Here is a 72,089-nt window from a genome sequence, read left to right as displayed (position 1 = left end):
ACCACTCAGTCACTCTCCCTGTGAAGATAACATAATAACAGACGCATTCAGTCACTCTTCTTGTGGAAATACTATGATAAAACACACAATCGGTGAATCTCGACGTGGAGATTTACATTTTAGATTTATAGATACAGCACTGAAACAGGCCCATCGGCCCACCGAGTATGTGCCGACCATTAACCACCCATTTATACTAATCCTACATTAATCCCATATTGCTACCACATCCTCACTGTCCCTATATTCCCCGACCACTTACCTATACTAGGGGCAATATATAATGGCCAATTGACCTATCAAACTGCAAGCCTTTTGGCTGTGGGAGGAAACCGGAGCACCCGGAGGAAACCCACGCAGACACAGGGAGAACTTGCAAACTCCACACAGGCAGTACCCAGAATTGAACCCGGGTCGCTGAAGCTGTGAGGCTGCGGTGCCAACCACTGCGCCACTGTGCCGCCCATACATTCAGAACAGACCCACTATGTCATTCACCCTGTCGAGATACTGTAATAACAGATCCACTCAGTGAGTCTCCCTGTGGAGATTCTATAATAACAGCCCCACTCAGTGACTCTCCCAGTGGAGATACGAGAATAACAGACACAATCTTTCACTCTCCCTGTTGAGATAGTATAATGCCAGAAAGACTCAGTGACGCCCCCACTGGAGAAACTACAATAACAGACTCACTCAGTGACTCCCCCTGTGGAGATACTATAACAACAGGCCAACTCAGTGATTCTCCCTGTCGAAATAATTTACCTTAAGACCCACTCAGTGGCTCTCCCGATGGAAATACGATAATAACAGAACCAATCAGTGACTCGCCCTTGAGAGACATTATAATATCAGACCCACTCAGAGACTCTCCCTGTGGAGATCCTCCAGCAACAGACCAACTCAGTGAAACTCCCTGTTGAGATATTACAACAGACCCACTCGGCAACTCTCCATGAGGAAATCCTATAATAACAGACCCACTCAGTGACTCTCCCTCTGGAGATACTATAATAACAGACCCACTCAGTGACTCTCCATGTGGAGATACTACAATAACAGATCCACTCCGTGACTCTCCCTGTGATGATACTATAATAACAGACTCACGCAGTGACTCTCCCTGGAGAAATACTATCATTACAGACCCACTCACTGTCTCGCACTGTGGAGATACAATAATAACAGAACCACTCAGTGACTCGCCCTGAGGCTAAACGACAACAAGAGACCGATTCAGTGACTCTCTCTCTGTGGAGATACACTAATAACAGACCCACTCAGTGAAATTCCTTGTGGAGATACTATAATAACAGACCCACTCAGTGACTCTCCCTGTGGAGATACTATAATAACAGACCCACTCAGTCACTATCCCTGTGCAGATATTATAGTAACAGACCCACTCTGTGACTCACCCTTTGGAGACACTATAATAACAGACCCACTCAGTGACTCTCCCTGAGGAAATGCTGTAACAACGGACCCACTCAGTGACTCTCCCTGTGGAGATACTATAATAACAGACCCACTCAGTCACTATCCCTGTGCAGATATTATAGTAACAGACCCACTCTGTGACTCACCCTTTGGAGACACTATAATAACAGACCCACTCAGTGACTCTCCCTGAGGAAATGCTGGAACAACGGACCCACTCAGTGACTCTCCCTGTGGAGATACTATAATAACAGACCCACTCAGTCACTCTCCCTGTGGAGATAATATAATAACAGACCCACTCAGTCACTAATCCTGTGCAGATATTATAGTAACAGACCCACTGTGTGATTCACCCTTTGGAGACACTATAATAACAGACCCACTCAGTGACTCTCCCTGAGGAAATACTGCAACAACGGACCCACTCAGTGACTCTCTCTATGGAGATACTATAATGACAGATCCACTCAGTGACACTCCCTTTGGAGATAGTATAACAAAAGACCCACTCAGAGATTCTGCCTGTGGAGATACTATAATAACAGACCCACTCAGTGACTCTCGCTGTGGAAATTCTATAATAACAGACCCACTCAGTGACTCTCCCTGTGGAGATACGATAATAACAGACCCACTCAGTGACTCTCCCTTTGGAGATACGATAAAATCGGACCCAATCAGTGACTCTCCCTGTGGAGATACTATAATAACAGACCCACTCAGTGACTCTCTCTGTGGAGATCTATAATAACAGACCATCTCAGTGACTCTCCCAGTGGAGATTCTAGAATAACAGACACAATCATTCAGTCTCCCTGTGAAGATAGTATAATGCCAGAGAGACTCAGTGAAGCACCCACTGGATAAACTATAATAACAGTCTCACTCAGAGATTCTCCCTGTGGAGATACTATAATAACAGACCCAGTCAGTGACTCGCCCTCTGGAGATACGATAAAATCAGACCCAATCACTGACTCTCCCTGTGGAGATACGATAATAACAGACCCACTCAGTGACTCTCCCTGTGGATTACTATAAGAACAGACCCACTCGGTGGCTCTCCCTGTCGAGATGCTATAATAACAGACTCACTCAGTGACTCTCCCTGTGGAGATCTATAATAACAGACCCACTCAGTGACGCTCCCAGTGGAGATACTAGAATAACAGACACAATCATTCACTCTCCCTCTGGAGATAGTATAATACAAGAGACACTCAGTGACTCTCCCTGTGGAGATATTATAATAACAGACCCACTCAGTAACGCTCCCTGTGGAGAAACAATGATAGCATACTCACTCAGTGACTCTCCCTGTGGAGATACTTTGACAACAGATCCACTCAGACACTCCCGCTGTGGAGATATTACAGTAACAGACACACACAGTGATTCGCCCATTGGGGACACTATAATAACAGACCCACTTTCTGACTCTCCCTGTGGAAATCCTATAATTACAGACCCATTCGGTGACTCTCCCTGTGGAGATATTATAGTAACAGAGCAATCAGTGATTCGCCCATTGGAGACACTATAATAACAGACCCACTCACTGACTCTCCCTGTGGAAATAGTTAACAACAGACCCACCCAGTGACTCTTCCTGTGGAGATACGATAAAAACATAACCAATCAGTGACTCTCGCTGTGGAGATAATATAATAACAGTCCCACTCCGTGACTCTCCCTGTGGAGATACTATAATAACGGACCCACTCAGTGACTCTCCCTGTGGGGATATTATAATAACAGACCCACTCAGTGACTCTCCCTGTGGGGATATTATAACAACAGACCTAGTCATTGACTCTCCCTGTGTAGATACTATAATAACAGACACACTCAGTGACTCTCCCTGTGGAGATGCGAGAAAAACAGACCCAATCAGTGACTCTCGCTGTGGAGATACTATAATAACAGACCCACTCAATGATTCTCCCTTTGGAGATACGATAAAAACAGACCCAATCAGTGACTCCCGCTGTGGAGATACTATAATAACGGACCCACTCAGTGACTCTCCCTGTGGATTACTATAATAACAGACCCACTCGGTGACTCTTCCTGTGGAGATGCGATAATAACAGACCCAATCAGTGACTCTCCCTGGAGAGATACTATAAAAACAGACCCAATCAGTGACTCTCCCTGTGGAGATACTATAATAACAGACCCACTCAGTGACTCTCCCTGTGGATATGTGGAAATGAGCAGAACGGCATGGAACTATGCTTGATGGGAAATATAGCCAAGTTAGGAATAGTACCTTTGCTGAGCATTGATAGTATGATTTAAAGTTGCAGAAACCGCAATGAAATAGTAAAAGTAATGGCTGAGAGTGTGAGATTGTATTACAAGGACATATTTTCCTTTATGCTCTGATTGTGTATCTCTGTAGAAACAGTGATAACAGGACGCAGCTTGTAGCTAATATACAAGTTGATAGTGTAGCCACATATTGTTACAAAATGGAGTATTTACCCAAGGCATTGTGGGACAAGTTAGTTAGCTGGCAGTCTTGAGCCTGGTACTGCTCAGCACCGACAATCCGCCTGACCAAACAGGGCCCCTCTTATCACTATACGACCGCTGCTTGGTGTAACTGCAGATTGCACGAAGCACTCAGGAATGCAAACTTGATAGAGATAGCAAGATGCGCCGCAATTAACTGACACAATGTCGGGACAGGACTCATGATGAAGTAGGGAGTGAGACCAGAATGTTTATTGATGATTCCTATGCTCTTGCTCGTTATCTTGCTTGACTGCTTCCTCTTATCTTGCTGGTGTAAAACAACATTATGTTAGTAACAAGTATGTTTGGAGAATGGAGTTTATGGTTAACCTCAATAACAGATGTACTGCATGTTACCACGTGGGTGAAGTTGAATTGTACCCACTGACTGGTTAAGCAAGGAGGTGTAGAATGAATCTTAATGTATAAACTGTTGTATCTGTATCACGAACGGACACTTACTCTGGTGGTCCCGACAGACTACGTTGGAGTCAGTGCCGCTGTTTTCAGAGTAAGTCCGCCGGCGACTGTGCAAATAAAGTAATTGATTTTACCTACACATCCGACTCAGTATATTTACTGAACCAGACTGAGGGCAAAAAGAACTCAGATTAACATTTTGGTGTCAGAAGTGAGATCTCAACAGACGACCGCCGATCATCAGCGAAATCAGAATCAGACTAGTCTTGGATGGAGAGAGTGGAAATGGGCCCCCGATGTGAGTAGTTGATGACCACGTCGGTTTTCCTCTGTCTCGTAGTCTGATAAAAGTTTGATCACTCGCTTATTGTCAGGTAAAATCGTCTGGACGAGATCAACGAACAGTCTGGCGGATTAGAGAGACAAGGATCAGTCGATGTTGGTACGACTGAGGGTAATGAGGTTAAAGTTTAGCTAAGTTACTTTAGGTCAAGTTACCCGGCTGGGAACTGATATCTTCAAGTCAGGTCACACGGCTGGGGACTGAGGTGTAGGTCAGGTTACCTGGCTGGGAACTGATATCGTTAAGTCAGGTTACCCGGCGGGGAATTGAGGTGTTATTTTAGGTCAGGTTCAGTCGTTTAGTTTAGACTACGAGTGAGGTCGGGGCTCCGGCCCTGAGGGTTAAGTTTAAGTTTTTTTTGGGGCGGCGACCCTGTGATTTAAGATTTTTTTGGGGCGGGGACCCTGTGGTTAAATTTTTTGGGGGAGAAATGAGGTTTTATTTTTAACGTTTGAATAAGGTAAATTGTCAGTAACTGTTTAGACAATAATTTGTAAGTAATTGTAACTGTTTAGATAATAATTTGTAAGTAATTTTAACTCTTGGACTGTAGGGGCGAACAACGCAGTTCAAGAATAGTTTGTGATAATAATTTGTGATAATGGGAAACTGTTTATACAATACAAGTGATCCATCCTGTCCATTACAAGCACTGTGTGATAAATATCCGGATAAAAGGAAAGACTTCAGACAATTATCGGCAGCCTTAAATAAGAAATTAGGAGACCAATGGCCCTTAGGGGGGACAGAAGACTTGGATGTAACTAAAAAAACCCAAGAAAAAATCTGGAAACAAAATAAAGGCAATAGGGCCAACGAATTAATTGGATTATGGAGACAATATTGTCAGGAGGAAAAAATATAACCCTCCTATCAAGTTGGCAAGAAAACGCCCTTAAATTAGGAATAACAATTAGTGAAGGGGGAAACCAAAGGACTCTAAAAATTCTGTTGATCACAACATTAACTGCGCCTGTTCGTCTCCTTGTGTGTGGTTCGTCCTTTGTGTTACCGTGTCTATTCGTTTTCTTGTGTCTTGTTCGTTTTCTTTCGTTTTAATGCTGCTTGATTCATAGAAAAGAACTAGGGTTTGAGAAAGTAGAAGGAAGAATGGGCTTGACGGCTTGTAAGGAGGAAGGGTTGCCACCGGGGACAAGTAATCCGTGTCCTCTGGAGAAAGGCGACCCACGTCCGTTTGCCCACTCGAGAAAAACGCAGAAGCGCCATGGTAAAATATGTGTTTTTAAAGATAGGTATGTTTTACAGTAAAAACAAGTTACTGTGTCTTTGATTTGAATGTGAGAATGTTGGAAGCTTCCGCGAATGAATTGAATGTCTGGGATGTACAGCTTATGTTATGTAGAACTGACTGTCGTTAACTCTTTGTTCTCTGGCTTTAATGTTGAAAGCATGAGTCTATTAAGTTGTTTGGAATTGAAAGAGTGTGAAAAGTGATTGTTCAGTGTGTTCATTTCTATTTAGAGTTGTGCACCCAGGAATGGGATATAAAATTGAATTATATTTTAAGTTAAAGTTTTATTTTTTTTTAAGTTGGTTTTGCAACTGTGAAAAGGCAATGAACAATTTTCTAAGAGATAAGCTTCAGCCTTGAAGGTCTGAAGATGTTTGGCAGAAATCCAATTTGAAGTTTACCACTCCTGCTTTAATTGGAGTTCCAGTTTAAAATCTCGTCTGTTTTTTTGGAGTTTAAATTGCAGACATGTTTACTGATTGTTTTTAAGCAGCAAATGTAAAAAAATTGGATATTGGTTTAAGGGAGAGAAGGATAAACAAAGGAGATATAGGAAAGATTCTGTCTGTTTAATGTTTGTTTAAGAAGCTGGTGTTAAATATTTTGTGCTAAGAATGTTAAATAACTTTTTCTTTAGTTTTTGATTTTATTACAGTCATTTGAAAGACGCCTGAAGAACAAGAAAATGACGGAATTTAGGTATCTTTTAAAATAAGCACGTGCTATTCTGTTCTGTGTGTAGTTAATAAGTATTATAAGTTAATAAGTCTGAATTGAATTAATACTGTTCCGGTTAACTGACCTGCTTAAGTTGAAGAACTGGAAAGTTCATTTGTTGCCACAATGAACTTTCAAATTTATTATGTCATGTTTTGGAGGAGTCTTCAGTTCCGGACAGAGGACTCACTCATATAACATTGTCAGCTTTGATTTTAAATATTATTGCAGTGAAATGGAATTTGGAATCATCTTTGTTAAAAAAAATAATAATCCTCGGATTAGAAACCTCTTATAAAAGATGAAAAAAATAAGTTTGGAAACAATTGGAGTTTAATCTAAAATTCCTGATGGAGATGGTTTCCTTTGAAGTTGATAATGTTACTAGAGATTTTGTTGTTTAAAAATCCTACGGATAAAAAAAAAAAATTAAAATGGAGTTTAGTTCTTTTCCATTAAAACAAAAGGGTTACGTAAAGCGACGCAGCGGAGAATGCTTTGCTCCGCCCCCTTGGAGACAAGCAAGAAATTAACACTGCTGCAACTATCTTTATCAATGAGACAAAGTGCTTGAGGAGGAGAGATAGTTGCAAGCACTTCTGTCTTTAATGTATAAAAAGTACAACCAAGTCTGGGCAGAAGAAATTGGAATCGATAAACAAAATTTAATTGATATGAGTGGTTATTTAAAGCATTCAAAGGGAAATTTACTGTTATTTGAATTTGGAATAATCTGAGATGTCGAAAATCCAGTTTAATTTGGCAAGTTATTTAAGGAATTAAAATGTCATCTAAGGTTAAAAAAAACATAAACAATATACACTAATGTTTGGAATCAAATGGAAATGTTTGATTTCTGTTTTAAGGGATTATGAATATTAATTGTAAATGTTCTCCAGGGCTCAAAATGAAATAGAATTATAATTAATGGGTATTGGCAATCAGATCTGGCTGATGGAAGTGCTAATAATGGAATGCTGGGGATAAGCAAATAGTGAAATAAACAGCTAATTTCCAAGAAGCCTCGAATTTTCCAGTGACAGTCGGGGAAGTGTAGATAAGACTAGCAATTGACAGTTTTCTCTTGGAGATATGAGTTTTTAAGAGAGCGACATTTGAAAGTCTGGCCATAACCTGAGACATCAGGACCCTGCAGGGGGAGATAAGCAAAGATCTCAGACAGACACCACCAGCGCCCCCCCCCCTTTTTCCACCGCTAATATTTGATATTTTGATAAGATCACCTGAGAGTTCAGAATATGTGGCATGACAGTTGAATGCCAGTGTAACTGTGCAGATGTGATTTGTTATTTGGAAAGCAGCGGAAGCAATTGTGGCATTTTCAACTTCAAAGGAGAGCAACCCTAAGGATACCAAAAGGATAAAAAAAAGATTAAAATGCAGTGTGGGTTTTTTTTTCGATCAGAGAGAAAAAGGTTTTATAAAGTGTCACAGCTGAGACCATTTTGTTCCACCCCTTGAAAAAAAACCTCCGCTGCAGCTACTGTTTTTCCATTTAACCCACCACAAAATTTTACATTGCTGAGAGTAAAATCTATACATATTGGACATTGTTAAATTTTAAATTTCCAAATTGACAGATGTAAGTGGAAAAATTAACCCATTGGGCTCAGGGGCATAGCCACAATAGATTCTTTGTGGGTTGTTTTTAAGCAGGTGACGGCAGACCATGTGAGAATCAATGCCACAGCAAGAGATCCAGCAGCTTTGAGAATTTAAGACCTTAATTGCAGACATAAAATATCACAGCATCTTTATCAATGAGACAATTTTCAGCATTTGCAGTATTTTGCTTTCATTTTAGTGGACAATGTAATCTACTAGGTGTGTCAGATTTTGACAGCAAAAGCCCTCCAGGGACCTTTTGTGTCAAAATCATAAAGGGGTGTACAAGGGAAGGAGCCAGCAATCAAAATTTATTAAACGGACAACAAGCTCCAATTACCACAATTACCCCCCGCATTTTAATTACTAACGAATGAGGTTATGACCCAACAGCCACAAGTGACTGGTCTCCCTTGCCCGGCCTTGACTACAGGACCAGAAAATGGACTTGCGATAATAAAAACTAATAAAATGTTATATGATAATATAAAGCTTGAGTTGGTACCGGTAATATTGAATATCTCAGATATCCAGCTACCTGGCTGGTGCCCTGAGAAGACCCAAGAGTTGTACAAGATATTACTGTAACAATTGCTGAGACAGGAATTTGGAAATGAGGGAATAATGGTAGTATTGATAGGCATTTGGATTATTATTAGATGGGTTACTAACTGGGCAAGGATTGTGGGGAACGAAACCCGAGCACTACGGGACCATATAGATAATTTCGAAAGAGCAGAGATGATAAGAATATAAATTAACTCCTGGATTCCCCAAAATATGTTCGGTCCCCACAGGTCGACATGTGTCCCTCATCGGGGGATACTCACAACATGGACATGCACTAACACCTGGTGACCACCAGGGCAGTATGTTTAAATTACAGATATAACCACTAGTGGCGAATGGGAATGAACCGGACTGCAGTGGCTGTGGGGCCTAATGCTACTATCCGGAGAGGAAGAACAAAGACCCGGTAATGGATGCACAACGGATTCATGAAAGGAGTATTAATATGGACTATATGAACTATGGGTCATTGCACAACATGTTGGATGGGAAGTGTATAACGGCGAGTAAACCTACTTGACTGCATGGCTTACGGTGAATCCGGGCAAAGATGCAGTATGTGTACGGTGTTCCACGGATGACCGTGCTAACTGCGTGACCAGACAGAAAGGGGACGGGGTAACTGAGAGCTGTGACATTGGAATTGATTGTGCCCCTCCCATTGGGCAACAGATGATAAGGAAAGTTGAAAGGAACATGCATGTGTGTGGGTACATCGAGCCCAGGGGAAGCGTTGTATGATGATGTTAAACATGAGATTGTGCCTGTCCTGGTCAATATCTCAGGGATGCAAATGCCAGGATATTGTGCGGAACAGGCAAGAAATATGTATAGTGTATTAAGTAAGATTGTAATGCAGCAGGCTGCCGATGCCATGGGTGCCAGTATATTTAGAGGCCAGGATCAGCTTCATAGAACAAACAGGGGAATAGTCAATGACGTTGCTACCGGATTCAATAGTAAACTCATTAGATATACAAGGATTAGTTTAATTTAGTTTGGAGATACGGCACTGAAGCAGGCCCTTCGACCCATCGAGTCTGTGCCGACCATCAACCACCCATTTTTATTAATCCGACACTGATTCCGTGTTCCTTCCACATCCCCACCTTCCCTGTGTTTCCCTACCACCTACCTATACTAGGGGTCAATTTATAGTGGCCAATTAACCTATCAACCAGCAAGTCTTTGGCATGAATGAAAAGATGGAACACCTTAAAGGAGTAATGAAGGGACTCTTAAAGAGAGAAGATAAAAATCAGGAGGATCAGACCAATCTGGGAAAAGAGGGCACGAAGATACAATTAGATGGAATTACGATATTAGGGGCACATGCCAGAACCGTCAACCACCTCATAGATAGAGAAGAGGAAGATTCCGCAAAGCTAAGGCAGTGACAACTCGGTCATGCTTCTGGCTTGTGGATGGTGGGACAGACACGACACAACCTCGATCAGCTCCAAAGGGGGGAGGTGCCCGATTGGATAGACAGCCCACATCTGGCTCGGCTAGCCGAGAGAAATGGGACACTGGACAATTGTACTCCGAAAGGACTCACCAGAGTATACCCAGCGATCCCAGATTGTGAAATGGGCAAAGCTACAGGAGTGGCAATAGTCCTGATGATCCCAATAGTCACTGTAGGGACTCAGGGCCAAGTAACCAGTAACATATGATATTTGTGAACAGTGACATTTCAATTAATGAAAGTGTTTGTAGTACATATGGTCCGTGGATGTTAGAACAAAAAAAGGAAAATTGGAGGCAAATTGATGTAGGACAGGTACCAGTTTGGATAAATTACACCCAGTTGGAGGATTTAGCCAGTCACACAAATGATAAAATCACTTGGTGCCAAATCAGAAAACTTAAAGTATGGAAAGGTCAGGAATGTGTAAATACAGGATCTAAGAATATTGGAGTAGTATTGGGAATACCTGTAATTCTGAGATAAGTTAGGGATGCAATTATACAAAGTAGAAAATATAGGGGTGGTAAGGGGAAAAGATTACATAAAATATTATGAAACATTACCCTATGTTATGGAAATTGGAAAAGAGGTAATTGGAACAACATTGTCCATTGTCTGAGTGTAGTCTGGAAAACCAGGTAGTCATATGTCCTCATCCTATAGATAAATTGGCAGAATCAAAATGTGGATTTAATGCCACTGTAAATTGCACCATGGAGACTTGGAAAGCATTGTCAGGGCTAACCCATGTGGCCTATATGGGAAATGGGAGATATTGCTTAACAACCACAGCGAAGGAGTACCAGTATGGACATAAATGGACTTGGCCGGTGAGCAACAGTACATTTTGGTTCAACCCACAAATACCAACCCGAGAAGGGAAGATGGAGTTGGTAGACATGCATAAACGAAAGACAGAAACGATAACTGTGACAGAAAGTATTAAGGAGGATTTGACATATTACCTCTGGGACTATGAATATACTATTCAGCCATTGCCCACACGCTTGGGTAAAGATAGACAGCAGCTAGAAGTCATTGCTGTAGTGTACTACAATTTGGAACAACAGTCGAAGATGCTACAAGATGCGATTGACAAGATAAATGATTCTACCTGGCAGGATGACTTATGGAACTGGGGGTCAGACGTGCAGATACACCCCTGGTTTAGAATTATCTCCCATGTCCTGATAGTGGTTTTGGGTATCATGGTGTTAGATGTGACATACTTAATTTGGCAATTTAAGAAATTAATTAGGCGATGTAAGAGGATGTATGAACACAGGTTGGACAGCTACCCGAAAAGCAATTAGTGTTCGAACTTGCTCTGTCAAAGGAGGGACAATTAGATATGCCATAAAAGGGTGATTGTATAACCTTTTCAGATATACTTAAAATGAGTTAATGAATGATCAATGTACTTTAAGAATGAAATTGTATTATGTTTGTACAATCGATTATGTAACAGTGATGCTTAAATGAAATTGTAATTGTACAAGTGTACCACCTTTTATGTTGTAAGCAAGTAGTTGAAGCCCCTGCAAAACTTATGCCTTTACAGAGTTCCCGCAGGCCCCTCTTGTGGGGCAAGCAGGCAACGTATTGAGTGCGACCCCTCCGGATGTTGAAGGCTGTTACTGGACAAATAGAGACCATCAAAGGCACCTAGGTGGGATCAAGGGAAGGATTCTTAGTGTTTTGAAGAATTAAATGGGGGACTGTGAGAACAGAATTTTAAGAACAGAATTTTATGGGGACATTTAAGATGAAATAATTAATCAATCATGTATTGCTAACAAGCTAGCTTCAGTGCTGCAGGGAGGGACTGTTTATCAGAAATGACTTCATAACTTCAGGGCTGCAGAAGCAAATTGGTCTTGCAGCTGGTAGAGAGAGAGAGACATTGTACTTCAACAGCACTCTTCTTATCTCATCACCCAGACATGACACAATCCTAAGAAACAGTTAGTGAGAGAAACATAATGACCAGGCCAACCCACGCCCCCTTATCCGAGGGTGGCTCAGACTACCCTTCTGGTTCAGCAAATGCTGAGCTTTTTGCTTTTATATTATACTGTTTAAATGTTATTGATTAAATAGATTCATATAATTCGAGTGAATATATATACATGAGACGGTTATCATAGAATGATAAAAGGGGGGAATGTGGAAATGAGCAGAAAGACATGGCACTATGCTGAATGGGAAATATAGCCAAGTTAGGAATAGTAGCTTTGCTGAGCTTTGATAGTATGATTTAAGTTTGCAGAAACCGCAATTAAATAGTTAGAAGTAAATGCTGATGATAACAGGACGCAGCTTGTAGCTAATATACAAGTTGAAAGTACAGCCACATATTGTTACAAAATGGAGTATTTACCCAAGGCATTGTGGGACAAGTTAGTTATTTGGCAGTCTTGAGCCTGGTACTGCTCAGCACCGACGATCCGCCTGACAAAACAGGGCCCCTCTTATCAGTATATACTACCCTGCTTTGGGGAATTGCAGACTGCACGAAGCACGCAGGAATGCAAACTTGATAGAGATAGCAGGATGCGCCGCAATTAACTGCCACAAGGTAGGGACAGGATGAATGAAGGGAGTGGGACCAGAATGTTTATTGATGATTCCTATGCGCTTGCTCGTTATCTTGCTTGACTGCTTCCTCTTATCTTGCTGGTGTAAACCAACATTATGTTAGTAACAAGTATGTATGGAGAATGGAGTGTATTGTTAACCTCAATAACAGATGTACTGCATGTTACCACGTGGGTGAGGTTGAATTGTACCCACTGAATGGTTAAACAAGGAGGTGTAGAATGAATCTTAATGTATAAACTGTAGTATCTGTATCACGAATGAACACTTACTCTGGGGGACCCGACAGACTCTGTTGGAGTCAGTGCCGCTGTTTTCAGAGTAAGTCCGCCGGCGACTGCGCAAATAAAGTAATTGATTTTACCTACACATCCAACTCAGTATATTTACTGAACCAGACTGAGGGCAAAAAGAACTCAGATTAATACACAGAGAGAGTCACGGAGTCGTTTTGCTTTTATAGTATCTCCACAGAGAGAGTCACTGAGTGGGTCTGTTATTATAGTATTACCACCGGGAGAGTCACTGAGTGGGTCTGTTATTGTAATATCTCCACAGGCAGAGTCACTGAGTGTGTCTTATTATTGTTCTCCATAGGAGAGTGAATGATTGTGTCTGTTATTATAGTATTTCCATAGGGAGTGTCACTGAGTGGGACTGTTATTGTAGTATCTCCGCAGGGAGAGTCACTGAAAGGCTCTGTTGTTGTGGTATCTCCACAGGGAGAGTCACTGAGTGGGACTGTTATTATATTATCTTCACAGGGAGAGTCAGTGAGTGGTTCTGTTATTATAGTATCTCCACAGGGAGAGCCAGTGCGTGGGTCTGTTGTTGCAGTATTTTCTCAGGGAGGGTCACTGAGTGGATCTGTTATTATAGTATCTCCACAGGGAGAGTCACTGAGTGGCTCTTTTGTTGTAGTATCTCCAAAGGGAGAGTAACTGAGTGGGTCTGTTGTTGTGGTATCTCCACAGGGAGAGTCACTGATTGGTTCTGTTGCTGTAGTATTTGCTCAGGGAGAGTCACTGACTGGTTCTGTTATTATATTATCTCCACAGGGAGAGTCACTGAGTGGGTCTGCTATTATAGTTTCTCCACAGGGAGAGTCACTGACTGGGTCTGTTATTATAGTATCTCCACAGGGAGAGTCACTGACTGGGTCCGTTATTATAGTATCTCCACAGGGAGAGTCACTGACCGGGTCTGTTGTTATAGTATCTCCACAGGGGGAGTCACCGAGTGGGTCTGTTATTATAGTATCTCCACAGGGAGAGTCACCGAGTGGCTCTTTTGTTGTAGTACCTCCACAGGGCGAGTCACTGAGTGGGTCTGTTGTTGTAGTATCTCCACAGGGAGAGTCACTGATTGGGTCTGTTATTATAGTATCTCCACAGGGAGAGTCATTGACTGGGTCTGTTGTTATAGTATCTCCATAGGGGGAGTCACCGAGTGGGTCTGTTATTATAGTATCTCCACAGGGAGAGTCACTGAGCTGGTCTGTTATTATTGAATCTCCACCATGAGTTTCTTTCTGTCTCTTCCTCCCACTCCCTTTCTCTGCCTCTCCTTCTCTCTTTCTGTCTCTTTCTCTCTTTCTCCCTCTCTTTGTCACTCTCTCTCCCTCTCTCTTTCCCCCTTCTTCTTTCTCAATCTAAACTCTGTTTTTCTCTCAGATTATCTCTCCTTCCCACTCTCTCTCCTTCTCTACCTCCCCATCTGTCATTCTCTCTCTCTACCTCTCTCGCTGGATCTCCCTCTCTCTCTATGTCTTTGTCTCTCTGTCTCCCTCTGTTTGTCTGTCTGTCTCTCCTTCTGCCTCTCCCTCTGCCTCTCTCTCTATCTCTCCCTCTCTCTCTTTCTCTACCTCTGTCTCAGAGTTGTTGCAGTGCTTAATGAGGCCATTCGGGCCATCATGTCTGCACTGGTTTTCCGAGAGTGCAATTCACTCCGTTCCATTACCCTGCCTTCTCCTCATAACCCTGCACATTGTTCCTTTTCATGTCACTTTCTAATTGCCTTTTGAATGCTTCAATTAAACTTGCCTCCACCACGTTCTCAGGCAGCGCATTCCAGACCTTAAGCACTCTCTGCATGAAAACGTATTTCTCCACGTCACTTTTGCTTCTCTTACCAAATATTTTCTATCTAACTAATTGGATACTCGATCCTTTCACACGTGGGAACAGTTTCTCCCTATCTACTCTGTCCAGATCCCTCATGATTTTGAATACCTCTATCAAATCCCCTCTCAGCCTTCTCTTCTCCAAGGAAAACAGTCCTAACTTCTCCAATCTATCTTCATAACTGAAATTCCTCATCCCTGGAACCATTCTCGTGAATCTCTTCTGTACTCTCTCCAATGTCGTCACTTCTTTACTAAAGTGCTGCACTCAGAAATGGACGCAATACTCGTGCTGAGGATGAACTAGTGTCTTATACAAATTCTACATAACCTCCTTGCTCTTGTGCCCTATGCCCCTATTAATAAATCCCAGGATACTGCATGCTTAATTAACTGCCCTGTCAACCTGTCCTACCACTTTCAATTACTTCTGCACATTTACACCCAGGTCCCTCTGCTCCTGCTCCTCCTTTGGAATTGTTCCCTTTTTCGATATTGTCACTCCATGTTCTTCCTACCAAAATTAATCACTTCACATTTCTATGCATTGAACGTCATCTGCCACCTGCCTGCCCATTCCACCAACTTGTCTATGTCCTTTTGAAATTCGTCACTATCCTCCTCACAGTTCACAATGCTTCCAAATTTCGTATCATCCGCAAACTTTGAAATTGTAGCCTGTACACCGAGGTCTCGGTCATTAATATATATCAAGAAACTCAAGGGTCCCAACACTGATCCCTGGGGAACTCCACTACAAACCTTCCTCCAGCCTGAAAAACATCCATTAATCACTACTCTTTGTTCCTGTCACTCAGCCAATTCCGTATCCATGTTGCTACCGTCGTATTTATTCTATGAGCTACAAGTTTGCTCACAGGTCTGTTGTGTGGCACTGTATCAAACGCCTTTTGAAACTCCATGTACACCACATCAACAACATTGCCCTCATCAACCCTCTCTGTCACCTCCTCAAAAAACTCCAGCCTGTTCGTTGAACATGATTTTCCCTTATGAAATCCATACTGCCTTTCCTTAATTAACTCGTATTTGTCCATGTGACTATTGATATTGACCCAAATTATTTTTTTCTAGAGGATTTCCCACCACCGAAGTTAGAATAACTGACCTAAAGTTGCTGTTGTTGTCTGCCCCACTCACTGTCACTCTCTCTCTCTCTCCAAGTTTCAATCTTTATTCCCCTTCTCTCTCTCTCTCTCTTTGTCCTATCTCTCTCTCTCGGTCTCCCCGTCTCTTTCTCTGCCCCTGCCTCTGTCCTTCCTTCTGTCCCTCCCTCTGTCTCTCTCTCTCTGCCACTCTCTCTCTCTCTCTCTCTCTCTGTCTCTCTCTCCCTGTGTCTCTCCCTCTATCCCTATCTCCTGCAATCCCTTTCGCTCCCAATCGTTCTGACTCTCTCTGTCTCTCCATCTCCATCCGTCGCTCTGTCTGTCTTTCCCTCTCCCTCTGTCCCTCCCTCTCTCTCCCTCTACCGCTCCCTCTCTCTCTCTGCCACACCCTCTCTGTCTGTCTTTCCCTCCCCTCTGCCTCTCCTGTCTCTCTTTCTCCCTCTCGCTCTGTCTCTGTCTCCCGCCTCTCTCTTTCTCTCTCTGTCGTCCCTCGCTCTCCGTCTCTCCCTCTCTCTCTGTATCTCCCTCTTTGCCTCACTCTGTCTCTCTCTCCCTCCTTTCATCTCTCCTTTCATCTCTCTGTCCCAGGCCAGCAATGCTTTCAGACATTTCTTGGTTAATTTTGCACCAGTAACTCTTTCCTTTAGAATCACATAAAATTTAAGGCAAATAAAGAGGCCACTTGGCCCATGGTGTCTGTGCCAGCCGAAAAACGATTCACCTATTCCAATCCCACCTGCCACCATTTGGTCCATAGCCCTTTAGATTACAGCACTTGAGGTGCATGTCCAGACTCCTTTTGAATGAGTTGAAGTTTTCCGCCTCTACTACCCTTTCAGGCCGTTTGTTCCAGACCCTCACCACCCTCTGGGTGAAAAACATTTTCCTCAGCACCCCTCTAATCTTTCAACCAATCACTTTAAGTCTATGCCCCTTCGTCACTGACCTCTCTGCTAAGGTGAACAGACCCTTCACCTCCACTCTATCCAAGCTCTTCACATTTCAATCAGATCTCCCCTCAGCCTTCTCTGTTCCAGGGAGAACAAGCCTGGCCTATCTAATCTTTCCTCATAGCTACATTTTCCAGTTCTGGTAACATCCTCGTAAATCTCCTCTGTACCCTCTCCAGTGCAATTACATCCTTTCTGTAATGATGTGACCAGAATTGCACACAGTACTCATGTTGTGGTCCAACCAATGGGTTATACAGTTTCAGCATAACCTCCCTGCTCTTCTATTCTATACCTGCCTTGTTGGAAAGGTCACTGCAGTGTGAAAATATCTAATACTGATCCAACACTCATCCGTAAAACATTAACACTAAACGCCTAATACAGGATTGGGCAGATAATAAGGATTGTTACTGACTGTTACATCTTGTCTCATCCTCTATCTGTCTCTCCCTCTCATGCCTGTCTTTCTCCATTTCTCTCTCTCGCTCCCTCTATCTTCTTCTCCCTCTTTCTCCACCTCAGTCCATGACTGTGCCTGTGCCTCTCTTACACCGTCTCTCCCTCTCTCTCTCCTTGGACAGAAATGTTTTAATCCATTTCTTGGCTAATTTTGAACCTGCAATTCTTGCCCTTCCTGGGAACGTCACTGCAGTTTGTCACTGATCAACACTCGCCCACTAAACTCTCACACTAAACCCCCAATACAGGACAGTGCAGATAATGGGGATTGTTACTGAGGTTCTGTCAAGGTCCCCTCACACCCTGTGTCCCCTCACCCTTGCTTATAAAGTTTGTCAATTTCTGATAATCTTTTTTCAACAACATTAAATGTCACTGCAGTTTGAAAATATGAACCACTTTATACGTAGAGAGGGAGCTCCCTCCACTTTGTACATAGAGATGGAGCTCCCTCCACTTTATACATAGAGAAGGAGATCCCTCCACTTTATAGATAGAGAGGGAGCTCCGTCCACTTTATACATAGAGAGGGAGCTTCGTCCCGTTTAAACGTTCAGTGGGAGCTCCCTCTAATTTATACACCTGCCATGCTGGGATTGGAGCCTCTGTCCAAAGGCCATTAGATTGGGCCTCTGGATTACATGATTAGTGATATTATCACTATGTGACTGCTTCCTTAATGGATATGTACTGTGTCCGTCCCCTAATATCATTCACAGTAGTTTTTAGGCAATTACCTGAACATGGTCCCGATGCAGTCTCAAAGTTCACATTTTAACTGGGAAAAGGCAGGAACAGAGTGAAGCGGGAATGTTTTTGTCCCTGGATTCAGTGTCCACTGCAGACAGATCAGTTACATTTATAATGGAAACGCTAAGAGTGAACAAGGTCAATGCAATAATATGGAAAATATAAATGACGCCACTAGTAATTGTAGCAGCCATGCCGCATGAGTACAGATTTCAGGTTTATTCCCGAGAGAGGTCTTACTCAGAAAATGTCATTGACATTGAAATTATTGTGTTTTCTCCGCCACATTATTTACACCAGAGTCAAAGCTGCTGATGTAATGTGTTTGTTCAGGAGAGTGCAACTAATAGCAATGATCAGGGTTATAACCGTGTCAGTGGAGACTTATCCCCTGGAAAATCAGGATCCATTGGAATGGATCAGCTCAGAGTGCCTAGTGGAGCTGTGGATTCCAGGCTAAAAGAAGCCTCTGCTTCTCACAGAAATGGGATATCCAGTAATGTATCAGATACAAGATATTTACTATCCAGTACTTGCAGCAATTGGAGTTGCTGGGAAGGCAGTATCTGAGCTGTTAATGGTGTAAATCGATGTTAACTGTGCTGCTGTACGCTGTATTATTTCTCAATGTGTGTATTATACATCCACCAGCTCTTTTCCAGCAATTTACTGATGGAATCTCCTCACTGTCTACACTTTTATTCTTGCAGGAGCTGCATTATGTCTTTAATGGTATTGTTTTAAGTAACCCTGGCATTGTTACTGGATTGTTCTGTGTATGGACAGTATTTGAAGGAGAGGTCTTGGTTAGGATCAAGAATTAGATCATCAGGAGCTTGTAACAGTTTCATGATGTGGATTTAACCAGTCCTAGAATAATTTTATGATTTTGTTTTCAGTGATTGATAATGAGACATTTCACGGTCTCAGTGTTACAAGCGGACAGAACAATATCCTCCCTCCCCAATAACATGGCGCAGTTTAACTTGGATTTCAATGTATTTATTGATTATCACTGTTATCAAATATTATTTCACTCTGTGTGTGTCTGACGCTTCTTCAGAAGTCTGGCTACTGAACTGAGTTTTCTGCTGACACTTTCACTTCTCCTTCTCTGCTTCACTGTGGACCTTCACTGTCACTGGACTACATTGTAAAATAGGAAGTATTGATCTGATGTTTTACTGGTTTTCACTCTATCAGTTGGAATCGAGAATCTTTCCATTTATCTGTAGATTATCAGCTGCAGCGCTGACGTTGATGTTTTATTAATTAAACAATCCCACATTCTAATGGATTACTTTATAATTCCAGGAGAATGAATTTCAATGATTGTGAGGTTTGTCTGGAAGTCGCTTTCGATCCTGTTTATTCCATGTATTGTAGATGAAATGAAGAGTGGAGGTGAACAGGTGGAGACTTGAGTGTTCTGTAGATACATTAAATTATTCACAGCTGTTTCACCATTGAAGAAACTGACTCTGAGAATAGAATCATTGAACCTGGGGCTGGTGAACACAGACGCAGAATGTTAGGAATAAATCATATGCGAAAAGCATCATTTAGTAAAAGTTTTCAGAGTGTGAGTGCTCCAGGGAAATAGGAAAGAGGAAAAGGAACAGAGAGAACGTAACCGAGGGAAAGAGATAAGCAGAAGTAAAGAGAAAGGAAAAGAAGCAGCTGGAATGTTCAGAACAATTAGTGAGAGAAACTGTGAGTTGAAGTTGTCGGTTGTCAGATTGTGTTCATTTTCCTGTTGGACTTGATCCTCTGTGTTGATTTCTGTCAGGTCCTCATTTTGTTTTGTAGAAAGTTCCTATTCCTTACTTAGTGACTGCATGAACTGAATAGAATCAGTTTTTCACTGATGGTAATTCATTATTTAAATACTGCACTTTAAACTCTCTGTGACTGCTGAATTCAATAAAGAGCGAGGCTGATATCAGAAATATATTTAAATTTATATTTAATAGCCTGTGCAAACTAAATATATTGACTATATTGTATAAACAATGAACTGTTCTCCAACACCAATAACCACAGGGATTATTGTTTAAATGTATTAATTGAGTTGTACTACTGGGATCTATAGATTAGATTTCCTCTAACACTCTGCTGCATTCTCTCCCTGTGAATCTCAGCCTCTCCGCTCACTGTATTGAATCCTCAGTCTCCTCATTCATTGCTTCTGTTTATCCGCTTTACCAAACCATCTGCTCCAGTCTCCCCTCCAGCTCCAACCTTTTCTTTCTCTGTAATTTAGAAGGTTATGGAGTTATTTGATCAATGGTTTCAAGATAACAAGGGAAACTGAACAGGTGGACAGAGAGTAACAATTCCCACTGGCTGCGGAGTCAGGAACCTCGGAGCATAGTCTAAAAAATCTAAACGCAGTCTAAAAACCTTTCAGGAGTGAAATGAAGAAACACTTCAACACACCAGGGGTGGTGTCAGTTTGGAACTCTCTTCCACAAACAGCAATTGATGCTGAGACACTTGTTAGTTTTTAAATTTGAGTTTGATAGATTTTTGTGAACCAAAAGTCTGAAGGGGCAAAGATAGGTACATGGAGTTCGATCACACGTCAGCCATGAGTTCATTGAATGACAGAAGAGGGTTGATGGGCTAAATGGCCTCCTCCTCTGTCCAATGACTAATATCTTGCTATCACTCTCTGTGTCTTTGTCTGTGTCTCTCTCTTTGTCTCTCTTTCTGTCTGCCTGTCTGCTCTCCTCTCTGAAACATCTGTGGAAATCCACAAACATTAGTCAGCCATTATAGGCTGGTTCTTGGTGGCCATTTTATGTCACCACAACACTGGGACATATATTCCAGAGACCGACTCTTTACCAATGTAAGGGTAGTGCTTAAAATGTGACAGAGACATAGACGTAGAGACACTGAGACACGCAGGACTAGAAAGGAATTAATCATTCCCTTGTGCCCAATAATTTTCCCTCCACTGTGATTAGGCTGGGTGGCCTGTAATTACTCAGTCTATTATATTCTCCCTTGTTAAACAACAGTTCAACATACGCAGCCCTCCAGTCCTCTGGCAGCACGACTGTAACCATAGAGGATTGTAAAATGATGGTCAGAGCCTCTGATATTGCCTCCCTTGCACGTCTGAGCACTCTGAGCCTGGTGAATTATCAGCTTTCAAAGATGCTAAACCCCTGAATATTCCCTCTCTCACTGTTTATTCCATTCAATATTTCAAACCCCTCCTCATTGACTACAATGTTTGTGTCATCCCCTCTTTTGCGAAGAAAGTCGCAATGTATTCATTAAGAACCGCATCTTCCACCTCCACGTTTAGGAAAAAGGAGGAGAGACGAGATAAAGTAAAGGATAGAATTCTAAAGGAGGTGCAGGAACAGACACATCTGGGGAGTATTTGTGCACCAATCACTGAAGGTGGCAGGGCAGGTTCAGAAAGAGGTTAAACGGCATAAGGGATTGTGAGATTATAAATAGAGACATTGAATACAAAAGCAAGGAAAATATGACCCTTGTAAAGCGCTGGTTTGCCTTCAACTGGAGCATTGTCCACTTCTGGACACCGTACTTTAGGAAGAATGTGCGGGCATTAGAGAGGGTGCAAAAAAGATTCACAAGAATGGTTCCAGGGATGAGGGACTTCAGTTCCGTTGATAGATTGGCGAAACTGTGGTTGTTCTCTGTATCTCTCTCACTCTTCCTCTCTCTGTCTCTCCCTCCTGCTCTCACTGACATTAAGAGGGAGACAGAGGGAGAGAGGCATAGATATGCAGGCAGAGAGAGGGCTGGCGAGTGGGACACGGTTGGAGAGAGAGAGATTGTTGGTGTGGATTGAAAGGGAGAATGTAAGATATCTTCCTTTAAAGTAATCCTTCACTGCTGTGTGCACAAACAGAGAAAGATAGGTATGTAGAGCGAAATATTGGTAGAGTGGAAGAAATGTGGATGAAGTTGGGGCCCAGGCGGCCAGTGTTGATGATCAGGAAGGAAAACGCTCCATTGTAAACATCCAGCGAGGTATTCCAACATGGAAGCCATCACACCCTCATGATATTGGTGTGGAAATCTTGTAATCTATGCCCATGGTTATTGACCCCTCTGTTAAGGGAAATGGTCCTTCCTGGCCACTCTATCTTGGCCCGTCATTATTTTATACACCTCAATTAAATCTTCCCTTCAACCTTCTCTGTTCCAAAGAAAACAATTCCACCCTGTCCAATGTTTACTCACAGTTAAAATTCTCCATTCCTGACAACATCCTCTGTAAATCTCCTCTGTACCCTCTCCAGTGTGATCACATCCTTTCTGTAATGTGGTGACCAGAACTGTACACAGTACTCTCGCTGTGGTCTAACTAGCGTTTTGTACAGTTCTAGCATAACCTCTCAGCTCTTTTTTTTAGAACATTACCGCGCAGTACAGGCCCTTCGGCCCTCAATGTTGCGCCGACCTGTGAAACCATCTGACCTACACTATTCCATTTTCATCCATATGTCTATCCAATGACCACTTAAATGCCCTTAAAGTTCTCTACATCGGCCAATAAAGGAAAGTATTCCGAAAGCCTTCTTAACCACCTTATCCACCTGTCCTGTAACCCTCAGGAATCAGTGGACAGTTACTCCAAGACCCCTCTGTTCACAGTCTGAGAGATTGCTCAGTTAGATTGAAAGAGCCAATGTAAAACATAATAATTTGCTGTAATGCTTCACAGCAGTATACACAGACATACGACCGAAAGGCATGGAGTGTGAAACGTCGGGGTAGAGGGAGAAAAATAGATGGAGATGGTAACAAATTGGAAAGGAGTGATAGAGACTGAGAGAGAGGTAATCTCTGGTAAACTCTCGTGCTGGTAATCTCTCTCCATCTCTATCTCTCTCTTCCCATCTCTTCTGCTCTCTGAAACCCTATTTCTTCTCTCTGTTACTCACTTTCCAAGTCTATCTCTCTACTTTTTTCCCTCTATCTCTATCTCCCTTTGCACATTATCTCAATCTCTCCCTCTTGCCCTCAGGATGGGAAGAGGGAGGAAGAGAGGCAGAGAAAGGTCGTTGCCGGCAGTGAGAGATGAGGAGAAAGAGACAGAGGAACAGCGAGTCTGGCATTGGTAGATGGATCTTTACTTTGTATCTACACCCGTGCATATCTGCCGTGTCAGTATTCGATGGGGACAGTCTCGGACGCGGGGTACTGTCTAAAAATCAAAAATTAGTCGGAAGTCCTTTCAAAGATGAAATTCAGAAACTCTTCTACATACAAAGGGTGGTAGAAGTTTGGAACTGTCTTCCACAAATGATCCCTCCCTATCTCTGCAATCTCCTCCAGCTCCACAATCCACCAATATCTGCGATCCTCTAATTCTGGCCTCTTGAACATCCCCAATTTGAATTGTTCCAACATTGGTGGCCGTGCCTTCAAGCTGCAAAGGCCCTAACTCTGGAACTCATTTCCTAAACCTCTCCGTCTCACTAACTCGCTTTCCTCTTTGAAGACGCTCCTTCAAACCAACCTCTTTGACCAAGTTTTTGTTCGTCGAGTGTAATATCTTCTTAAGTGACAAGGTGTGAACTTTTTGTTTGCCTCATTTATTTGTTGGATGTGTGCGTTACTGGCCAGGCCAGCATTTATTGCCCATTCCTAATTGCCCTTGAGAAGGTGCTGTTGAGACTCCGTCTTGAACGCTGCAGTCCATGTGGGGTATGTACACCCACAGTGCTGTTAGGAAGGGAGTTCCAGGATTTGGACCCAGTAACAGTGAAGGAATGGCGATATAATTTCAAGTTAGGATGGTGTGTGACTTTAGTTGTTGTGTGCGGACAGTATTTTCTGTGCGCAGTCCATTTAAGTTTTCAAATATTTATTTTTTTCATGTGGTTAGACGTAAAGTGTCTCTTCCAATCTGCCTGCCTCCCCGTACCTCCTCACTCTTTCTGCCCATCTCTCCCTCCTTCTCTAAAGCCACTGCTTTACTCTGTATCTAAACTCACACTGTACCTGCCCTGGGAGGTCTCATTATGGTGCTTAAGCAATGAGTTATACAGTTCCAGCATAACCGCCCTGCTCTTATATACTTTAACAGCCTTGTTGGCAATGGCACTGCAGTTTGAAAATATTACACACTGATCCAACACTCACCCCTACAACACTCACATTAATCTCCAAAAACAGGACTGGGCAGATAATGAGTATTGTTAATGATTGTTACAACTTGTCTCATCCTCTCTCTATCTCTCCCTCTCATGTTTGTTTCTTCACATCTTTCTCTTTCTCTCTCTCCATCGCCCTCTCCCTCTTTCTCTGCCTCTTTCCATGACTCTGTCTCTAACACCATCTCTCTCTGCTGGGACAGAAATGTTTTTTATCCATTTCTTGGTTAATTTTGAACCTGTAAATCTTGCCCTTGCTCGGAACGTCACTGCAGTTTGAATATATCAAACACTGTTCAACACTCGCCCCCTAAACTCCCACACTAAACCCCCAATGCAGGACTGTGCAGATAATGGGGATTGTTACTGAGGTACTGTCAAGGTCCCCTCACACACTGTATCTCATTTCCATTGCTTCTAAAGTTTGTCAGTGTTTAATAATATTTTTTCAATCATATTAAATGTCACTTCAGTTTGAAAATATCAATCACTGATCCAACACTTGCCCCCAAAACACTCACACTAAACCCCTGATCTTACCTTTCAAAATTAGTTCTTGCACACAGCCAGTTTTACTTCTTAATTATATCTTTTTTCAACATTATTAGATGTAACGTTTTCCCTATAATCTCGCCCTCCCTCTCCCTCTGTCTGTCTCTCCCTTTGTCTCTGTTTCTCCCTCTGTTTGTCTCCCTTCCTCTCTCTCTCTCTCTCTCTGTCCCTTTCTCCCTCTGCATCTGTCTCTCTCCCTCTGTATCTGTCTCACTCGCTTTCTCCCTGTCTCTCTCCCTCTGCATCTCCCTGCCTCCCTTTCTGTCTGTCTCACTCTGCATTTGCCTGCCTCCCTTTCTGTCTCTCTCCCTCTGTCACTGTTTCTCGTTTTTCCTGTATCATTCCAGGTCAGTCTCTCTCTCTCCCTCTGTCTCTGTCCCACTCTGTGTGTGTCTCTCTCCATCTTTGTATCACTCCCTCCATCTCTCCGTCCCTCTGTACATGGACAGCAATGCTTTGAGCCATTTGTTTGGTTAATTTTGAATCTTTAACTCTTGCTTATGTTGGGAATGCCGATGCAGTTTGAAAATATCAAACACTCATCTAACACTCATCCCTAAAACACTCACATTAAACCCCAAATACTGGACTGGGCAGACAATGGGGATTGTTACTGGGGTTCCGTCAAGGTCTCATTTCGCTATCTCTTCTATCTCACACTGTCTTCCACTTTGTCCCTCTCTCTCCATTTCCCCATTTCTTTCTGTTTCGCTCTCTCCTCTTTCCTTCACCGCTCCCAACTTTATAAATAAATAGGGTGCTCCTTCCACTTTATAAATGAAGAGGGAGCTCCCTCCACTTAATACATAGAGAGGGCGCTCCCTCCACTTATTCGCAGAGGCAGAGCTCCCTCTACTTTATACATAGAAAGGGAGCTCCCTCTGTTTTATATAGCTGCCGTGGTGGGATTTGCACCCCTGTCCCCAGGCCATCAGGTCGGGCCTCTGGATTATGTGACCAGTGATATTATCACTACCCAACCGCCTCCCAAATGGCTGCGTACAGTGTCTGTCCCGTAATATCACTCACAGTAGTTTCAGGGCTGTTACCCTGAACATGGTCCCGAATCAGAGACTCAAATTTCACATTTGAACTGGGAAAAAGGCAGGAACAGAGTGAAGCAGGATTGCTTTTGTCCCTGGATTCAGTGTCCACTGCAGACAGATCAGTTACATTTACTATAGAAATGCCAGGAGTGAACATGGTCGATGCACTAATATGGAAAATGTAAATGACGCCTCTCATAATTGCCATCCATCCAGTATGAGTACATATTTCAGGTTTATTCCCGAGAGAGGTCTTACTCGAAAATGCCATTGACATTGAATTGATTGTGTTTTATGCACCACATTATTTACATCAAAGTCAAAGCTGCTTAAGTAATGTGTTTATTCAGGTGAGTTTAACTAATAGCAATGATCAGGAGTATGACCGTGTCAGTGGAGACTTATCCCCTGTATAAATCAGGACCCATTGGAATGGATCAACTCAGAGTGCCTGGTGGAGCTGTGCATTACAGGCTAACAGAAGTCTCTGCTTCTCACAGAAATGGGATATCCAGTAATCTTTCAGATAGAGGACATTTACTATCCGGTACTTGCAGCAATTGGAGTTCCTGGTAAGCCTGCATCTCAGCTGTTAATGGTATAAATCGATGTTAACTGTGCTGCTGTACTGGGCATTATTTCCCTCTGTGTGTGTTACACAGCCGCCAGTTGTGATGGAATCTCCTCATTGTCTACTCTTTCATTCTTGCAGGAAATGTATTATGTATTTAATGGTATTGTTTTAAGTAACTGTGGCATTATTACTGGATTGTTCTGTGTATTGTATGTATTGGAACGAGATGTTTCAGTTCGGATCAATAATTAGACCATTATGAGTTTTTAATAGTTTCATGATTTGAATCGAACCGGTCCTGGAATATTTTTATAATTTTTTTTCAGTGATTGGTAATGAGACATCTCACAGACTCAGTGTTCGAAGGGGACAGAACAATGTCCTCCTTCCCCAATAACATGGCTCAGTTTAACTGGGATTTCAATATGTATCAGTGTTATCAAATATTATTTCATTCTGTGTGTGTCTGACGCTGATTCAGAAGTCTGGCAGGTGAACTAAGTTTGCTGCTGACATTTTCACTTCTCCTTCTCTGTTTCACTGTGGACCTTCACTGTCACTGGACTACATTGTAAAATAGAAAGTATTGATGTGATGTTTTACTGGTTTTCACTCTATCAGTTGGAATCAAGAGTCTTTCCATTTATCTGCAGATTATCAGCTGCAGCGCTGATGTTGGTGTTTGATTAATTAAACAATCCCACATTCTAACCCCCATTACTTTATAATTCCAGGAGAAGGAATTTCAATGATTGTGAGGTTTGTCTGGAAGCAGCTTTCGATCCTGTTTATTCCATGTATTGTAGATGAAGTGAAGAGTGTAGGTGAACAAGTGGAGACTTGGGTGTTCTGTAGATACATTAAATTATTCACGGAGGTTTTACCATTGAACAAACAGACTCTGAGAATAGAATCATTGAACCTGGGGATGGTGAACAGAACACAGACGCAGAATGTTAGGAATAAATCATATGTGAAAAGTAACATTAAGTAACAATTTACAGGGTGTGAGTACTCCAGACAGATAGGGAAGTAGAAAATGAGCAGGGAGAACGAAACCGAGGGAAAGAGATAAGCAGACGTCAAGAGAAAGAGTAAGAAGCAGCAGTGTAAATAATTCACTATCATAAAGTGCTGGAATGTCCAGAACAATTAGTGAGAGAAACTGTGAGTTGAAGTTGTCTGTTGACAGATTATCTTCATTTTCCTGTTGGACTTAATCCACTGTGTTGATTTCTGTCAGATCCTCATTTTGTTTTGTCGAAAGTTCCAATTCCTTACTTAGTGACTGAAGAAACAGAATAGAATCCGTTCTTCACTGATGGTAATTCATTATGTAAATACTACACTTTAACATTTCTCTGACTGCTGAGTTCAATAAAGAGCGAGTTTGATATCAGAAATATATTTAAATTTATATTTAATTGCCTGTGCAAACTAAATATATTGACTATATTGTATAAACAATGAACTGTTCTCCAACACCACTAACCACAGAGATTATTGTTTGAATGTATTAATTGAGTTGTTTTACTGGGACCTATCGATTAGATTTCCTCTAACACTCTGCTGCAGTCTCTCCCTGTGAATCTCAGCCTCTCCTCTCACTGTACTGAATCCTCAGTCTCCTCATCCATTGCTTCAGTATATCCACTTTCCCAAACCATCTGATCCACTCTCACCTCCTTCTCCAACATGTCCTTTCCCTTCTCTCCCACCGAATCACACTCACTGGTTCTACCTCCAGCTGCCTTGTCCAACCTGATAGGAATACAGTAACATGGGAGTAGGAGGAGGCCATTCAGCCCTTCTATCCTGCGCTGCCATTCTAGATCACGGCTGATACTCAAACTCAGCGCTGCAGTTTTCAGCCTTTTTCCACTTGATAACAGTCCCTGTCTGTTCCCGGAACCCAGAGCAACTAACCAGCTACACATCCCGCTCTCCCCAAACCTTCCCAAACAACAGTCTGGAGACAAATTCCCAATTAACCCATTGGATGTCATCTCTGCAAAACCCCTTCTCATTCCTCCACTGGCACTGCATCTTCACTCAGTACTTCCAGTAGATCCAGTGCTGACTTTATTCACTTTCTGTATCAATTTCCCAATTCATTGTTAACATTTGTGTTTTCAAACATTTCACTGTGGCAAAGCACTGCCCAGGTCAATGAATCAGTTTTCACTGCTCGATGCAGCAACAAAGCTCTAAATTTCAGCCCAGATCCTGTCAAACTGCTGCTTTGTCTCCAGGTCTGATCAGTAATTTTTCTGCTTCCTTTTCTCTCTCTTCCAGTTAACTTGGTGGCGATTGTGATCCTGTCCCGAGGAAAGTGCGGTCTCTCTAAATGTATTACTGTCTACCTGGTGGGAATGGCAGTTTCTGATCTCCTGGTCGTTATCACTAATCCCATATTGAGATGGATTGTTGTAATTTATTTCCCATATTCATTCCTGAGAATTACTCCTGTGTGTTCTCTCATTGTCGTTCTGTATTCTGCATCCACAGTTGTTTCTGTCTGGCTCACAGTCACTTTCACCTTTGATCGATTTGTGGTCATTTGTTGTGAGAAGCTGAAAACAAAGTATTGCAGCGAGAAAACTGCGGCGGTGGTTGTAGGAACAGTGAGTGCGCTGGGCTGTTTAGAGTCTATCCCATGGTACTTTACATATGGACAAAGTTACATTATTGATAATGTTCCCATGGGTTGTCGTTTTAAACGGAGTTTCTATACTTCCCCCATATGGGGGGCATTTGAATTGTTTAACCTCATTTTAACCCCTTGTGTCCCGGTCTTTCTGATGTTGCTGTTCAATGTTCTGACTGTCAGACGGATTTTATTCTCCAGTAAAGTCCGCAGGGGATTCCGGCGCCAAGGCAATGCAGAGAATCACAAGGACACAGAGATGGAGAATCGCAGGAAATCAATTATTTTACTCTTCAGTATATCCGGCAGTTTTATACTGTTATGGGTGACCCGGGTAGTGTTTGTCATTTGCAGGCGAATTGCAGATATTCGGCATTATTCCTCCTACACTGACCCTCTCTATATCACGCAAGAAACATCAAAGTTGCTGCAGGTTCTGAGTTCCTGCACCAACACATGTATTTACATTGTGACCCAGAATAAATTCAGACAGGAGCTGAAGAAGGGAGTGAAATACCCTCTCAATCTCATTGTTAAATTAGTGAAATCATAGAAAGAGCTGAAGGGTTTCAATCACTGGAAATAAATCCCATTCCACCCCCGACCCCCCTCCACCTCCTGCCCTCCACCCGCCTTTGTGATTATTTGACCGGCGCCATCTTTAGTCCTGGCAACTGCCTGTACGTGGCAGACCATGACGTTTAACTGGAACAGTGTACATTTGCGTATGTGCCATTACAGCGCCACCTAGTGGTTGCTTTGGCAACAACCGCAGCTTGTTTACAAAGCTGCAAATCGCAGTGATTGTGAGGTGGTGAGAGGGGCAGTAACTGCAGTGAGGCAGGGACACCAGCAGATGGAGATGGTGAGAGGGGGCAGTAAGTGCAATGAGACAGGGATACCTGCAGATGGAGATGGCGAGAGGGGGCAGTAAGTGCAATGAGGCAGATACACCAGCAGATGGAGATGGTGAGCAGGGCAGTAACTGCAGTGAGACAGGGCCACCAGCAGATGGGGATGGTGAGAGGTGGGACAGTAACTGCAGTGAGAGAGGGACACCAGCAGATGGAGTTGGTGAGAGGGGGACAGTAGCTGCAGTGAGACCAGGTTACCAGCAGATGGAGATGATGAGAGGACAGCAGCTGCAGTAAGACAGGGACACCGGCAGATGGAGATGGTGAGAGTGGGACAGTAACTGCAGTGAGTCAGGGACACCAGCAGATGGAGATGGTGAGAGTGGGACAGTAACTGCAGTGAGACAGGGACACCAGCGGATGGAGATGGTGAGAGGGGGTCAGTAACTGCAGTGAGTCAGGGACACCAGCAGATGGAGATGGTGAGAGTGGGACAGTAACTGCAGTGAGACAGGGACACCAGCGGATGGAGATGGTGAGAGGGGGTCAGTAACTGCAGTGAGTCAGGGACACCAGCAGATGGAGATGCTGAGCCATTGCTGATGGGAGATTCTCTTGCTGAGTTTGTCAGTTTCCACAAGCCTGAGGAATTTACTTTATTGTAAACTTGAGATGCTGAATAAAATAATTTCAATGCAACTTTTGTAAAATGCCTATTTTTCTACTATGTGAACACTTGTAACATGAAACTCGTTCCTGTTTGGAAAGTTATATTGAGTGATTAAAGTTAATGCATAAATAAAACAACGGGATCAGATAAAACTCAAACAGTCATTTATAAATGAAAACTCTCAATATAAGTTGTGTTGAGTTCTTGATCACCTATGTTATGACATCTCTCTCTCACACTTCTCTTTCTATGCTGGTATCTTCTCTGCTATAACTCAGAGTAATTGAAATTTTAATCCAATTGTCTTTTGAAAGTTAATATTTAATCTGCTTTCAGAAACCTGTCAGACAGTGAATTCCAAACCATAATAACACGCTGCCTATTTGTTTCACCCCTCTGCTCGTGTAAGCAGTCTCTCCTCATGTCTCCAAAAAGAGGGAAAGATTTTATATGCAATTAATTTCTCCAGGACAGCAGCTGCAGAGGAGCTGGAACCTCCTGAATTTGGACAAGCGATGAACAAAAATACCTCTGAATCCCCCAGGAGAACAGAGGATAGACATAGTCTGGAAGCAAATGGAAACAGGTGACACTTTATTGCAGCAGTAAAAACTCTTTGCCAGAACGTAGAGGTCTTTATTGCTGACTTTATATAAACAGGAGGTGAAAAGTGGAAGATCTTTAATGCAATTTGTGATAAATGGCCATTTCCCAGCTTTCTAAACCCTTGTAACATTAAACTGGTAAATGCTAGGAAGGTTTTTTTCGATTGATTACAGGCTAATACATAAATACAGCAGCATCAAATGCAGTGCAAAGAATCATTGACTAATATAACTGTAAATATGGGGAAGAATTGTTATGTGAAATGTCACTGGTTATAAAAGGTCTCTTTGCTGCATCATTAGCCTGGCTCTAGTTTCAGGTTTTGTCACACAGTGGAATTGAAAAACCGAATAAAAACTGCCTGATAATACTGCAGTCAAACCGGCCTCTCCAGCAAAAACTCTCTGTCACAATTTCAAGGTAATTGCAGTGAGTCATTTTCTGAACTTTCTGTTAACTGGAGGTGAATAGTGAAAGCCATTTAATACAATTAGTGTCAAATGGTCATTATCCAAACCGGTCCCTCCAGGTTTTAAATTACAGCAGATTTTCTGCTGTTATTGAGGTTTTTGGGGGAGGGAGAGAGAGACAGACAGACAGACAGACAGGTTTCTGTCTGGAATGGTCCATTTGGGATATGGCTGGAATATCCCTCTCTCCACCATTCCCTGTTTGCACAGAGACTCACCTTGGACTGCCCCATACCTGGGAGGGAGTGTCCAGATGGACGAAGCTGAGAGCAGGCTGGATGAGCTGTATTTTGGGTGGACTGTCTGTTTTGAGTGACAGGTTCTGGGATATATTAGGACAACATCAGCCTCCATTCTTTATTCCCATGTGGCAGGTTTGTGAAGGTGAGTTTCTGTGTCTCAGTTTCTGCATCTATGTGCCCAGGTGAATTACAAGCTGATTACAGTGTGTGTGAGAGAGAGAGTCCAGTCTGAATCCCCCTCTCAATTTAACACCACCCCCACGCAATTTTTATCGACCACACAATTTTTTTCCCCTGCAATATTTCCCCCTCTTGTACAGACCCCCCAATCTAAATAATCCTCGCCTGCAGACCCCTATCTGTTATCTCCTGTTAACTGACCCCCATCTAATACCCTCACTATGAACAAACCCCCATCTAATTATCCCTTTCCCTCTGTGACAAGACAACATATCGAAATACCCGCCCAGGACAGACTCCCATCTGAATAACCCCCCAGGACAGACTCCCTTCTAAATACCCCCGGTAACAGACTCCAATCTAAATACACCCCCAGGACAGACTCCATCTAAATACCCCCCCCAGGAACTGACTCCCATCTAAATAACCCCCGGACAGACTCCCATCTGAATACACCCCAGGAACAGACTGCCATCTAAATACCCCCCTTCTGTGAACAGACCCCCATCTAAATACACCCAGGAACAGACCTCCATCTAACCCCCCCCCCCCCCCGGAACAGACCCACATCTAAATACCCCCTGGATCAGACCCCCATCTAAATACCCCCCATTAACTTATCCCAATCTAATTCTCCCCGCCCCCCCCCCACTTTAAACACCCCCGCCTTTCTAAATACCCTCCCTGTCCTGTAAAAGCCCCCCCCCCTCTACTAATTCTCAGCCTGTATCTTCTTCTCGTGAACAGCCACCCACGCGCGCCCCCTGTCTGACTCCCGGCCCAGTCACCAGCCTCCCCCCTGTGTAGTTCCCACCTCCACCACTTTCCTGATTTTGGCCCTGTTCCCGACAGACAGTCTTTAATTCACTTTAATTCCTGATCTGGAAAAGCCACTGGAATTCCATAAAATGGCTCCCAGAACCCCCGGAACCTTTAACTCATGTCAGACCAAACACAGGGCCGGGCATAGAGCAAGGACCCCCAGAGGCTAACTGGCATTCTGAGCCTTTAACGCACAGGAAGATTCCAGCCCCAGACACATCCCTCTCTGCATAAAGGTCTTTCACCTGTTCTCCCCATCGGCTTCAGGGAATCAAACAGAGGGAGACACACACAAACACTCACCCATTGACTGGCACAGGGACGGGAGGAGGCCATTCAGCCCTTTGATCCTGTCCCACCCATGTTAGATCAAGCCAGATCTGTCCCTTTCCCCATCGGGCCACAAGGAGACAGGCAGAGACAGTCGGGGAGCAGATACACAGAGAGGCAAAGAAACACTGGGCTGGACTTGGACTTGGTGCCAATGGTGCAAACCGGGGTGGAGGGGAGGAGTGTGGTTGTGAATCGGCTGTCCGTTCAGCATCTCTCCCCTGTTTTTACCTCAATGGGAGCAAAACAGGGCAGAGATGGAAAGCAGGATCCCGGTTCACAATCACCCTGTACAACACCAAGGCAGCGAGTTCAAATCCACCCCCAGACAGAGGGACAGAGACACAGAAAACAGATCCCGGGATTAGGACAGAACAGAGAGAGAGAGAGAGAGAAATAAATGGAAAAGGAGATGGAGAATGACATGCAGGGAGTCCGACACCAGTGAGAGAGAAACTGAGAACAGAAGGCAGAAGGATCCTGGACAGAGGGAGAGATGCAGAGACAGATACACGTGGAGGGGCAGAGATACAAAGTAAGATGTGTTTACAGAATAGAGAGGTGTGCCCCGGGACAGGGGGAGGGAAATGCAGAGATAATCTTGCAGGAAAGGAGGAGCAGAGATGGAAAGATTCAGGGATTTGGAAGTGAGTGAGAGGGAGATAAAGATGCAGAGAGTCGCAGAAAGAGAGTGACAATGGAAACCTGCAGACTCTAGACAGAGGCAGAGATAGAAAGGATTTTGAGAGATACAGAGAAAGGGATTTAAAGATGTGAAGAAACAGAGCTCGGAACAAGGAGGAAGGTGCAGGGAACAATTTGCAGCAAGAGGTGGAGAGAGGGAAATCTACGGGATTACATTGACTATTCTGGAGCAGCGCTTCCCAAACTATTTCCTTCGGGAGCGCCCTCCATACCCCTCCCTTGTAGACAAATCCACAGACCCCCCAAAACACAAAATCAAAATACTGCGGCTGCTAGAAATCTGAAATAAAAACTGTGTTGGAAATACTGAGCATTTCCAGCACTTTGTTTTTCTATCGGCCTCGAAAACACACAGTCTTCTTTTCTGTATCTGGAAATTAATTTGACAATGACAGATATATATTTATTAAAATTTTCCCTCTCTGGTTAAAGCTCTTGTCTGTGAATTCCACGTGGCCAAAAGATACTCCCTCTGCATCATCAGAGCTGCAGCTTCCGAAAAGATTCTCCTTGGGAATAAGAGAAATTTAATTTATTCAAACAAAGCAAAGCATTCTTGAACAGAAATAAAACACAGCGAGAGCCCTGAGCTCTTTCTCTCACTCACTGACATAAAACAATCTCTCTCTCTCTCTCTCTCTCTGTCTCTCTCTCTCTCTGTTCAACCTGCCACCTCCAGCTGTTCCCTACTCTCTCTCTTTACCTCTCCATCTGTTTCTGCCTCAGTGTTGTAATGTAGGAATTGATGCAGGGAATGTATTCCCAGCAGGATCTCACAGTGTGATCGTAGCCAGATATCCCATCACAGTCCTCAGAAAATGTTAAACTCCATCTTTAAACTTATAACAAGACTTTATACAGCTTCACGTTCAGCTCTTGTCATTATTGGCCCTCAGGAGCAGTTGACACTCAATGAATTAATTTTGAAAGTGGTCCTCACTGTTGCAATGCAGGAAACCTGCAGGCAGTGTGCGCACAGCAAGATCCAACAGGAAGCAATCTGATATGCAGGTAATATGCTTTTAGTGCACAGCAAAATCTCAGCAATGGTGACACTTCAATTCTCAGTTTACCAAGGTTTTGAGTGTAGATTTCTCTCTCTCTCTCTGTGTGTCTCTGTCCATCTTTCCCTGCCTTCCCTCCCTCGCACACACTCCACCTGTCTCTCTTTCTCTCGCTCTCTCTCTCTGTTTAACCTGCCATCTCTAGCTGTTTCTCACTCTCCCTCTTTTTCGCTCCATCTGTGTCTGCCTCAGTGTTGTAATGTAGGAATTGATGCAGGGAATGCATGCACAGCAGGATCCCACAATTGATTAAAAGGCATTGTTGAGCAAAATAGTACAGCAAGAGCCCAGGAATTGCCCTCAGTGACACAGACACTCTCTCAGCAACACCCAAATACAGATCAATCACAGTTAATAAACCAAAGGGTAAAAGGGTTCAGACAGCAACCTCCACCTCTGTGTGTGTCTGTGTGTCTGTCCCTGTTTCTCTCTCCCCGTCTCTGTATCTCTCTCCCTGTCTCTGTATCTCTGCCCTGTCTCTGTATCTCTCGGTCCATATCTGTTTTTGTCCCTCTATCTCATATGTAATCTTGACTGAAAATCGCGATTAAATATTTCTGTTTCACCATTTAAAACAACAACAAATCACACAGCTGTGCGTGTTTTTAACTATTAAAGGTTTAAATCGAGAGACAGAGGGAAGGAAAGCTGGAGAAAGATAGAGATAGAATGCGAAACTCAGAACTTCAGTAAAATGAATTGTTTGAATCGGGAACATTTGACATTCAGTGAACTGTTTAAGTGCTCGTCACTATTGCAATGTTGGAAACACTGCATGCCATTTGTGCACAGCAAGATCCCACAATTTAGGGCGGTGCAGTAGTTAGCACCGCTGCCTCACAGCTCCAGCCACACGGGTTCAATTCTGGGTACTGCCTGTGTGCAGTTTGCAAGTTCTCCCTGTGTCTGCGTGGGTTTCCTCCGGGTGCTCCGGTTTCCTCCCACAGCCAAAAGATTTGCAGGTTGATAGGTGAATTGGCCATCATAAATTGGCATTAGTGTCGGTAGTAGGGGAATACAGGGATAGGTGAGGATGTGGTAGGAATATGGGATTAGTGTAGGATTAGCATAAATGGGTGGTTAATGGTCGGCACAGGTTCGGTGGGCCGAAGGGCCTGTTTCAGTGCTGTATATCTAAATCTAAATGTAAAATTCATTTCACCCTCAAATTCACAGCACTGCCCAAAACACCAGCATCACTCAGCAATTAGACTGGCTTCAAGATCAGGAGTTTAATTCCAGGCCTTCAGGAGCCTTTTACACTCAATGAATTCATTTATAAAATGTAGTCACTGTTACAATGCAGGGAATTCTTCAGGCAAGCTGCGCACAGCAAGATCCCAGCAATGGTGACAATTCAACCTTCAGTCTACGAAGGTTTTGAGTGTGGATTACTCTTTCTCTCTCTGTCCGTTTAACCTGCCACCTCCAGCTGTTCCTCACTCTCCCTCTTTTCCTCTCCAACTGTTTCTGCCTCAGTGTTGTAATGTAGGAAATGATGAAGGCAATGTATGCACAGCAGGATCCCACAATGTGATAACAGCCAGATATCCCATCACAGTCTTCAGAAAATGGTAAACTCCATCTTGAAACGGATAACAAGCCTTTATACAGCTTCATGTTCCCCGAAGGAGCAGTTGACACTCAATGAATTAATTTTTAAAGTGGTCCTCAATGTTTCAATGCAGGAAACCTGCAGGCAATCTGTGCATAGCAAGATCCCGAAGGCAACAATATGACAATATGCAGGTAATCTGTTTTTAGTGATGTAATTTTCGAGATCCCAGAGGGAGGAACGTTCCTGCAGTTTGAAAATCACAAACACCTCTCTCCCTGTCTTTCTCCTGCTCCCGCCCCACACATCCCATCCACATCTGTTTCTTTTTCTCTCGATCTCGGATTTAATCTGGATTTAAACGTCCTCTGAAGTGTTTCTGTCATCGTTTAAAATAACCACACGTCACATTGTGGCTCCTATTGATGAATGGTTAAAATAGAGAAAGTGCGGGGGGAGAGAAAAGCAGAGGAAGATGGAGAGAAAACAGAGAAATCCACACTCAGACCCTCAGGAAGCTGAATGTTAAAGTGTCCTCATTGTTGGAATGTAGGAAATGCTGCAGGGCACTAGTTGCACAGCAAGATCCCACAAGCAGCAATGTGACAACAGCCAGATTTCCCCTCAGTCCCCAGAATGGGCGAAACTCCCTCTTTAAACTGGGAACGAGCCATTTGTGCAGAGCAAGATCCCACAAGCAGCAGGGAGATAACAAGTGGCGACCCTTCTCATTCCCTCCATGTTTCCCTCAATCTCCTGCGTCTCTCTCCCTCCTGTTACTCTCATTCAGAGAGACAGATGGAGAGAGAGAGAGAGACAGAAAAATCCACTCTCAGAACACCAGTCTCAATTCAATTGGCTGCTGCACATTTCATTTCACCCTCAAATTTACAGCACTGCCCAAAACACCAGGAATATTCGGGAATTATACGGGCTTCAAGCTCAGGACTTTAATTCCAGGCCTTCAAGAGAGCTTTACACACAATGAATTCACTTCTAAAATGTTGTCACTGTTACAATGCAGGGAATTCTGCAGGCAAGCTGTGCACAGCAAGATCCCAGCAATGGTGACACTTCAAAATTCAGTTAACCAAGGATTTTATTGTGGATTCCTTTTTCACTCTCTCTCTCTCTGACTTTCTCCATCTTTCTCTGCCTACCCTCCTTCACCCACACTCCGCCTGACTCTCTCTCTCTCTCTGTCTTTCTCCATCTTTCTCTGCCTACCCTCCCTCACCCACACTCCGCCTGTCTCTCTCTCTCTCTCTCCGTTTAACCTGCCACCTCCAGCTGTTTCTCACTCTCCCTCGTTTTCTCTCCATCTGTCTCTGCCTCTGTGTTGTAATGTAGGAATTGATGCAGGGAATGTATGCACAGCAGGATCCCACAATTGATTAAAAGGCATTGCTGAGCAAAATAGCACAGCAAGAGCCCAAGAATTGCCCTCAGTGACACAGAAACTCTCTCAGCAACACCCAAATACAGACCAATCACAGTTAATAAACCAAAGGATAAAAGGGTTCAGACAGCAACCTCCACCTCTGTGTGTGTCTGTGTGTCTGTCTCTGTATCTCTCTCCCCTGCCTCTGTATCTCTCTCCCTGTCTATGTATCTCTCCCCTGTCTCTGTATCACTCTGTCCATATCTGTTTCTGTCCCTCTATCTCATATGTAATCTTGACTGAAAATAGCTATGAAATATTCCTGTTTCACCATTTAAACCAACAACAAATCACACAGCTGTGCGTGTTTTTAACTATTAAAGGTTTAAATAGAGAGAAAGAGGGAAAGAAAACTGGAGAAAGACAGAGAGAGAATTCGAAACTCAGAACTTCAGTAAAATGAATTGCTTGAATCGCGAGCATTTGACATTCAGTGAACTGTTTAAGTGCTCGTCACTATTGCAATGTTGGAAGCACTGCATGCCATATGTGCACAGCAAGATCCCACAATTTAGGGCGGCGCAGTAGTTAGCACCGCTGCCTCACAGCTCCAGTGACCCTGGTTCAATTCTGGGTACTGCTTGTGTGCAGTTTGCAAGTTCTCCCTGTGTCTGCTTGGGTTTCCTCCGGGTGCTCCGGTTTCCTCCCACAGCCAAAAGATTTGCAGGTTGATAGGTGAATTGGCCATCACAAATTGCCATTAGTGTAGGTAGTAGGGGAATATAGGGACAGGTGAGGATGTGGTCGGAATATGGGATTAGTGTAGGATTAGCATAAATGGGTGGATAATGGTCGGCACAGGTTCGGTGGGCCGAAGGGCCAGTTTCAGTGCTGTATATCTAAATCTAAATCTAAAATTCATTTCACCCTCAAATTCACAGCTCTGCCCAAAACACCAGCATCACTCGAGAATTAGACTGGCTTCAAACTCAGGACTTTAATTCCATCCCTTCAGGAGAGCTTTACACACAATGAATTCATTTCTAAAATGTAGTCACTGTTACAATGCAGAGAATTCTACAGGCAAGCTGTGTACAGCAAGATCCCAGCAATGGTGACACTTCAACATTCAGTCTACCAATGTTTTGAGTGTGGATTACTCTTTCTCTCTCTCTCTCTCCGTTTAACCTGCCACCTCCAGCTATTCCTCACTCTCCCTCTTTTTCTCTCCAACTGTTCCTGCCACAGTGTTGTAATGTAGGAATTGATGAAGGGAATGTATGCACAGCAGGCTCCCACAATGTGATCATAGCCAGATATCCCATCACAGTTCTCAGAAAATGATAAACCCCATCTTTAAATGTTTCACAAGCCTTTATACATTTTCATGTTCCCCGAAGGAGCAGTTGACACTCAATGAATTAATTTTTAAAGTGGTCCTCAATGTTTCAATGCAAGAAACCTGCAGACAATCTGTGCACAGCAAGATCCCGAAGGCAACAATATGACAATATGCAGGTAATCTGTTTTTAGTGATGTAATTTTCGAGATCCCAGAGGGAGGAACGTTCCTGCAGTTTGAAAATCACAAACACCTCTCTCCCTGTCTTTCTCCTGCTCCCGCCCCACACATCCCATCCACATCTGTTTCTTTTTCTCTCGATCTCGGATTTAATCTGGATTTAAACGTCCTCTGAAGTGTTTCTGTCATCGTTTAAAATAACCACACGTCACATTGTGGCTCCTATTGATGAATGGTTAAAATAGAGAAAGTGCGGGGGGAGAGAAAAGCAGAGGAAGATGGAGAGAAAACAGAGAAATCCACACTCAGACCCTCAGGAAGCTGAATGTTAAAGTGTCCTCATTGTTGGAATGTAGGAAATGCTGCAGGGCACTAGATGCATCGTAATATCCCACAAGCAGCAATGTGACAATATCTAGATTTCCCCTCGGTCCCCAGAATGGGCGAAACTCCCTCTTTAAACTGGGAACTAGCCATTTGTGCAGAGCAAGATCCCACAAGCTGCAGGGAGATAACAACTGGCGACCCCTCTCATACCATCCATGTTTCCCTCAATCTCCTGCGTCTCTCTCCCTCCTGTTACTCTCATTCAGAGAGACAGATGGAGAGAGAGAGAGACAGAAAAATCCACTCTCAGAACACCACTCTCAATTCAAATGGCTGCTGCACATTTCATTTCACCCTCAAATTCACGGCACTGCCCAAAACACCAGGAATATTCGGGAATTATACCGGCTTCAAGCTCAGGACTTTAATTCCAGGTCTTCAGGAGAGTTTTACACACAATAAATTCACTTCTAAAATGTTGTCACTGTTACAATGCAGGGAATTCTGCAGGCAAGCTGTGCACAGCAAGATCCCAGCAATGGTGAAACTTCAATATTCAGTTAACCAAGGATTTTATTGTGGATTCCTTTCTCTCTCTCTCTCTCTGTCTTTCTCCATCTTTCTCTGCCTACCCTCCCTCACCCACACTCTGCCTGTCTCTCTCTCTCTCTCTCCGTTTAACCTGCCACCTCCAGCTGTTTCTCACTCTCGCTCTTTTTCTCTCCATCTGTTTCTGCCTCAGTGTTGTACTGTAGGAATTAGTGGAGGGTATGTATGCACAGCAGGATCCCACAATGTGATCACAGTCAGATATCCCATCACAGTCCTCAGAAAATTCTAAACTCCATCTTTAAACTTATAACCAGCCTTTCTGCAGCTTCACGTTCAGCTCTTGTAATTGTTGTAAAATTCTTGTAAAAACACAGAGGAATCCACACTCAGACCCTCTGGAAACTGTATTTTAAAGTGTCCTCATTGTTGTCATGTAGGAAATGCGGCAGGCCACTAGATGCACAGCAAGATCCCACAATCAGCAATGTGCTAATAGCCAGATTTCAGTCCCTGGAAATGGCGAAACTCCCTCTTTAAACTGGGAACAAGCTGCTAATGCTGTCTCACCATTTCAAATAACGGCAAATCACATTGCTGTGTGTGGTATGTTATTTTTATTTATTAAAGGTTCAAATGGAGAAGGAGAGTGTGAAACCGAGACAGAGAAGAGAAAGCACGGGGGGAGATAGAGACACAGGGAAAGAATGTGGAGACAGAGGGACAGCTAACCTCACAACTACAGTAAAATGAATTAAAATGGGCATCGTGCATCTTATTTCACCAAGTTTCATAGCATTGCCCAAAACATCAGCAAACCTCACAGACTGAGGGCTGGAAGGAGCAAGTGGCAAAAGGGACTCCCTCCTGGAACTGCTCCTTTAACCCTAGGCTTCAACCTGTTTAGAACTCCAGACCCCAATCCAACAGGAGCTAGTTAACCCAGGGCCCCAGAGAGGAAATTAAACCTCGGGCTAATAAACAGACAGAACTCACGTGGGCCCTTTGGTTGCAGCCTGTGGACAAGGCCTCAGTCCGTCCCCTCGGGAGGAATCTCCTGTCCAAGGATTCCTCGTCCCAAACATTCCCTCTTTTCATCTTCACGATGCAGTTTTCAGAATGAAAATTCCTGAAGGCAAGAGTGAAAGAGAGAAAATTGATTAAAAGGCAGTGTTAAACAAAATAACTCCGTCCATCGTATTTAACAGTAAAGATTCAAAACATTGCCCACAGCACACGGATTATTCTAGAATTATAACAAGCCTTTAGAAACTATCACATTTGTGACTTAATTCCAAGCTTTTCACCCTGAATGAGTTATTTTTTTAAAGTGGTCATCACTGTTGCAATGTTGGAAAAGCTGCAGGTCATTGGTGCACAGCAAGATCCCACAAACAGCATTCTGATAACAGCTGGATACCCCTCCTCTCACCCTCTGATTTCCTCCATGTTTCCCACACTCTCCTGCATCTCTCTCCCTCCTGTTACCCTCATTCAGAGAGACAGATAGAGAGAGAGAGAGAGTCTTGCGAGGTGGGCCCCAGAGAGGAAATTGAACCTCGGGCTAATAAACAGATACAACTCACGTGGGCCTTTTGGGTGCAGCCTGTGGACAGGGCCTCAGTCCGTCCCCTCTGGAGGAAGCTCCTGTCCAGGGATTCCTCGTCCCAAACTTTCCCTCTTTTCACCTTCACGGTGCAGTTTTCAGAATGAAAATTCCTCAGGGGAAAGAAGGAGAAAAAAATTGGATTAAAATACAAAGCGAGGACATATTTCAACAAAATAGCATCGCAATATCCCAGGGTTTCCTCTCTCAGTTACACAATCAGCAATATTCAAATACGATCAAATCATAGTTATAAACCAGATTGAGACAGAGAGAGCACACACACACACAGATACACAGACACACACATTGAACCAAACTGGGGAATCTCTGTAGAGAGAGAGTGAAAGGTGGGTTTTGTGAATAGAAATTAGATCTTCCTACCCAGTTACATCCTGAGTGATCTGTTTGCAAACTCCACCCCTTGAGCCTCTGACATGTTGTGCTGTATCTCAATCTCCTGCTTCAGGGGCGGGGGAGGGGGCCTGTCCATTGATATATTAATCCCAGGACAGGACCTTCCTGACTATTCCAGTCCATTGATATGTTCATGCCAGCACAGCAATGCTTTCAGCCATCTCTCAGTTAACTTTAAACCTTTAATTCTTTCCCTGCAGTTTGAAAATATCAAACATTGTTACTGAGGTTCTGTTTGGGGATTTTTGCAGACATCGGTCTGAATTGTAAAGTATCTCCCCTTCCCTCACTTCTAAAGTCTCTCAGGGTTATTGTTGTTGTGCTGACAGTTTTTTCAGTATCCAGTCCCTTTCAACTTTGAATAAAATCTGTAGAACACAAATAAATGTAACGTTTCTCCTACAAGCTATTTTGTCCTCCTTCTTCCACTGTCTCTCTCCGTCACTCCCTATCTCTCTCTCTGTCTCTCACAGGACTGGGCAGACCCTGGGGATTCATACTGAGGTTCTGTTGGCCATTTTTACTGTCATCAGTGTGGATTGTAAAATCTGTCTGTGTGTATGACTGTGTGTGTCTCTCTGTGTGACTGTGCGTGTTTCTGTGTGTGTGACTGCGTGTGACTGTGTGTGACTGTGCGTGTCTGTGTGTGTCTCTGTGTCTGTGTGTGCGACTGTGTGTGTCTCTGTGTGTGACTGTGTTTCTGTGTGTGTGTGTGTGTCTCTGTATGTGTGTATCTCTATGTGTCCGTTTATGTGTGTGTCTGCTTGTTTGTGTGTGTGAGAGAAAGGGAATCTCAGGGTCACCTCTCTGCATCTCCATCTCTCCTTCTCTCTCTGCTTCACCTCCTCTCTCTATCACTCCTTCTCTCAGTCAGCCTCTCTTATAGAAATATAGAAAATAGGAGCAGGAGCAGGCCATTCGGCCCCTCGGGTCTGCTCTGCCATTCAATAAAAATCATGGCCGATGGTCGAATTCAGTACCCTGTTCCCACTTTCTCCCCATAGCCCTTGATCCCTTTGACACTAAGAAATATATCTCTCTCCTCCTTGAATATATTTAATGACTTTGCCTCCACTGCCTTCTGCAGTAGAGAATTCCACAGGGTCACCACCTTCTCCCCCATCTCTCTCTCCCCCTCTATCTCCCTTTACCCCTCTACCTAACTCACTCCCTCTATCTCACACTCCCCCTCTATCTCACTCTCCCCCTCTATCTCACTCTCCCTCTCTATCTGTCCCTCTCCCTCTATCTCACTCTCCCCTCTATCTGTCCATCTCCCTATATCTGTCCCTCCCCCTCGATCTCCCTCTCCCTCTATCTGTCCCTCTCCCCTCGATCTCCCTCTCCCTCTATCTGTCCCTCTCCCCTCGATCTTCTCTCCCTCTATCTGTCCCTCTCCCCTCGATCACCCTCTCCCTCTATCTGTCCCTCTCCAACCGATCTCCCTCTCCCCCCCTCTCCCACCCTCTCCCACTCTACCTGTCCCTCCCCCCTCTAGCTCTCTCTCCCCCCTCTAGCTCTCGTTGTCTTTCGCTATCACTGTCTCTGTCTCTCTCTCTCTCACTGCCGCTCCCTCTCTCTGTTTCTCTCTCTGTGTCTCTGTCTCTGTCTCTCTCTCTCTCTGTGCCTCTGTCCATGACTCTATTTGTGTCTCTCTCACACCATAACTGCCTTTCTCTCTCTCGATCTCTCTCTCTCTCTGTCTCTGTATCCTCCCCTCTACATCTGTCTGCCTCTCTATTACTGCCTCTTTCCCTCTGTCTCTCTCTCTCTGTCCCTCCATCTGTCTTTCCATCCCTGTCACACCATTTCCCTCCATCTGTCTTTCCCTCCCTGTCAATTCGTCTCTCTCCTTCAGTCTCTGTCTCTCCATCAGCCTCCCACCGCCGCCACTCCCTCTCTCGCCTTCTATCTCTGTCTCTCTCTCTATCCCTCCATCTACTTTTCCCTCCCTGACACTACCTCTCTCTCCTTCCATCTCTGTTTCTCTCTCTCTGTCCCTCCATCTATCTCTCCCTCCCTGGCAACCAACTATATCCTTCTCTCTCTGTCTCTCTCTCTCTCTCTGATCCTCCATCAGTCTTTGCCTCGCTGTTACTCCCTCCCTCTCCTTCTCTCTCTTTCTGTCCCACCATCCGTCTCTCCCTCATGTCTTTCCCTGTTTCTCCTATCTCTGTCTCTCCATCTGTCTTTCCCTCCCTATCACTCCCTCTCTCTCCTTCTCTCTGTCTCTCCATCTGTCTTTCCCTCCCTGTCACTCCATCTCTCTCATTTTCTCTCTGTCTCTCACTCTGACCCTCCATCGGTCTTTCCCTCCCTGTCACTCCATCTCTCTCCTATTCTCTCTTTTCCATCTCTCTCTGTCCCTCCATCTGACATTCCCTCCCTGTCACTCCCTTTCTCTCCTTCTCTCTGTCTCTCTCTCTCTCTCTGTCCTTCCATCTGTCTTTTCCTACCTGTCACTCCTTCTCTCTCCTTCTCTCTCTGTATCTATCTCTCTATCCCTCCATCTGTCTTCCCTAACTGTCACTCCCTCTCTCTCCTACTCTCTCTCTGTCCCTCCTTCACGACACTCCATCTCTCTCCTTCTCTCTCTGTCTCTCTCTCTGTCCCTCCATCTGTCTTTCTCTATCCCTCCATATGTCCTTGCCTCCCTGTCAATCCATCTCTCTCCTTCTATCTCTGTCTCTGCCTCTCTCTCTGTCCCTCCATCTGCCTTTCCCTGTTGTTTCTCCCTCTCTCTCCTTCCATCTCTCTCTGTCTCTCTGTCTATCCATCTGTCTTTACCTCTCTGTCTCTCCATCTCTCTCTGTCTCTCTCTCTCTCTATCCCTCCATCTGAGAGAACGACCCGCATGGCCGGCTCGCGCAGAGCCAATCACGTCAACCTCCTGCGAAGCAGGCACAGGAAGGGCTCCACGCAGATGGTATACAATTGGCCGGACATGGCGCATCCCTGACGCACTACTCTCCCAAAGCGAAGGGGGGCCGTCAAGGCCCCGCTAACTTTCACTAGACACTCTGCGGCGGCGTATAAACGTCAGACCCGCGCCACGAAATGTGGCCCGAGTCCGAAAGCGCGCTGAGTCCCGTAAAGGTATTTGTGATCCATCCTGTCGAACGCCTTCTCCAGATCGAGGGAGAGAAAGGCGACCGACTGACCAGTCCTCTGGGAAAGATCAGTTCCTGATCCAGGTGGATGCTGCCCCACCCCCTTACAGACATGGCACCGCACCCCATCCAAGGTCCAGAAGATGCGGTATGCCGTCCCCTGGAATTCTACATTAAAGTGTCCTTCTGTCACCTCCTCCCGCGCCAGCTGCATGAATAACTGGCGGCGGAAGGAGTACACGTGTCGGAGGCTGTTCTCCCGAAGACCGAGCGGGACTGGGGTGAGCCCCGTCTTTACCTCCCCCAGATGGTGCAGGTGGGGAAGGAAGAGCTCACCAGGAATGAAGGGCGGGACATTGGATAGAATGAGCCTTTTTTTTGTTCCCCGTCTTTTTTTTTTGGAGCTTAACTCTGTATCGAACCCCCGTTTTTTTTTAACCCCGTTTTTTTTATTTTTTTATTTAAGGTGACCTTTATACCCCAGGCCCCTTTTGTATATTTTTTATGTCGAGGGGGCCTTTATTCCTCAGGCCCCCTTTATATACACACTTATATTTTTAAAATAACTTTATTAAAACCAGATAAATAAACAAAAAACTCAAATTAAAATGCCATTCTAGGTGTCGACAATGCACTCCAGTCCCTGCGGTGCCCACCGGTCGCGGAAGGCCTCAAGCGTACCGGCAGACACCGCATGCTCCTTTTCCATGGACACCCGGGCGCGAACGTAACCGCGGAAGAGGGGCAGGCAATCGGGGAGGACGGACCCATCGACGGCTCGCAACCTGGACCTGTGAATTGCCACCTTGGCCAGGCCCAGGACCAGACCGACGAGGAGATCCTCCTCCCGGCCCAAGCCCCTCCGCACCGGGTGCCCAAAGATCAGGAGCGTGGGACTGAAGTGCAGCCAGAATTTGAGGTGCAGCCCCTTCAGATACTCAAATATGGGCTGCAACCTCGCACACTCTGTATAAATGTGGAACACGGACTCGTCCAGGCTGCAGAAAGTACAGGTGGCCTGGGAGTCCGTGAACCTACTTAAAAGCCTATTGCACGGGACTGCTCTGTGCAACACCCTCCACCCCAGGTCCCCGATGTAAAGGGTGAAGACTCCCGCGTAGAGAGACCTCCATCGGGGTTTCCCCTCGCGGCCAGATGGCAACGCGGACCGCCAGGGTGTGTCCGGCGGGCTGACGAGGGCGAGGAAGTGGAGAGTGTGCAGGAGCAGCCTGTACAGGAAACCCCTCCGCGCCGATTGGGATGGCACGGAGGGCATTTCTGAGAGGCGGCTCGGATTGTGTGGGACCGGCTCCCGAGGCGGGTTACGGGGCCTGGGTCCGATGAGCAGTTCCGGCCGAGCGGGGGTCAGCTCGGCCGGGATCGCTAAGCACTCCCGAGCCCCCTCGCCACCCGCAGTGAGGTGAGTCCCGGGGGTTTTGGCTACTCCTCCGCCCGCCGGACCGTCCCCAGAGTCGGCCGCCCGGACAGCCGAGGCACTCTCCTCCGCCGGCGGGGGAGCGCCCTGACTGGAGGCAACCATGTTCCAGACTCGGAAAAGATCCCGGTAAAAGACAGGCAACTCCCTCAGAGAGGCGCGGCTAACGGACGCCACCGGGAGCTGCGTGTCGTCTTGAAGGCAGTGACACTGGCGGAAAAAATACGTCGCCAGCGCACACCATCTGGGAGGACGCTCGACGTACAGGTATCTCTGCAGGGTCTGAAGGCGGAGAGTGGCAACCTGGGTGCGGACGCACACCAGCGACTGACTGCCCTCCTCGATCGGGAGACTCAGGACCGCGGCAGAGACCCAGTGTTTCCTCTTGCCCCAGAAGAAATCGACGAGTTTCTTCTGGATCTTGGTGGCAAATACAGGGGGCGGGGCCAAAGTGACCAACCGTTACCACCGCATGGAGGCCACCAGTTTGTATATGACCAACGCTCGGCCCCTGTAGGAAAGCACTCGGAGCAGTCCTGTCCAGCGCCCCAGCCGAGCGGTGACTTTCGCCTCCAACTCCTGCCAGGCATCCTCAGCGGGGCTAAGGTGGACTCCCAGATAGAGGAGATGCGTGGTGCTCCACACAAAAGCTGTCATCTCCTCCGGCAGGGAGTCCACCCGCCACTGACCAACCAGGAGTCCGGAACATTTCTCCCAATTGATCTTCGCGGAGGACGCGGCAGAAAAGGTCTGCTGGCAGTCGCGCATCCTCCGCAAGTCAATGGGATCTGTGATTGCGAGGAGCACGTCGTAGGCGTAAGCCGAGAGGACGACCCGCATGGCCAGCACGCGCAGAGCCAATTCCGTCAACCTCCTGCGAAGCAGGCACAGGAAAGGCTCCACGCTGATGGTATACAATTGGCCGGACATGGGGCATCCCTGAAGCACTCCTCTCCCAAAGCGAAGGGGCGCCGTCAAGGAGCCGTTAACTTTGACGAGACAAAGTGCGGCGCCGTATAAAAGTCGGACCCGGGCCACAAAAAGCGGCCCGAGTCCGAAAGCGCGCAGAGTCCCGAAAAGGTAATCGTGATCCACCCTGTTGAACGCCTTCTCCTGATCGAGGGAGAGAAAGGCGACTGACAGACCAGTCCTCTGGGAAAGATGGATGAAGTCCCGGACCAGGTGGATGTTGTCCTGGATGGACCGGCCCGGGACCGTGTAGGACTGGTCGGGGTAGATCATGTGGGCCAGCACCGAGACCAGGTGGGTAGACATAGCCCGGGCAAAGATCTTATAATCCGTGCTGAGGAGGGAGACCGGACGCCAGTTTTTAAGCAGGCAGAGGTCGCCCCTCTTCGGCAGCAGGACGATGACCGCCGTGCGCCACGAGAGGGGCATCTCCCCGGTCGCGAGGATTTCCCCAAGGACTCGCGCATAATCGTCCCCCAGGACGCCCCAGAACGCCCTCAGGAACTCCACGGTCAACCCATCCAGCCCTGGTGATTGGTCCCTTGAGAGTTGGTGGAGGGCGCCAGTCAGCTCCTCCAACGTAAGCGGAGCCTCCAATCCTTCGGCGCCCTCTGGGAGGACCTGCAGCAGGTCCTGCAACAAAACTCTACACGCATCCTCGCTGGACGGATCCGGAGAGAACAACGCACTGTAACGAGTACGGACCAGGAAGCCCATTCCCTCCGGATCCGTGATGGTGAGGGAGATAAAAGGGGTGGAGGAGTTGCATTACTGGTCAAAGAGGATATCACAGCTGTGCTGAAGGAAGGCACTATGGAGGACTCGAGCAGTGAGGCAATATGGGCAGAACTCAGAAATAGGAAAGGTGCGGTAACATTGCAGGGGCTGTACTACAGGCCTCCCAACAGCGAGCGTGAGATAGAGGTACAAATATGTAAACAGATTATGGAAAGCTGTAGGAGCAACAGGTGGTGGTGATAGGAGATTTTAATTTTCCCAACATTGACTGGGATTCACTTAATGTTAGAGGTCTAGATGGAGCAGAATTTGTAAGGAGCATCCAGGAGGGTTTTCTTGAGCAGTATGTAAATAGTCCAACTCGGGAAGGGGCCATACTGGACCTGGTGTTGGGAAATGAGCCGAGCCAGGTGGTTGACCTTTCAGTAGGGGACTACTTTGGGAATCGTGATCACAATTCCGTAAGTTTTAGAATACTCATGGACAAAGATGAGAGTTGTCCTAAAGGAAGGGTGCTAAATTTTGGGAAGGCCAACTATACCAAAATTCGGCAGGAGCTGGGGAATGTAGATTGGGAGCAGCTGTTTGAAGGTAAATCCACATGTGATATGTGGGAGGCTTTTAAAGAGAGGTTGATTAGCGTGCAGGAGAGACATGTTCCTGTGAAAATGAGGGATAGAAATGGCAAGATTAGGGAACCATGGATGACAAGTGAAATTTTGAGACTAGCTAAGAGGAAAAAGGAAGCACACATAAGGTCTAGGCGGCTGAAGAAAGACGAAGCTTTGAAAGAATATCGGGATTGTAGGCGCAATCTGAAACGAGGAATTAAGAGGGCTAAAAGGGGTCATGAAATATCTTTAGCAAACAGGGTTAAGGAAAATCTCAAAGGCTTTTATTCATATATACGGAGCAAGAGGATAACTAGAGAAAGGATTGGACCACTCAAGGACAAAGGAGGAAAGTTATGCGTGCAGTCAGAGAAAATGGGTGAGATTCTAAACGAGTACTTTGCATCGGTATTCACCGAGGAGAGGGACATGACGGATGTTGAGGTTAGGGAGAGATGTTTGATTACTCTAGGTCAAGTTGGCATAAGGAGGGAGGAAGTGTTGGGTATTCTAAAAGGCATTAAGGTGGACAAGTCCCCAGGTCCGGATGGGATCTATCCTAGGTTACTGTGGGAAGCGAGAGAGGAAATAGTTGGTGCCTTAACAGATATCTTTGCAACATCCTTAAACTCGGGTGAGGTCCCGGAGGACTGGTGAATTGCTAATGTTGTCCCCTTGCTTAAGAAGGGTAGCAGGGAAAACCCAGGTAACTATAGACCGGTGAGTCTGACGTCAGTGGTAGGGAAGCTGCTGGAGAAGATACTGAGGGATAGGATCTATTCCCATTTGGAAGAAAATGGGCTTATCAGTGATAGGCAACATGGTTTTGTGCAGGGAAGGTCATGTCTTACCAACTTAATAAAATTCTTAGAGGAAGTGACAAAGTTGATTGATGAGGGAAGGGCTGCAGATGTCATATACATGGACTTCAGTAAGGCGTTTTATAAGGTTCCCCATGGTAGGCTGATGGAGAAAGTGAAGGCGCATGGGGTCCAAGGTGTACTAGCTGGATGGATAAAGAACTCGCTGGGCAACAGGAGACAGAGAGTAGCAGTGGAAAGGAGTTTCTCAAAATGGAGACGTGTGACCAGTGGTGTTCCACAGGGATCCGTGCTGGGACCACTGTTGTTTGTGATATACATAAATGATTTGGAGGAATGTATAGGTGGTCTGATTAGCAAGTTTGCAGATGACACTAAGATTGGTGGAGTAGCAGATACTGAAGGGGACTGTCAGAGAATACAGCAGAATATAGATAGACTGGAGTGTTGGGCAGAGAAATGGCAGATGGAATTCAATCAGGGCAAACGCGAGGTGATGCATTTTGGAAGATCCAATTCAAGAGTGAACTATACAGTAAATGGAAAAGTCCTGGGGAAAATTAATGTACAGAGAGATTTGGGTGTTCAGGTCCATTGTTCCCTGAAGGTGGCAACGCAGGTAAATAGAGTGGTCAAGAAGGCATACGGCATGCTTTCCTTCATCGGACGGGGCATTGAGTACAAGAGTTGGCAGGTCATGTTACAGTTGTATAGGACTTTGGTTCGGCCACATTTGGAATACTGCGTGCAGTTCTGGTCACCACATTACCAAAAGGATGTGGATGCTTTGGAGAGGGTGCGGAGGAGGTTCACCAGGATGTTGCCTGGTATGGAGGGCGCTAGCTATGAAGAGAGGTTGAGTAGATTAGGATTATTTTCATTAGAAATACGGAGGTTGAGGGGGGACCTGATTGAGGTGTACAAAACCATGAGAGGTATAGACAGGGTGGATAGCAAGAAGCTTTTTGCCAGAGTGGGGGATTCAATTACAAGGGGACACGAGTTCAAAGTGAAAGGGGAAAAGTTTAGGGGGGATATGCGTGGAAAGTTCTTTACGCAGAGGGTGGTGGGTGCATGGAATGCATTACCAGTGGAGGTGGTAGACGCGGGCACGAAAGCGTCTTTTCAGATGTATCTAGACAGATACATGAATGGGCAGGAAGTAAAGAGATAGAGAACCTTAGAAAATAGGCTACAGGTTTAGATAGAGGATTTGGATCGACGTAGGCTTGGAGGGTCGAAGGGCCTGTTCCTGTGCTGTAATTTTCTTTGTTCTTTGTTCTTTATTAATTTAAAGGGTGACGGGGCCACGTGGGCAGCCACAGAGGCTGCAGCTGCATAGGTAGTAGACGGCCCCACCACCTGTGTTGAAGGGCTTGCCATGGGTCTAAGAGCTAAACCCACCCCAAATTGCAGGCTTGAAAATAACTTTAAGATGCACTAAACAAACAAACAAACAAACAACAGGTTAGAGAAGAGGCTGAGGGAACAGAGGAGAGGGAAAGATAGGTTGTGAGGGATGACTTTCTTTTACTTTCTGGAGGTGGTGCACACAGCACACTTGAAACAGTCTCTGCCTGCACACTTGGTCTTACAGTCTTCCGGTCTTCTGGTTGGGGGAGGCGTCTTCACCTGGGACAGCTGAAGCTGGAAATGTACTAAAGAGGGAAGAGAATAGTAAAGACTTCAGGAAGCTATTGGCAGTCTGGTGAATTGGACAGACGCATGGCAGGTTAACTTAAATGCTGAGAAATGTGAAGTGATGAATTTTGGAAGGAAGACTGGGAGAGGCAATCTAAACAAAATTGTACAATGATAAAATGGGTGCAGGAACAGAGAGGCCTTACACATACGGGAGCTGCCAGTGTCTCTCTCTCTCTCTCTCTCTCTCTCTCTCTCTCTCTCTCTCTCTCGCTCTCTCTCTCACTCTCTTTCGGTGAATCAGGGCTGATTTGATGAAAGTTGTGGAGATATTAATGAGAATTGATGGGATAGCTTGGGTTAAACTATTTCGGTCGTTTGGAGAATGCTACAGAGATAGGCACTTATTTAGTGGCTGGAGAAGTTACAGAAACAGGGATGGTTGAGTGGCTGCAAGAGGTCACAGAGATAGGGAGGTTTTCTGAGGCTGGAGGATTTTGCAGAGCTGGGGTGGCGTTGGAAGAGGTTACCGATATTCAGAGGTCTGCATGGTCTGGTGGAGGTTACAGAGTTATGAGGGTTGTAGGGGCTGGAGGAGTTTTCAGAAGTACTGCGGATTGTAGGGGCTACTGGAGATTACATAGACAGTAAGGTTTGTGGAGTCTTGAGGAGGTTACAGAGACGGAGAAGTCTTGTAGGGATTAGAGGATCTTCCAGGAATAGCGAGGCTTGTAGTAACTACAGAATGTTACCAAGATAGGGATCAGCTGTAGTGAGTGGAGGTGGTCAGAGACATAGAACATAGAACATAGAACATTACAGCGCAGTACAGGCCCTTCAGCCCTCGATGTTGCGCCGACCTGTGAAACCATCTGACCTACACTATTCCATTTTCATCCATATGTCTATCCAATGACCACTTAAATGCCTTAACGTTGGAGAGTCCACTACTGCTGCAGGCAGGGCGTTCCACGCCCCTACTACTCTCTGTGTAAAGAAACTACCTCTGACATCTGTCCTATATCTATCACCCCTCACCTTAAAACTATGTCCCCTCGTGTTTGCCATCACCATTCGAGGAAAAAGGCTCTCACTATCCACCCTGTCCAACCCTCTGATTATCTTTTATGTCTCTATTAAGTCACCTCTTCTCCTCCTTCTCTCCAACGAAAACAACCTCAAGTCCCTCAGCCTTTCCTCGTAAGACCTTCCCTCCATACCAGGCAACATCCTAGTAAATCTCCTCTGCACCTTTTCCAAATCTTCCACATCCTTCCTATAATGCAGTGACCAGTTTTTTTATTTTATTTATTTTTTTTTCATTTTTAAAATCAGTTTTATTCGTGAACAAAATTCAGATAGTAGATATAATGGAAACTACATTTCTTATTTACAGTAGCACATAGTGCTGACAAGCATCTCAGACAAGACTATACAAGAACAAGCTGCCTTTCAAAGAAAGGTATGGTAGCTATTTCCGGGGCAGTAAGTTCTTTGAAAGGTTGACCACCACACCAGACTTTATCTGTTGAAGGTTGCTGATTTTCATTTGCTTGCTGCTTGCATACTTGTTCTTAATAGTCATATGTTTAGTGAGGCCTTGATTGACTGTCACAACATTCTAGGCAATGTGCTCCATCACTGGAACAAGATCATCTTCTTTATAGGTCATATAATGCTGCAGAAGAGGTGTACATTCACCAACATTTAAGACTTTCTGAGCAAGACAAAAAGCAGCTGCAGCAATCTGGGATGGAAGATAATGAATCATCTCGTAGTCAACTATGGTGAGTTCCATTTGATATTTAGCCAGAGTGTGGTGTTCAGAGCTTACTCCTGCAATTTTTGAAGACCGCCTCAGAAAGTGCAGAGGAAGAGGCCTGCCAAGAGAAAAGTTAAGCTTCTGAAGAATCTTCCTCTCCATCTCACGTATTGCAGCTGTAGAGTATGTGTTGTCTGTAACATAGACAAAGTCACCAATTTCTGGGGGATACATTTCTTCATATTTGGAAGCCACTAGCATTGCTGTCACACCAACAAGTTGTAAATTGCTCTTTGTTACTGGGTTATCCTGACATAGGCAGGGTTATCTCTTTCAGACGTTATTGCAGCTATAGGGAGGGTTGCAGAGGTTGGCGTAGATGACAGAGGTAGGATTATTTTTTTCAGGGCTGATGAGATTAGAGAAATCGATATAGATGTAGTTTCTGGAGGAGGTTACAGAGATAGGGAGCGCTTTAGGGGCTGAAGGATATTACAGAAATAGGTAAAATTGTCGGGGTTTCAGGAAGTTGCAGAGATATGGAGAGTGTCGGGGCAGGAGGAGTTTTCAGATATATGGAGAGTGTAGGGGCAGGAGGATTTTTCAGAGATATGGAGAGTGTAGAGGCTGGAGAACTTTTCAGAGATATGGAGAGTAAGGGGCAGGAGGAATTTTCAGAGATATGGAGAGTGAGGGCAGGAGGAATTTTCAGAGATATGGAGAGTGTAGTGGCTGGAGGAGTTTTCAACGATATGGAGAGTGAGGGGCAGGAGGAGTTTTCAGAGATATGGAGAGTGTAGGGGCTAGATGAGTTTTCAGAGATATGGAGAGTGTAGGGGCAGGAGGAGTTCTCCGAGATATGGAGAGTGTAGGGGCAAGAGGAGTTTTCAGAGATATGGAGAGTGTAGGGGCTGGAGGAGTTTTCAGAGATATGGAGAGGAAGGGGCAGGAGGCATTTTCAGAGATATGGAGAGTGAGGGGCAGGAGGAGTGTTCAAGAGATATGGAGAGTGTAGGGGCTGGAGGGAATTCCAGAGCTCAGGGCCTCAACAAATTACAGAGATAGGGATGGTTTCAGGGTTGGAGGAGATTACAGACATAAGGGACGTTGTTGGAGTGGAAGGGATTACAGAGATAGGGAGGGCTATAGTAGTGGAGGATATTACAGACATAGGGAAGGTTGTAGGAGTGAAGGAGTTTACAGAGATAGGAAGGGCTGTAGCATAGGTTTTGATTAAAGATTTTCAGATATGACAGGAATTAATAAGAATTGTGCGGACATTCGCCTTTTCCTGCTGGTGTTAGATTCAAGGGCAGACCTTTAAAGTCGAAGGCAGGCCATTGATGATGGGAGATAACAAACAGTGCATCACATTGAGAATATTTCCTGTGTGCAATTCTCTCCCATGAAAAAAAATCAGGAAATGCTGGAGCGTAATAAAGAACTTTAAACATGAGATGGATAGATTTTTTTTCTCGTCAAGTGGATTGAGGAATATGAACTCTGAGGTGGATTATGGAGTTCAGATTCAGATCTGCTATGATGTCACTGAATGGCAGTTCAAACGTGAGGCCTGAATGGCCTCCAGCTTTTTCTATGTATACCAGTAGTAACAACACCAAACTGAGCAGATTAGCTCCCGTTATTATAAACAAGGAATGATGATCAATCATTTCTTGGATGCAGTTGCAACCTCACAGTAGATGTGTCTGCCTACGATTATCACATTAACATCACATTAACGCCAACATCCTCTCCTCCTCATTTCCCTTCCTTCTCTTCTCATCAGCACTTGTTTCCACAAGAAGCCAATTCCTACTGCCTCAAGACTCACAGTGGTGTATGTGTGTGTGTGGGGGGTGGGGGTGCATTCGTGTGTATTTGGGTGTGTGTGTATATATATATATATATATATATATATATGCGTGTGTGTGAATGTGTGTGTGCTTTGGTGTTATTCTTTAATGGGCTGTGGGCGTTGCGTGCTAGGCCAACATTTATTGCCCGTGTCTAATTGCTCATAAGGATGACATGGTGAGTTTCAATTAGTTTGTGTGTGTGTGTGTTTGAGATGGTGTTTATGCATGTGACTGTGCGTTTGTACTTGTGTGTGAGTGTGTGTATGTGAAACTATGTGCGTGAGTGCGTGTGAATGTGTGGAATTATGTGTGCCTGTGTGAATATGAATGTGTGTGAGAGTGTTTGCATGTGGAAAGGCGAGTGTGTATGTGAGTTTGTGTGTGTGATTGTGAGTTTGCGTGTGTACTTGTGTGCTTGTTTGTATGTGTGTGTTTGCGTGTGTGTATGTGTGAGTGTACTTGTGTGTGTAGTTGCATCCTCTGGTCTTTGTGCCAGAAATATCTCAGCACAAGTCAAGGAACGGGACTCTGAGACTTTATCCGACTCGAGTATTCTGTAACTGAGCTCTGTTATTTTGCCCCGTCCCATTCCTTTCCTTTGCCAGATAGTGTTCTTAACAACCAACTGTGAGCTCCTCAACACTGACGGATTATTGACAGCAGTACACAAAAATACGAATGATATTATCATTGAAATTAGAGAAAAAAAAATCAGCAAACCTGTTACTGTGAATGATGATTGATGAAAAAGAAATCAGGAGATAAAATCAAACACTTCATTCAAATCGCTGGTTAGGCCTCATCTGGAGAAAAGTGCATGATTCTGGGTACCAGACATGTGGAAGGATGCCAAGGCCTATGAGAGAGTGCGGCAGAGGTTTACAAGTTTTAAATGAAGAGAACAAGAGAGAGAGGGAGAGAGAGAGACGGAGATGTGTGAAGGCATGGCCTGCAATGGTGAAAAGATTAAAATTGGCCAAGCGTGCTGAAAGCACAACTTGAGCAGCCAGTGTAATAAATATGCATAAGAGACTGATTGACACTTTCAGGCATCTTGCTTATCAAGATATACTGAAAGGATTGGGGCTCTACACCATAGAGAAGGATAGATTTAGGGGTGAGCTGATCCACGTTCACAAGGTGATGACGGAAATAGAATGCGTTCCAGTGGAGTTGGTTCCAATTAAATATGTTCAGGAGGACCCTGGCTCAGAATTTTAAAATTATAAGGCCCTGTCTAGTTTAGATGAGAGGAGATGGTCCCTTTCCCAGAGAATAGTGAACCTCTGCACAAGACTGCGTTCTCATGCAGTGGATGGTTATTCAATGAATTCCTTCAATGTGACTGTGCCAATTTCTGTTTGCGGCAGATATCACCTCTTGCAGAAGGATAGGGGAACTGCATGCACACAAAATTACTACATAAAGAGGGAAAGTGCATGCAGAGAATAAGTAACATCTTGAGAGGATGAGCCACATCCGTACGGTGGGCCATCATTACGAGGCTGCAGCGGAGAAACTGGGTTCCATAATGTCTTCACCCCATGGTCGAATGTCACATTAAGCGGGGTTTGGGTAAATGTGTAACCCATGTGGCTCCTAAAAATATTATTAGTTTAAAAACTTCCAGTTTCCTTTCATTCATTGGGAATTGTCAGTATTTTAATTTGGCCCATTTGAAGTTCATTTGTTGTTTTTTTTTTGTCTTTGCCTCTCACAAAGTGGCGGCCGCTAACAGACAGCAAGACAGGCCAAGGCCGTTATTGTTGACAAAGAGAATCCGTGAAGAGACAGGAATGAGCCAAAATTATCCGTCTTCTCCAACAGCGCTTGGAGGAATTTCTGGCTTCCGAGATGCAGCAGGCAGATTGTTTTGTTTGTTTAAAATAGTTTTGAAAGAAAATATGTTACGTTTCTTTCTGGCAATTCCTTAGATTCCCTCATGCAAGTGGCCCAGTATTTCCTGAGAATAAAAGAGAGATTGTTGGCAGGCTATTCCACCATGGAAGGCTGTACAACTGAGCCAGATCCTGGAACTCACTCAATGGTAACATCTGTGGGAGCTCCATTGCCGGGGGAACAGCAGCTAGTTCAAGACAGAAGGCCGGGCATCATCTTCTCAAGCGGCAATTAAGGATCGGTAATTAATGCTGGTGTTGCTAATGGGAAAGACATGCTGTGAATCAATCTATACAGAAAATATTTTGGAACGAACGCTCCCACCGTCAAGAACAACACCACCGTCTGACTTAGGGATAGAGAGCACGCGCGGGAGAGAGAGAGAGAGAGAGAGAGAGAGAGAGAGAAATATTAATAATAATGACTGACACAAAAAGCTTTCCACCATCTGCAGCCTTTTGCTGGTCTCCGACCATGTTTTGTTTGCTGAGTAGCACTGATGAACTGAGAATGGAACCAGTGGTGATTGAGGAGAGACTGTGATGGCGATTTCCCTTCATATTCTACAGAGGGAACTCTGACTGCCTGTTTTGGGTGGCACAGTGGCGCAGTGGTTAGCACCGCAGCCTCTCAGCTGCAGCGACCCGCGTTCAATTCTGGGTACTGCCTATGTGGAGTTTGTAAGTTCTCCCTGTGTCTGCGTGGGTTTCTTTCAGGTGCTCCGGTTTCCTCCCACAGCCAAAAGACTTGCAGGTTGATAGGTAAATTGGCCATTTTCAATTGCTCTTAGTATAGGTAGGTGGTAGAGGAATATAGGGACAGGTGAGGATGTGGTAGGAATATGGGATTAGTGTAAATGGGTGGTTAATGGTCGGCACAGACTAGGTGGGCCGAAGGGCCTGTTTCAGTGCTGTATCTCTAAATCAAATCAAATCTTCCCCCTTTTCGGTCCGGTCCTCCAAAGGTCATTTCTTGCCCACCAGCGCACTGTTCTTTTCCATGTGCAACCATCCACCTTGCCAAACCCGTTCTGTGTATTTCCGGTATCCAACTGTACACTTCTGGCACGCTGCCCGGCTGCCCTTTGGTGTGTGTGACAACCCCAACACCAGTGGCTTTTCAGTCATCAAGCTGTCTAACATCTTTTATCTCCTGCTGCACTGCTCTTTGGCAAGTGTCTCTTCATGACCCCAACCTACCAATGTATTGTGGGTCAACCCGCTGTCAGTCACCTCTTTCCCATTGTGGATAAATATTACATTAATGTACTGGAGATACAGGGAACCGCCTCTGGGCTGCTCTCAGTTGTATTGTTTATTCATTAGTTGAATAATTGATGTGACTGGATATTTCACCGCGCTCTTGAACTGCTTTCTGAATTTGGACTGAGTCACCCCAGAAATAAATGTGTTTGTGCAGCAACTTAAAATCCGCAACATCCATCCGACTTGTCGAAATATAGATTCAGAACTGTTGTGATCCTTGGGAACGGATACCGTGATGTTATAATATAAGAAATGTATAACATGCACCAACCATAGAAGTATGAAGCTGCCTGTTATGGTGAAGAGTAAAATCATAGACTTCCTTCTGCTCTCCATCTCTGGGTCACTGCGATTCTCTCTCTTATTTTGACCCCTCAGTCCATTACGGACTCGACTGGCCATTAAAATGTGTCTGGCTGTCAGAGCGTTGAGCAACAGAATTAAAGCGAATGGGAGCAGTGGGGTTAAAAGCTTATTAAACCAGTCAAATCCCACCAATCCAATATCAGTATAATAGCTTGCTTTTATAACACAAAACCATGGTACGTTGTCAATTATCCATAGAGGTTCAAGAATAAAGCAGTAGGGGATGTTTTTTAAACAGAGCAGAATGCAGGTTGCTGCTAGAACCACAGCCGCAGTTTTCGCAGTGCAATATTTTGTTTTCAGCTTCCGGCAACAAATGGTCACAAATCGATCAAAGGTGAAAGTGACGGTGAGCCAGACAGAACAGTCTAGCGCTGCACCTAACAGGACAATGTTAACACTACACACAGGGGTGATTTTCAGGAATGAACCTGGGAAATAATAAGTACTGATCCACAGCAATATGACCTCAGTGATAATAACCAGTAAATCTGCCGTTGCCATGGCCACCAGGTAGCGAGTTGTGCAGGTGGAAAGGCCGCATTTTCCCCGAGCCAGGATCACAATCGCCACTAAATTAACTGTAAGAGAGACAAGGGAATAATGACCGGAAATTAATGATCAACATTTTCCAGACAGTAAGGGCAGGATTTTATCACATCAAATAGGTGAGTTGCTGACGCGTCAGTGGTTAAAATGTTAAAAATCTCAACTCCGATCACAACCCACCTCTGACCCGTCCATTTCTGGTTTTAATGAAGCTGTGACAGGGGATGGGGAGACCCACGTTCCAAGGAGGCAGGTTGGCAATTGGAATATTTTACTGATGCTGGAAATTTCTGATTTTATGTGTTTGACAGGTTTAACTCTGGCCGGCCCGCTTTCCCTGTTATCAAAGGGAACATTTGCATGTGGAACACCATGTACAAAGAAAGCCGGGTTTTACCATTCTAACCATCCCCCACCAGAACTGGACCCCGAACGGCGAGATTGGACCCCACTCCCGGAATTAGACCCGCCCTTCCACGATCACAAGTCTCTCCAGGATTGGACCCCTCTCCCTTGATCAGAACACACGTCATCTCTTGGAAAGCATATTCTCCAGGAGAAATCCTTCCTGGGCCGGAGATCACACTTTAGGATAGGAGCCCTCCCACCCCCCCCCCCACCCTGCTTTCAGGATTGGCAACCCAGTGATCGGAAATTTCTAGAGTCTCTCTCGCTCCAGAGTTAGCCTTTGGAGACCCCAACGTCAGGCAGCTCCTCCCATACCCCGGGGTCAGTATTTGGACAGCCAAGTTCCTAAGATCTGGTCGACACTCCGCCCTGACCAATTGGAAGAAAAGCCTGTTAGGGTGACATCAGGCGGGGAACCTGTCAAGGATTAAAACGTTAGTGTATGCAGTTAAAACTCTGGAACACCTATCCCCACCTATGTCAGTCACCCGTTGATATCTGTATCAAACTAAAAGCAAAATATTGACACTACTGTAAATTTGATTGAAAATAGGCCAAGGTTGAAGAGGAAAATATGTTGTAGTGCCACTAAGCTAGTAATCAAGAGGAGCAGGCTAATGCCCCGGGGACATGGATTCAAATCCCACCATGGCAGTTGGTGGAATTGAATATCAATTTAATTAATAAAGTCAGCAGATCAACAAAAAGCAGGAATTGAAAGTTAGTCTCGGTAATGGTGATACTAGCATTTGTATTGTGAAAAATTATCTGCTTCACTAATGTCCTTTAGGGAAGGAAATCTGCCATCCTTACTTGGTCTGGACTACATGTGACTCCAGTCCAAGCACAATGTGGTTGACTCTTAGCTGCCCTCTGAACTGGTCTTGCAAATAACTCAGTTGTCGAGGGGAATAAGTGATGACCAATCAATGCTGGCCTTACCAGCAGCACACACATCCCGTGGAAGAACTAAAGGAAACACTCAGCAGGACAGGCAGCATCTGTGGAAATAGCAAGGGAGTTAACGATTCAATCTGATAGGCTTTCTCCAGTACTGGGCGACATTGGAGATTAACAGTTTTAAAGCAATGATAGAGTCTGTGAAAAATCGTGTTTGGGAGAGTAAAGAACAATGGGGAAGTACAGTGATCAGTTGGAGGGCAGGAAAGATACGAAGACAAAAAATATGGCGAATGGGACAAAGAAAAAGGAGAGGATTAAAAAGTGGGTGGTTTAAATGTTTACAGCAGATTACAGAAGGAGGGAGGAACCTGGAAAATCTGGCAAAGACCAGCCTGGAAAAGTGACACAGAATGGTGGGTAAACCCACCAGCTGTGTATTAATAGGGAATCCCTACACCACCTCCACCCTGACTGACTCTGGTGTAACCATCCCCCAGTAACAGCAAAGGCTGGTGAGAAAGTGTTTATTTTCTGAATATTTTAATCTCAGTGTTGAATCCGAGATGCGATAAAACACCTATCCGAAATTGAGCTGCAATGGAAGAGGATAGGGGGTCAGCTATAGAGAGGTCAGACTGGAGTAGGATGTAGAATTAAAGTGATCAGTGACTAGAAGGTTAGGGTTAGACTGAACGGAGGAGTCATGCAATGCAATCACCCAATCTGCATTTGCTCCTGTCCCAATGTTCAGCAGATTTCACCATGTGTACTGAATACTAACACTGAATGGTAAATAGTGCAGCAAACTGTTTCACCAGGAATGATTGTTTGGGGCCTTGGATACCTCTCCTCCCCTTGCATGGGAATGTGACAGGGAAAATTATGTGATATTGGGGGAAATTGAGGAGTGGACTGGGTGCAGGGAACAGGTTGGTAAAAGAGGAGCCAAATATATGTTTAGTGCTGGACTTAACCGGATATGGTGGAAATGTTGGAGGATGGTGTGTTCATTGTGGAGGCGAATGGGGTGGAAAGTGAGGACAAGAGGAACGTTATGATGGTTTTGGCTGGGAGGGGAATGGGTGAAGGCAGTAACACGGCAAATAGGATAGACATGATGAAAGGTCCTGTTAACCACAGTGGAGGGCAATCCCTGGATGACGAATACTGACGACATTTCTGAAGCACTGGTGTGAAAGGTAACATCATCAGAACAGATAGAATAGAGATGGAGAAACTGGGATAATGGCATAGAGTCTTTCTAGGGTGGGAGGAAAGGTAATCAAGGTAGCTGTGGGAGTTAGTCGGATTATAGTAGATATTCGTGGAGAGAAAATCCATGAAATAGAGGCTGTATGGTCGAGGAAGGAAAGGGAAGTGTCGGAGACGGCGATGAGAAGCCCAGGGACGGATGGGTTGAGAGAAAAAGTTGATGAAATTTTCCAGTTCAAGGCAAAAGAAGTAAAAGTTAGCAGCACAGTCAGAAAACTATCGGAAACAATGTGAAGGAAGGGAATAAAGAATGGTCCCCGTATTCTAAGCAAATTAAGAACAGCTTAACCCATATAGTCTTCCAGAGACATTATTTGAGTGTGTAATGTCCCATTGTTTACACCCGAGGTCCATACACCTAGAATTTCCAAAAGGGTTCCTGCACAGGGGTCAGGATCACAAAACGGGGTTGGTTTTGATTCCCAGGCCACAGTCACTGAAAACGAGTGGAATTCAAGTGGAAATGGTGAGCGAATGGCACAAAACCAATCAAGTTCAAATGGGAGCCTCGGAATCTACCAGCAAACGATGGTGGAAGGAAACTAGGTGGGAATCGGGCTCATTGTGCTGGAGCCGATTCTCCTCCCGAAGTCGTGTTTTGTTGTGCCGGCTTGGAGAATCAAGGAGGAATCATTTCCCACAGAGCCTGACGTCAGGATTGCAGGTTATGATTCTCCTGGGAGCAGGATAGGCCAAATGATGCCTTCACGCCCAGAGGCCAACTGAGGCCCTTGAGTGGCCTATTAACGGGGCTTCACAGCTTCACAGGACTGGAACTAATATCCTCACGGGGAGATTGAAAAGCGCTGCTGGGGAGGGTTTAAACAATCTTGTCAGTGGGATGGGAACCGGAGGCAGAGCTCAAATTGGAAGAAACTAGAGCTTAAAACAGGAGGTAGAAAAGTAGACAGCAACATCAGAAGGTAGGCGAAATAAAGGCAAGCCTCAACTAGGTTTACAATGCAGAATAATATTAAGAAGACAAGGTTAAGGGCACTCTACCTGAATGCACGCAACATTCGAAACAAGGTAGGTTACTTAAAGGCACAGATAGAGGTAAATGGGTATGATCTCATTGTCATTGCAGAAACGTGGCTATTGGGTGACCAAGACCGGGAACTGAAGATTCAAAAAGATTCAACATTTGGGAAGGAAAGGAAAGCAGGAACATGAGGTGGTTTTGCGCTGATAATAAGGGATTGGATTAGTGTATTAGTAAGGGATGGTCTCAGATCGTAAGAACAAAATGTGGTGTTTGGATGGAGCTACGAAACAGCAAGGGGCAGCAAACATTGGTAGCAGTTGCTTATAGGCCAACAGGCAGTCGTGACAGAGTGGGGCAAGGTATTAATCAAGAGATTAGAAACATGTAGAATGGGTAATACAGTGATTATGGGTGATTTCAATCTGCAGATAGACAGGGTAAATCTAATGAACACTAATGCTGTGGAGGACGAGTCGTTGGAGTGTTACGAATAGTTTTCCAGAGCAATATACTGAGGAAGAGACTAGAGAACAGGCTATTTTAGATCTAGTATTAGGTAACGAGAAAGGGCTAATTAATCATCTTGTTAGTAAAGATGCTTTCAGGATGAGTGACCATATATGATAGAATTTTACGTTATGTTTGAAAGTGAGGTAGTTCAACCTGAAGCCAGGGTGCTAATGTTGAAAAAAGGAAATTATGAAGGTATGAGGGGCAAATTGGCTGCCGTGGATTGTGAAAATACATTAAAAGGTCTGACAGTACAGACGCAATGGATAGTCTTCAAAGAAATATATCACAGTTTGCAGCAACTGCACATTCCTTCAAGGTACAAAAAACCCAAAAGTAAAGGCAGTCAATAGTGGTTAACAAAGGAAGTTAAGGGTTGTATTAGATCAAACTGAAATGCCTATAAAGGTGCCAGAAATAGTAGTAAACCAGTGGAATGGGAAGATTTGAGAATACCTAAAAGCAGGACCAAAAACTGATAAAGAGAGAGAGAACAGAATATGAATGTAACAATCAAAAAAAAATCAATAAATGACGCACTGCAAAAGCTTCTATATGTCCATAAAAAGGAAACGTTTGGCTCAGTCAAATGTGAGTCCATTGCAGGCAGTGTCAGTAGAATTTATAATTGGTACAAAGACATTGCAGAGAAGCTAAATTATTTCTTTGTGCCTTTCTTTACAGAGGAAGATACAAGGAATCTCCCTAAATTAGAGATCCAAGGGACTCGGGAGAAAGAGGAGATGACAGAAATGAGTGTGAGGATGAAGGCTACATTGGAGAAATGAATGGGGCTGAAAGTTCCTGCAGATTTGAAGGTAGCAAATGTCACAGCACTATTTTAGAAGAGAGGGAGAGAGAAAACAGGGAACTACAGACCTGTTAGCCGTACATCAGTAGTAGGGAAAGTATAAAAATCTATTGTACAGTATGTGATAAATGGACACTTGAATGATAGTGATCTGATCGGGCATAGTCAACATGGTTTCATGAATGGGAAATCATGTTTGACGAACTTGTTGGAGCTTTTTGAGAATTTTACCAGCAGAATTGAGAAAGGGGAGTCGGTGGACCTGTTATGCTTGGATTTCCGAAGGCTTTTGAAAACGTCACCCACAGCAGATTGATATCAAAATTAAAGCAGGTGGGATAGGAGGCAATATACTGACATGGATTAAGGATTGGTTAACAGGCTGAAATCAGAGAGTAGGAATAAACATGTCATTGGAATTGGCAGGCTGCAAATAGTGAGGTGCCACAGTAATCAGTACTCGGGCCCCAGCTGTTCACAATAAATATTAATGATTGGTTGTGGCGGCCAAATGTAATATTTTCACGTTGGCGGATGACACAAAACTAGGTGTGAATGTGATTTGTGAGGAATATGAAAATTGGCTTCAAGGGGATTTGATCAGACCTACTGAGTGGGCAAGAAACTGGCAGATGGAATATAATGTGGAAAACCGTGAAGTTATTCATTTTGGCAGGAGCAACAGATGTACAGAGTATATCTTAAATAGCAAGAGATTAGAAAGTGTAGACGTAGAAAGGGACCTCCATATCTTTGTCAATAAGTCACTGAAAGCTAACATGCAGATGCAGCACGCAATTAAGAAGGCTAATGGTATGTTAGCCTTTATCACAAGAGGACGTGAGTGCAAGAATAGTGAAGTCTTGCTTCAATTGTATAGAACCTTGGTTAGACCGCACCAAGATTACTGTATGCAGTTTTGGTCCCCTTACCCTCGGAAGGATCTTATTGCCATAGAGGGAGTTCAACGAAGCTTCACCAGACTTGTTCCCGTGATGGCGGGACTGTCCTATGAACAGCGATTGGGGAAACTGGGCCAATACTCCCTCGAATTTTGAAGAATGAGAGGTGATCTCATTCAAACCTAAAAAATACATAAAGGGACAGACAGGGTAGTTGCAAGCAAGATGTTTCCCCTGGGTGGGGAGTCTAGAACCAAGGGACATAATTTCAAAATAAGAAGGTAATCATTTAGGAGAGAGATGAGGAGAAATTCATTTACTCAGAGGGTTGTGAATCTTTGGAATTCCCTACCTCAGAGGGCTGTGGAAGCTTTGTCATTGAGTATGTTTAAAGCAGAGATTGTGAGATTTCTAAATACCAATGACATAAGGAACTATCGGGATAGTGTGGGAAAAAGGCATTGAAGTGATGATCAGCCATGATCGTATTGAATGGTGGAGAAGGCTCGAAGGACTGAATGGCCTACTCTTGCTCTTCTGTTCCTCATACCGGCAGTGGCCACGGCTTCCGGTGGTGCTGCTATTATTGCTGAGCTGCCGGCCCTGTGATTGTGCGGCAGCTCTTGCGGGTGTAACCCACGGCCTACTAAGCCTTTAATGGGATGGGGATCCCGTCTCATTAAACTTTCACCCGAAAATACAGGAGGTTCGGTCCTGGGGCGACGGCGGGGGAGGGGAGGTTAGGGAAGGGTGAGGTGATAATATGCATGCCTTCACCTGACATTTCAGGCCGACGCCGGGAATCCTGCTTCCTGCACAGGACCGAGCCCATCGCGTCTGTCAGAAATGATCCCATCCACTGAGTTTAAGGACAGCTCGCATTTACTGGGCTTTGAACAGAGCGGACAAACTGACATGGACAAACATGTAAATGGATTTCTGGAACACATCTGCGAGCTCATAAGATATGAAGTCTCATGTATTTTGGGACAGTCAGGGCAACATGCTCCAGTGAATGAGGATTCAGAATCTGAAGAAGGGGAAGAGAGGTCTCTGAGGGGAAGAAATAACTGTCCAATAATAGTGAATAAATTCCAAACAAAAAAAATCTGACAACATTTAAGGTAGAAACTGGGAAATATTTGATAAAGTAATCTAAGAGTGGTAAAAGTCTATGGTTCAGATTCCTTGTGCCCGCACATACAAAAAAGATTGGGCAGAAGCACAAGAGGCATTATTATCGGTTCATTAATAATCATCAGGTAAAGAAACAGTCTCAGATGGCTGACGGACAGTTAATGTGGTTGTTGTATTTTACACGTAAGGCAGAACATGTTCAAATAACTATATATCAGTTAGCATCAGTGGCACAGAAATTACTGAAATCCCTTTTCTAAGATGTAACGGATAAACACCTGGAAAACAGAATATTATGAAGAGTATTCAGTACATATTCCAAAATGAAGGTCATACTTGACCAACGTTATTGGATTTTTGAATAATGTCAGAAAGCTTAGATGCATGTAATCTTTTTTCTTTCTTTCTTACTCTTTTGGGCCTCCTTATCTCGAGAGACAATGGATACGCGCCTGGAGGTGGTCAGTGGTTTGTGAAGCTGCTCCTGGAGTGGCTATAAAGGCCAATTCTGGAGTGACAGGCTCTTCCACAGGTGCTGCAGAGAAATTTGTTTGTCGGGGCTATTGCACAGTTGGCTCTCCCCTTGCGCCTCTGTCTTTTTTCCTGCCAACTACTAAGTCTCTTCGATGCATGTAATACAGTTGATGTAATGGCCATTAATTATCCAAAGGTCTTCAGTAAGGGACCATGTATCAGACTGATGCCTAATCTCAGAGCATGTGAATTTTGGGGACAAGTAGCAGATTGGACAACATTCTGACTACAAAAGCAGAAAACGGAATAAGGGTTAAAGGTATTTTGTCAGATTGGCAGAAGTTGGGAAGTGTTTTACACAAAGGTCAGCGCTGCGAATACTGTCCTTCACCACTTGAATAAACCATATGGATGTGGGAAGCAGAAGCACAATTTCACAATTTGCAGCCAAGTCTAAATTGAGAGTACAGTTGTCACCGAGTAAGAATGCAACCAAATACCTGAAAACATTATCAATAAGACTTAATGAAGTTGCACAAAGGGCATTTAAATGCCAAATTAGTTTGAGGAGTGCCAAGTGTGAGCTGCTGAATTTTGCTCTGAAAAATAAGCATCTCAAATAATGCTTGGACGACAAGAGTCTGAATGGTGTCAAAGGGGAAAAGGGGTTCAAGGGACAGATTCTCAAATCATTTAAAGTAGCAACATGTTAACGGGCCCGTAAAATGCAAAATAAATCACAGGAGTTCAATTCCAGAGGATTGGAATTGAAAAAAAGCAGAGCTGAGCTGATACTAAAATAGAACCATGGTTTTACACAACTTGGCATACTGTGTGTAGTTCTGGTCTCCATGTTCCAAATAGGATACTGATGCACTCGAGATGGTGCAATTATTTTTAACAGGATGATACAGGAGCTGAGAGAAGTGTACTGTTTATTTCACCATTCATATTTTACTAATTTATTATTTATCTGACTTGGTCTGATCTCTGTATTATGAAAACCCGATGTGTATGTTCATTAGCTATAGGTATCTCCTCACAGGGTCACAACTCATTCAGCCAAGGGCAGAGATTGGCACAGGTTACATCTGATGAGATTCGGAAACTGATTTATGAACTGATCCGTCAAATCTTAGTCTGTTATAACAGTGGACGATTCAACAAACACAGCCCAATGTTTATCCTGTGCCATTGATAATTAATTGGTTTCAGCACACGTGACCCACAGCTTCGCAGAACAATGTTGGGCGAAGGGAGTAATCAGCAGTAAAATAAATAGGGTTTACAGTAACTATACTCAGCTTAAGAATAAGTCATTCTTACAGTATTAGAATAATGTATCAGTGCTGTCCTGTGGTTTAATTGTCGGTAAGTAGTTTGCATCTGTTTCAGTTGGAACAGTTCAAAAGGAAACAGAGAAATATCAATACATTTAAATTTAATCGTGGATAGCACGTTTAGCGAATTGGTCACACTGCAGATTAAGATTGCTGAGGGAGAAAGGGAATGGGTGACCAAAAGGCAAAGGAAGATCAGGAAGGCAGCGCAGGTGTCCCCTGCGGTCATCTCCATCCACAACAGGTATACCGTTTTGGATACTGTTGAGGGAGATGGCTCACCAGGGGAAGGCAGCAGTAGCCAGGTTCATGGCACCGTGGCTGGCTCTGCTGTTCAGAAGGGCGGGAAAAAGAGTGGAAGGGCTACAGTCACAGGGGATTCGATTGTAAGGGGAGTAGATAGGCGGCTATGTGGTCGAAAACGAGACTCCCGAATGGTATGTTGCCTCCCAGGTGCACGGGTCAGGGATGTCTCAGATCGGCTGCAGAACATTCTGAAGGGGGAGGGTGAACAGCCAGTTGTCGTTATGCACATAGGCACCAATGATATAGGTAAAAAAAGGGATGAGGTCCTACAAGCAGAATTTAGGGAGTTAGGAGCCAAGTTAAAAAGTAGGACCTCAGAGGTAGTAATCTCAGGATTGCTACCAGTGCCACGTAATAGTCAGAGTAGAAATGAAAGAATAGTCAGTATGAATGCGTGGCTTGAGAGATGGTGCAGGAGGGAGGGGTTCAGATTTTTGGGACATTGGTACTGGTACTGGGGGAGGTGGGACTATTACACATTGGACGGTCTACACCTGGGCCGGACTGGAACCAATGTCCTTGAGGGTGCTTTTGCTAACACTGTTGGGGAGGGTTTAAACTAATGTGGCAGGGGGATGGGAACCAAATGATGAGGTCAGTGGACAGTAAGGAGGTAGTAACTAAAGCCTGTAAGGAACGAGATAGTGAAGTCAACGTGACTAAGGGAAAGAGTAGGCAGGGAGCAGATGATGAAAGCAAAGGGACTGGTGGTCTGAGGTGTATTTGTTTTAATGCAAGAAGTGTAATAGGTAAGGCAGATGAACTTAGGGCTTGCATTAGTACCTGGGAGTATGATGTTGTTGCTATTACTGAGACTTGGTTAATGGAAGGGCATAATTGGCAACTAAATATCCCAGGATACCGATGCTTCAGGCGGGATAGAGAGGGAAGTAAAAGGGGTGGAGGAGTTGCATTACTGGTCAAAGAGGATATCACAGCTGTGCTGAAGGAAGGCACTATGGAGGACTCGAGCTGTGAGGCAATATGGGCAGAACTCAGAAATAGGAAGGGTGCGGTAACAATGTTGGGGCTGTACTACAGGCCTCCCAACAGCGAGCGTGAGATAGAGGTACAAATTTGAAAACACATTATGGAAAGCTGTAGGAGCAACAGGGTGGTGGTGATAGGAGATTTTAATTTTCCCAACATTGACTGGGTTTCCCTTACTGTTAGAGGTCTAGATGGAGCAGAATTTGTAAGGAGCATCCAGGAGGGTTTTCTAGAGCAGTATGTAAATAGTCTAACTCGGGAAGGGGCCATACTGGACCTGGTGTTGGTTAATGAGCCGGGCCAGGTGGTTGACGTTTCAGTAGGTGACTACTTTGGGAATAGTGATCACAATTCCGTAAGTTTTAGAACACTCATGGACAAAGACGAGAGTGGTCCTAAAGGAAGAGTGCTAAATTGGGGGAAGGCCAAATATACCAAAATTCGGCAGGAGCTGGGGAATGTAGATTGGGAGCAGCTGTTTGAAGATAAATCCACATTTGATATGTGGGAGGCTTTTAAAGAGCGGTTGATTAGCATGCAGGAGAGACATTTTCCTGTGAAAATGAGGGGTAGAAATGGGAAGATTAGGGAGCCATGGATGACAGGTGAAATTGTGAGACTAGCTAAGAGGAAAAAGGAAGCATACATAAGGTCTAGGCGGCTGAAGAAAGACGAAGCTTTGAAAGAATATCGGGATTGTAGGTGCAATCTGAAACGGGGAATTAAGAGGGCTAAAAGGGGTCATGAAATATCTTTAGCAAACAGGGTTAAGGAAAATCCCAAAGCCTTTTATTCATATATAAGGAGCAAGAGGGTAACTAGAGAAAGGATTGGCCCACTCAAGCACAAAGGAGGAAAGTTATGCGTGGAGTCAGGGAAAATGGGTGAGATTCTAGATGAGTACTTTGCATCGGTATTCACCGAGGAGAGGGACATGACGGATGTTGAGGTTAGGGGCAGATGTTTGATTACTCTAGGTCAAGTCGGCATCAGGAGGGAGGAAGTGTTGGGTATTCTAAAGGGCATTAAGGTGGACATGTCCCCAGGGCCGGATGGGATCTATCCCAGGTTACTGTGGGAAGCGAGAGAGGAAATAGTTGGGGCCTTAACAGATATCTTCGCAACATCCATAAACACGGGTGAGGTCCCGGTGGACTGGAGAATTGCTAATGTTGTCCCCTTGTTTAAGAGGGTAGCAGGGATAATCCAGGTAATTATAGACCGGTGAGCCTGATGTCAGTGGTAGGGAAGCTGCTGGAGAAGATACTGAGGGATAGGATCTATTCCCATTTGGAAGAAAATGGGCTTATCAGTGATAGGCAACATGGTTTTGTGCAGGGAAGGTCATGTCTTACCAACTTAATAGAATTCTTTGAGTAAGTGACAAAGTTGATTGATGAGGGAAGGGCTGTAGATGTCGTATACATAGACTTCTGTAAGGCGTTTGATAAGGTTCCCCATGGTAGGCTGATGGAGAAAGTGAAGGCGCATGGGGTCCAAGTTGTACTAGCTAGATGGATAAAGAACTGGCTGGGCAACAGGAGACAGAGAGTAGCAGTGGAAGGGAGTTTCTCAAAATGGAGACGTGGGACCAGTGGTGTTCCACAGGGATCCGTGCTGGGACGACTGTTGTTTGTGATATACATAAATGATTTAGAGGAAAGTATAGGTGGTCTGATTAGCAAGTTTGCAGACGACACTAAGATTGGTGGAGTAGCAGATAGTGAAGGGGACTGTCAGAGAATACAGCAGAATATCGATAGACTGGAGAGTTGGGCAGAGAAATGGAAGATGGAATTCAATCAGGGCAAATGCGAGGTGATGCATTTTGGAAGATCCAACTCAAGAGTGAACAAAACAGTAAATGGAAAAGTCCTGGGGAAAATTGATGTACAGAGAGATTTGGGTGTTCAGGTCCATTGTTCCCTGAAGGTGGCAACGCAGGTCAATAGAGTGGTCAAGAAGGCATACGGCATGCTTTCCTTCATCGGATGGGGTATTGAGTACAAGAGTTGGCAGGTCATGTTACAGTTGTATAGGACTTTGGTTCGGCCACATTTGGAATACTGCGTGCAGTTCTGGTCGCCAGATTACCAAAAGGATGTGGATGCTTTGGAGAGGCTGCAGAGGAGGTTCACCAGGATGTTGCCTGGTATGGAGGGCGCGAGCTATGAAGAAAGGTTGAGTAGATTAGGATTATTTTCATTAGAAAGACGGAGGTTGAGGGGGGACCTGTTTGAGGTGTACAAAATCATGAGAGGTATAGACAGGTTGGATAGCAAGAAGCTTTTTCCCAGAGTGGGGGATTCAATTACTAGGGGACACGAGTTCAAAGTGAAAGGGGAAATGTTTCGGGGGGATATGCGTGGAAAGTTCTTTACGCAG

General features: G+C 44.6%; 1 protein-coding gene across 1 annotated transcript; it reads right to left on the bottom strand.

Annotated features, from left to right (window-relative positions):
- Window positions 1-53,385: 53,385 nt before the first annotated feature.
- Window positions 53,386-54,033, bottom strand: LOC137363281 (G2/mitotic-specific cyclin-B1-like). The gene is given in 1 exon segment (XM_068027179.1): window positions 53,386-54,033. A coding segment is annotated over 1 exon segment (552 nt). The 5' UTR covers window positions 53,990-54,033; the 3' UTR covers window positions 53,386-53,437.
- Between the last annotated feature and the right edge of the window lie 18,056 nt (window positions 54,034-72,089).

Source organism: Heterodontus francisci, unplaced genomic scaffold (assembly GCF_036365525.1).
Source record: "Heterodontus francisci isolate sHetFra1 unplaced genomic scaffold, sHetFra1.hap1 HAP1_SCAFFOLD_294, whole genome shotgun sequence".
NCBI classification, from domain to species: Eukaryota; Metazoa; Chordata; class Chondrichthyes; order Heterodontiformes; family Heterodontidae; genus Heterodontus; species Heterodontus francisci.
The sequence above is the reverse complement of the archived record's forward strand: the minus strand, read 5'-3'. Positions and strand labels throughout refer to the sequence as shown.